This window comes from Neovison vison, chromosome 7, assembly GCF_020171115.1.
Source record: "Neovison vison isolate M4711 chromosome 7, ASM_NN_V1, whole genome shotgun sequence".
NCBI lineage: Eukaryota > Metazoa > Chordata > Mammalia > Carnivora > Mustelidae > Neogale > Neogale vison.
The window spans coordinates 75315611-75387699 of NC_058097.1; positions in this window are offsets into that span (position 1 = coordinate 75315611).

The following is a 72089-nucleotide window of genomic DNA, read 5'->3' on the forward strand; positions in this document are numbered from 1 at the left end:
CTGAAAAGAGAGATTCTGGAGACAGTTTCTGGGTCTGGGTGCCTGGAAAACACCAACGAGTGAGAAGGTTTGGCCATAGCAACCTGGTAGGCCCACTCTGCGGACTCCTGGTGGAGCCAACGAGGTGTATTTGTTGAAAGCAGGCTCATGCTGAGGTTCACAATGCCTTTCTGTGTCCAGGGAGTCTCCCATGAGTGACCGTGGTCTCAAGCCCCATGCAGCTTGTTCCCACTCTGAGGGTTGGACTCCCATTTCACAGGCCAGATTTCCTACCATTGAGAAGGAGGAGTACTCTTGTGCTTCAGGTTCCCCCGTAAGCAGGGATTTGAGCTAAGTTCTGGGGACCAAAGCCTGAATAACCAGGTTGAGCAGAGATGACAGTTTTGGGCCATGTCAGGTCCCACCTGCAGGATATGGGGCCCAATGTCTAGGTTGGCTGACTGGAGGTTGTGGATCAGGCTATGTCAGACAGAGCTTTAGTGCCCATGGTGGCCTATGATATTAAGGCATTGTTGAGGGCCATGCAGGTGGATCCTAATGTGGGGGATCTGGGCAGACTCACCAGGCACTTCTTCTTTCTATGGGGCAGGCAAAATGCTGCACTGTGGCTCCAGATTCATCATCAAGAGGGCTTGGGTACCAGTAGGTTGAGGATGGAATTGTCAACACAATTTACGGTTCAATTCAGTGCCAAGCGGTAGGCAGTTCCAATGTGCAGGGGCTTATTCGAGATATACAGCACCTGAGTAAGGGTAGGTGTCAGATGTTTGCTCACACTGGAGTTTGTGTCTATGATGACTGACAAATGGAGGGGTGGCATCAATCGCTATGGAGGATTTTCCACGCTGAGACTTGTGACATGCTCCAAAGAGCAAAGTTTCCTTCTACTGGACAGGTGGAATCTGGTTTGTTTGCTCCAGGGTACCCCACGTTGAAATTCTGGATAGCAGAAATCTCCGACATGTATGTCTGGAGGGCACACCTCCATTGACCATTGCATCTGAGGAACATGGCAGGTTCATTCTGTTGGCTCTGAAGCGAAGTACCAAGGGTGATGAGTTAACGTAGAATCTCCTTCAGATGGGTCACAATGCTGGTTTGTTACCAATATGGTAGAGGCTAAGGTGTCGTGTAGGATTCTCTTATCCTGAGGGTTTGACATAGGTCAAAGAGCATGGTTTCCTTCTGGGGACAGGAGATGTTCTCTTGTGTGTCTCAGGGACCACATGTTGTATCATAAGTTGGCATTCCAGAATAGGTCCCCGAGGACAGATGCTTGACAACCTAATCAATTATTCCAATGAGGTCCAAGGGCATGTCAGATTCAGTCTTCTGACTCAGGACCATTGACGTGGCTGTCTGCCTGGGTGAAGGGGATCAGGTTGTTTCAGACTGCGCATTTGCGTCCAGAGCTGTCGCCAATATTGGGGTGGGCTCAGGGGCCTTGCAGGTTTCTCTTAATCTGTAAGGTTTGGGAAAATGTGATGGGCACGGTTTCCTTGGGGATAGCAGCCACAGTCCTTTGGTACACCTTGAGTGACCCTGTCCTGGAGGGCATGTGAGCCATGGTTTTGGGAGAAAAGCCTGCAAACACAAATTCTGGCTCAGGTTATTCGAGAGGCGATCACAGGCCCAATGCATAGACCTGGGGGCCATCTCGACAGGAACTGTAATTAGGGTGAATGGAAGATGGTAGCACAGACTTTTCTATTTGGATTGTGTGTCCATAATGGCCTCGGAATGCAGATGAGGTCTCATGGGTCCATGGGAGACTTTGCCGCTCCATGGATTCTGGCGGATCCCCAGAGTTTGGTGGCTTTTTCAGGGAAGATAAGAGTGCTCTTTTCCATCTTAGAGGTGCCCCAAGGCAGGGATCCCAGAGACGAGCTCTGGGTCTGAGCACCTGAAAAATCCCAAAAAGGGTTAGGATTTGGGACTAGGGGTGTACCAGGCCTGCAATGTGGGAACCCTGTGGTGGAACTGAGAGTATTTGTTTGAAAACATACTCAGGTGAGGGTCACAATGCCTGTTTGTTCTCCCGACAGCCCTCAGGAGTTGGTGTGTTCACATTGGCCATGCACCTGGCTATCACTTTGAGGGCTGGACACCTATACCAACAGGCAGGTTTCCTTCCATGGGGAAGGAGTAGTACTCAATTATGCTTCAGGTTCCCCCATTGGAAGGATTCCAGCAAAGTCTGGGGAAAGTTGCCAGAATACCAGGATGGGTAAAGATGATGGACTTGGGTCATGGCCAGTCCCACATGCTAGATATGGGGACTGAACTCTGGATGACTGACACTAGGTCGGGGCTCAGGCTCTGTCAGACACAACACTAGTGGTCAGGGCAGTCCATATACTGGGGTACCCTCGAAAGCCGAGCAGATTGATCCTCATGTGGGGATTCTGGACAGACTCAGCAGGCACTTCTTCTTTCTATGGATGAGGCAGAATGCTGCACTGCTGCTCCAGAATTCAATATCAAGTGGTCTTGGGGACCGGTAGGGTGAGGATGGAATTGTAAACACAAGCTACTGTACAATTCAGTGCCAGCGGAATACAGTTCCAATGTGAAGCGTCTTTTTCGAGATATCCAGCACCTGAGTAAGGGCGGGTGTCAGATGTTTGCTCATACTAGAGTTTGTGTCTATGATGACCAACAAATGGAGTGGTGGCATCAAAATCCCATGGAGGATTTCCCCCAATGAGACTTGTGAGATGCTCCAAACAGCAAGGTTTCCTTCTACTGGACAGATGGAGTCTGGTTTGTTTGCACCACAGTACCGCATGTGGAAAGTTTGGGTAGCAGAGCTCCTCGGCATGGATGCCTGCAAAGCACACCTCCATTCTCTATTGCAGCTGAGGAACATGCAGTTTCATTCTGGTGGCTCTGGGGCGAAGGCCCAAGGTTTGGAGTTGACATGGAATCTCTTGCAGATGGGCTACAATGCTGGTTTGTTACGAAGGAGATCTTAGAATATGCTGGTGGCTAAGGGGCTTTGCAGGATTCTCCTACACTGAGGGTTTGGCACAGGCCAAAGAGCACGGTTTCCTTCAGGGGATGAAATATATTCTTTTATGTAGCTCAGGGACCACCTGTTGTATCATAAGTTGGTATTCCAGAACAGGCCCCAGAGGACAGATGACTGAAAACCTAATCTAGGGTTCCAATGAAGTCCTACGGGCATGACAGTTTCAATCTTCTGACTCAGCACCATTGACTTGGCTGTCTGCCTAGATGTAGGCTATCACGGTTTTTCAGATGCACATTTGCATCCAGAGCAGCCCCCTATATTGGGGTGGGCTCAGGGGCCTTGCAGGTTTCTCCAAATCTGGAAGGTTTGGGCAAATGTGACAGGCACAGTTTCCTTGGTGATGGGAGGCACAGTCCTGTGGTTTGGCCCCAGAGACCCCATCCTGGAGGACATGTGATGCATGTTTTTGGGAGAGAAGTCTGGAAGCACAAATTTGGGTTAGGGTTATTGCCGAGGTGATTGCAGGGCCAGTGCATGGACCTGGATGGCAGCTCATCTGGAAATATAAAGGTGACTGGAAGGCGGTAGCACCGGCTTTTTTATCTGGATTGTGTCCAGGATGGCCTCGGAATTCATGTGTGGTCTCCTGCGTCAATGGGAGATTTTTCTTCTCTAAGGATCTTGGCGACTCCCCATAGTTTAGTGGCTTTTTCGGGGAAGGGAAAAGTGCTGTTTTCCAACTTAGGGGTGCCCCAAAACAGGGATTCCAGAGACGGGCTTTGGGTCTAGGCACCTGGAAAATCCGACCAAGAGTTAGGATTTCGGCCTAGGGGAGTACCAGGCCTGCAATGTGAGATCATGGTGGTGCTACTGAGAGGGTTTGTTTGAAAGCATGCTCAGGCTGAAGGTCACAATTCCTGTTTGTGCCCAGGGCGGACTGAAGGAGTGGGCGTTGTCACTTTGGCCATGCACCTGGCTCCCACTCTGAAGATTGGACACCCATCCCAACAGTCAGGTTTCCTTCCATGGGGAAGGAGTATTTCTCAATTGTTCTTCAGGTTCCCCCATTGGAAGGATTCCAGAAAAGTCTAAGGAAAGGTGCCAGAATACCAAGGATGTGTATAGAGGATGGACGTGTGTCATGGCCGATCTCACATGCTGGATTAGGGGTCTGCTCTCTGGGTGGCCGACACTGGTTCGGGGCTAAATCTCTGTCAGTCACAACACTAGGGACAAGAGCATGCTATAAATCGGGGTTCCCTCCAGGGCCGAGCAGATTGATCCTCATGTGGGGATTCTGGACAGACTCAGCAGGCACTTCTTCTTTCTATGGGTGAGGGAGAATGATGTGTTGTGGCTCCAGAATTTAATATCAAGAGGCCTTGGGGAGCAGTAGGGTGAGCGTTCCATTCAAGTGCCAAGTGGAATGCAGTTCTATTATGAAGCATCTTTTCCAAGATATCCAGCACCTGAGTAATGCAGTTGTCAGATGTTTGCTCACACTAGAGTTTCTATTTTGATGACCCACAAATGGAGGGGTGGCGACGATAGGCCATGGAGGATCTCTCCCGCTGAGGCATGTGAGATGCTCCATACTGTAAGGTGTCCTTCTACTGGACATATGGAGTCTGTTTTTTGTTTTGTTTTGTTTGTTTGTTTGTTTTTGTTTGTTTGTTTGTTTGTTTTTGCTCGAGGTACCCCCATGTGGAAAGTCTGCATAGCTGAACTCTTCAACATGTATTCATAGAAAGCACACTTCCATTTACCACTGCAGCTGAGGAACATGGCAGGTTCATTCTGGTGGCTCTGGGGCGAAGGACCAAGGCCTTGAGTTGACATGAAGTCTCTAGCAGATGGGCCACAATGCTGCATTGTTACAAGAGAGATCTTAGAATGTGCTGGTGGGTAAGGGTCCGTGCAGGATTTTCCTACCCTGAGGACTTCACACAGGACAAAGTGCATGGTTTTCTTCTGGGGACAGGAGATGTTCTGTTGTGTGGCTCAGGGATGACATGTTGTATCATAAGTTGGTACTGCAGAACAGAACCCTGAGGACAGATGCATGAAAACCTAATGAAGGGTTCCAAAGAGGTCCAAGCGCATGTCTGGTTCAATCTTCTGTCTTAGGACCATTGAATTGGCTATATTCCTGGATGTAGATGATCCCCTGAAAATAGTTTCAGACTATTTTTGTACAGAGCGGATGCCAATGTTGGGGTGGGCTCAGGGGTCTTGCAGGTTTCTCCTAATCTGGAAGGTTTGGGCAACTGTGACGGGCACAGATACCTTGGGGATGGCAGGCACAGTCCTGTGGGATCCAGAAACACTATCATTGATGGCATATGAGCCATGGTTTTGGGAGAGAAGTCTGAAAACACAAATTTGGGTTAGGGTTAGTAGCGTGGTGAGTGCCGGCCCAAGGTGTAGACCTAGAGAGCAGCTCATCAGTAACTGTAATTAGCGTGACTGGAAGGCAGTAGCACAGGTTTTTATATCTGGATTGTGTGTCCTGGATGGCCTCGGAACACAGTTATGGGGATTCTTTTTTTCTAAGGATCCCGGTGGTTCCCCATAATTTGGTGGCTGTTTCGGGGAAGGGAAGAGAGCTGTTTTCAATCTTAGGGTTGCACTACAACAGGGATTCCAGAGACGGGTTCTGGGTCGGGGCGCCTAGAAAATCCCACCAAGGGTTAGGATTTGGGCCTATAGGTATACCAGGCCTGCAATGCGGGATCCTGGTGGTGCAATTACAAGGGCTTGTTTGAAAGCATGCTCAGGCTGGGGGTCACAATACCTGTTTGTGCTCAGGGTGGACACCAGGAGTGGGTGTGGTCTCATTGGCCATGCAACTGACTCCCACTTTGAGAGTTGTACATCCATCCCAACAGCCAGGGTTCCTGCCATGGGGAAGGAAAAGTTCTCTATTGTGCTTCAGGTTCCACCATTGGCAGGGATTCCAGCAATGGTCTGGGGACAGGTGCCTGCATACCAAGGATGGGTAGAGATGACCAATTTGCACCATGGCCGATCTCACACGCTGGTTAAGGAGCCAGGTCTCTGGGTGGGTGACAGTAGGTCGGGGCTCAGGCTTTGTCAGACACAGCACTAATGGCCAGGGCAGCCAATAAATCGGGGTTCCCAAGAGAGCCGATCAGATTGATCATCATGTGGGGTTTCTGGATAGACTCACCAGGCACTTCTTCTTTCTATGGGGTAGGCAGAATGCTGCATTGTGGCTCCAGATTTCCCTATCAATATGGCTTGGGGACCAGTAGGGTGAGGATGGAATTCTAAACACAAGCTTCAGTTCAAATCAGTGCCAAACGGGAGTTCCAATGTGCATCAGCTTATTCTAGATATCCAGCACCTGAGTAAGGGCGGATGTGAGATGTTTGCACACACTGGAGTTTGTGTCTATGATGACGGATCAATGGAGGGGTGGCCTCAAGAGGTGATAGAGGATTTCCCACGCTAAGGCTTTTGAGATGCTCCAAATAGCAAGGTTTCCTTCTACTGGACAAGTGGAATATGGCTTGTCTACTCCAGGGCCCCCCATGTGGAAAATATGGGTAGCAGAGCTCTCCAGCTTGGATGCCTGGAAAGCACACCTCCATTGACCACTGCAACTGAGGAACATGGCAGGTTCATTCTAGTGGCTCTGGGGCGAAGGGCCAAGGCCTTGAGTTGACATGGAATCTCTTGCAGATGGGCCACAATGCTGATTTGTTACCAGGAAGATCTTAGAATGTGCTGGTGTTTAAGGTGCCATGCAGGATTCTCCTACCCTGAGGGTTTGGCTCAGATCAAAGGGCACCATTTCATTCTGAGGACAGAATATGGTCTGTTGTGTGGCTCAGGGACCACATGTTGTATCATAAATTGGTATTCCAGAACAGGCCCCTGAGGACAGATGCCTGAAAACCTAATCTAGCATTCCATTGTGGTCCTAGGGGCATGTCGGGTTCAATCTTCTGACTCTGGAAGATTGACTTGGCTGTCTTCCTGGATGTAGGTGATCTGGAAGTTTAAGACTGCACATTTTCGTAGAGAGCAGCCGCCAATATAGGGGTGGGCCCAGGAGTCTTGCAGCTATCTTCTAATCTGGAAAGTTTGGGCAACCGTGAAGGGGACAGTTTCCTTGGGGATGGCAGGCATAGTCCTGTGGTGTGGATCGATAGATCCTATCCTGGAGGGCATGTGACCCATGGTTTTGGGAGAGAAGTATGCAAAGACAAATTTGGGTTAGGGTGTGTGGTGAGGTCATCACAGGCCCAACCAATGAATAGACCAGGAAGGCAGGTAATCAGGAACTGTAATTAGGGGGCCTGGAAGAATGTAGCACAGGCTTTTCTATCTTGATTGTGGTCCAGGATGGCCTCGGGTTGCTGGTCTGGTCTCATGGATTCATGGGAGACATTTCCTCTCTAAGGATTCTGGCAGCTCCCCATAGATTCGTGGCTGTTTCGGGAAAGGAAGAGTGCTGTTTTCCAATTTAGGGGTGCCACAAAACAGGGATTCCAGAGGAGGGCTCTGGGTGTTCTTGCCTGGAAAATCCCACCAAGGGTTAGTATTTGGGCCTGGGGCATATAAGACCTGCAATGCTGGATCCTGGTGGTGCAAATGAGAGGGCTTGTTTGAAAACCTGCTCAGACTGAGGGTCACATTGACTGTGCCCAGGGCATCCCTCAAGTGTGGGCCTGGTATCATTGGCCATGTAGCTGTCTCCCACGTTGAGGGTTGGACATCCATCCCAATACCCAGGTCTCCTGCCATGGGGTAGGAGGAGTTTTCTATGTGTTTCAGGTTCCCCCATTGGCAGGGATTCCACCAAAACTCTGGGGAAAGTTGCCCAAATACCAAGGATGGGTAGAGTTGACAGACTTGTCCCAGGCGGGTCTCATATGATGGATATGGGTCCCACTCTCTGGGATGCTGACAGTAGGTTGGGACTCAGGCTCTGTCAGTCACAGCACTAGTGGCCAGGGAAGCCTATAAATCGGGTTTCCCTCGAGGGACGAGCAGATTGATCCTCATGTGGGGTTTCTGGGAAGACATACCAGGGACTTCAATTTTCTATGTGTAAGGCAGAATGCTGCCTTGTGGCTCCAGAATTCCTCAACAAGAGGGCTTGGGGACTACCAGGGTGAGGTTGGAATTGTAAACACAAGCTACGGTTCAATTCAGTGCCAAGCAGAATTCAGTTCCAATGTGCAGCGGCTGATTAGATATATCCATCATTTGTGTAAGGACGGATGTCAGATGTTTGCCTACACTGGAGTTTGTGTCTATGATGACCTACAAATGGAGGATGTCGTCAAGAGGCCATGGAGGATTTCCCACGCTAAGGTTTGTGAGATGCTCCAAACAGCAAGGATTTCTTCTACTGGTCAGGTGGAGCCTGGATTTTTTGTTCCAGGGTTCCCCATGTGGAAAGTTTGGGGAGCAGAGCTCTCCCAGACAGATACCTGTGAAGCACACCTCCATTTACTATTGCAGCTGAGAAGCATGGCAGGTTCGTTCTGGTGGCTCTGGGACGAAGTCCCAAGTGCCTTGAGTTGACATGGAGTCTCATGAAGATGGGTCACAATGCTGGATTGCTACTTGCGAGATCTTAGAATGTGCTGGTGGCTAAGGTGCAGTGCAGGAGTCTCCTACACTGATGGTTTGGCACAGGTCAAAGAGAACGGTTTCCTTCTTGGGACAGGAGATATTCTGTTGTGTGGCTCAGGGACCACATGTTGTGTCATAAGTTGGTATTCCAGAACAAGTCTCTCAGGACAGATGCCTGAAAGCCTAATCTAGGATTCCAGTGAGGTCCTAGGGGTATGTCAGGTTCAATCTTCTGACTCAGGACCATTGACTTGGATGTCTGCCTGATGTAGATGATCAGGGTATTTCAGACTTAGAATTTGTGTACAAAGTGGATGCCAATCTTAGGGTGGGCTCTGGGGCCTTGCAGGTTTCTCCAAATCTGGAAGGTTTAAGCAACTCTGATGGGTACAGTTTCCTTGGGGATGGCAGGCACAGTCCTGTGGTGTTGCTCCAGAGACCCCATCCTGGAGGGCATGTGAGCCATGGTTTTGGGAAAGAAGTCTGCAAACACAAATTCGGTTAGGGTTAGTGGTGATGTGATCAGAGGCCCAATGCGGAGACCTGGAGGGCAGTTTGTCAGGAACTGTGTTTAGGGTGACTGGAAGGCAGTTGCCCAGGCTTTTCTATCTGGATTGTTTGTTCAGGATGGCCTCAGAATGCAGTTGTGGTCTCATGGATCCATGGGAGATTTTTCCTCTCTAAGGATACAGGTAGCTCCCCATAATTTGGTGGCTTTTTCGGGGAAGGGAAGAGTGTTGTTTTGCATCTTAGTGGTGCCCCAAAACGGATTCCTGAGACGGGCTCCTTGTGTCTTGGCCTGGAAAAGCTCACCAAGGTTAGGATTTGGGCCTAGGTGCATACCACTTCTGCAATGCGGGATCCTGGTAGTGCCACTGAGAGAGTTTGGTTGAAAGCACACTCAGGGTGAGGATCACAATGCCTGTTTGTGCCCAAGGCGGCCGTCAGGAGTGGGCTTGGTCTCATTGGCTATGCAGCTGTCTCCCAATTTGAGGTTTGGACACCTCAGGTTTAGACAGGTTTGAGGTTTGAACACCTTAGATTTGGACAGGTTTGAGGTTTGGACAATACCCAGGTTTCTTGCCATGGGGAAGGAGGATTTCTCTATGTGCTTCAGGTTCCCCCATTGGCAGGGATTCCATCCAACGTTTGGGGGAAAGGTGTCTGAATACAAAGGATGGGTAGAGATGACGGACTTGTCGCATGGCGGGTCTCACATGACGGAATGGGGCCCACTCTCTGGATTGCTGACACTAGGTTAGGAGTCAGGCTCTGTCAGACACAGCACTAGTGTCCAGGGAAGCCTATAGATCGGGGCTCCCTAATGGGAAAAGCAAATTGATTCTCATGTGGTGGTTCTGGGCAGACTCACCAGGCACTTGTTCTTTCTATGGAGAAGGCAGAATGTGGCATTGTGGCTCCAGAATTCCCTATCAAGGGGGCTTCGGGACCAGTAGGATTAGGATGGAATTGTAAACCCAAGCTACGATTCAATTCAGTGCCAAGCGGAAGGCAGTTCCCATGTGCAGCGGCTTATTCGAGATATCCAGCATCTGAGTAAAGGGCAGATGTCAGGTATTTGCTCACACTGGTGTTGGAGACTTTGAAGACTGACAAATGGAGGGGTGGCATCAAGAGACCTTAGAGGATTTCTCATGCTGAGGCTTGTGTGATGCTCCAATCTGCATGGTTTCCTTCTACTGGACAGGTGGAGTCTGGTTTGTTTGCTCCAGGTCCCCCATGTGGAAAGTTTAGGTAGCAGAGCACTCCTGCATGGATGCCTGGAAAGCACAACTCCATTGAGCATTGCAGCTGAGGAACATGGCAGTTACATTCTGCTGGCTATGGGGCAAAGTACCAAGGCCGTGAGTTGACATGGAATCTCTTGCAGATGGGTCACAATGCTGGTTTATTACCAGGGAGATCTTAGAATGTGCTGGTGTCTAAGGTGCCATGCAGGATTCTCCTATCCTGAGGGTTTGGCAAAGGTCGAAGATCACGGTTTCCTTCTGGGCACAGGAGATGTTCTCTTGTGTGGCTGAGGGACCACATGATCTATGGTAAGTTGGTGTTCCCGAACAGGCCTCTGAGGACAGATGCCTGAAAACCTAGTCTAGGGTTCCAATGTGGTCCTAGGGGCATGTCAGGTTCAATCTTCTGACTCAGGACCATTGACATGGCTGTCTGCCTGGATGTAGGTGAACAGGGTGTTTCAGACTGCACATTTGAGTCCAGAGCGGCCTCCAATATTGTGGTGGACTCAGGGGCATTGCAGGTTTCTCCTAATCTGGAAGGTTTGGAAAACTGTGACGGGCACAGTTTCCTTGGTGAAGGCAGGCACAGTCCTGTGGTATGGATCCAGAGACCCTACCCTGGAAGGCATATGAGCCATTGTTTTGGGAGAGAATTATGTAAACACCAAATTGGATTAGGGTTAGTGGCATGGTGATCACAGGCCTAATGCGTAGACCTGGAGGGTAGCTTGTCAGGAACTGTAATTAGGGTGACTGGAGGGCCATAGCACAGGCTTTCCTATCTGGATTATGTGTCCAGGATGGCTTCGGAATGCTGGTGTGTTCTCTTGGGTCTATGTGAGGCGTTTCCGTTCTAAGGATCCAGGTGACTCTCCATTGTTTGGTTACTTTTTCAGGGGAGGGAAGAGTGCTCTTTACCATCTTAGAGGTGCCCCAATACAGGGATGCCAGAGAAAGGCTCTGGGTTTGGGTGGTTGGAAAATCCCACCAAGGGTTGGGATTTGCGCCTAGGGGCATACCAGGTCTGCAATGCAGGATCCTGCTGGGGAACTGAGATGGCTTGTTTGAAAACATACTCAAGGTGTGGGGCACAAAGCCTCTTTGTTTCAAGGGCGGCCCTCAGGAGTGGACATGGTTTACTTGGCCATGCAGCTGGCTTCCACTTTGAGGGTTGGACACCCACCTGAATAGCCAGGTTTTCCTGCCTTGGGGAAGGAGGAGTTCTCCATTGGTCTTCAGGTTCCCCCATTTTCAGGTATTCCAGCAAAGGTCTGGTGACAGGTGCCTGAATGCCAAGCATTGCTAGAGATGATGGTGTAAGGCCATGGCTGGTCCCACATGCTGGTGGCTGACACTGGGTCGGGGCTCAGGCTCTGTCAGATATAACACTAGCATCCAGGGAAGCATATAAATGATGTTTCCCTCAAGGGCTGAGCAGATTAATCCTCATATGGGGTTTCTGGACAGACTCACCAGGCACATCTTCTTTCTATAGGGAAGGTAGCGTGCGGCGTTGTGGCTCTAGAATTTCCTATCAAGAGGCCTTGGGGACCAGTAGGATGAGGATGGAATTGTAAACAGAGGCTATGGTCCAATTCAGTGTGAGGCAGAAGGCAGTTCCAATGTGCAGAGGCTTATTCGAGATAGCCAGCACCAGAGTAAGGGCGGATGTCAGATATTGGCTCACACTCGAGTTTGTGGCTTGATGACCAACAAATGGAGTGATGCTGTCAAGAGGCCATGGAGGATTTTCCACGCTGAGGTTTGTGAGATGTTCCAAACTGCATGGTTTCCTTCTACTGTACAGGTGGAGTCTGGTGTGTTTGCTCCAGGGTCCCCCATGTGGAAAGTATGGGTAGCCGAGCTCTCCCACAAGTATCTCTGGAAAGCACCCCTCCATTGACCATTGCATCTTAGGAACATGGCAGGTTCGTTCTGGTGTCTGTGGGGCGAATGATCATGCCTTGAGTTGACTTGGAATCTCTTGCAGATTGGCCATAATGCTGGTTTGTTACCAGAGAGATCTTAAAATGTGCTGGTGGCTAAGGTGCCATGCAAGAATCTGCTAACCTGAGGGTTTGCACAGGTCGAAGAGCACGGTTTTCTTCTGGGGACAGGAGATGTTCTGTTGTGTGTCTCAGGGACCACCTGCTGTATCATAAGTTGGTATTCCAGAACAGGCTTCTGAGGACAGATGCCTGAAAACCTAATCCTGGGTTCCAATGAGGTCATAGAGGAATGTCAGGTTCAATCATCTGACTCTGGATCATTGGCTTGTCTGTCTGACAGGATGTAGGTGATCATGGTGTTTCAGACTGTTTATTTGCATCCAGAGTGGCCAAAAGTATTGGGGTGGGCCCAGGGGACTTGCAGGTTTCTCCTAATCTGGAAGGTTTAGGCAACTGTGATGGGTACAGCTTCCTTGGGGATGGCCGACAGTCTGTGGTGTGGATCCAGAGACCCATATCCTGAAGGATATGTGAGCCATGATTTTTGGAGAGAAATCTGAAAACACAAATTCGGGATAGGGTTAGTCGCTTGAAGGTCACAGGCCCAGTGCATAGACCGGGAGGGCAGCTCATCAGGAACTGTAACTAGTGTGATGGGAAGGCGGTAGCACAGGCTTTTCTATCTGGATTGTGTGTCCAGGATGGACTCCAAATGCAGGTGTGGTCTCATGGGTTCATGGGAGACATTTCTCTCTAAGGATCCTCAGTGTAGGAAATCCTCCATGGCCTCCTGATGCCAGCCCTACATTTGTCAGTCATCATAGACACAAGCTTCAGTGTGAGCTTATTTCGGACACCCACCCTTACTCAAGTGCTGGATATCTCGAATAAGCTGCTGCACATAGGAACTGCCTTCCGCTTGGCACTAAATTCAACTGTAGCTTGTGTTTACAAGTCCATCCTCACTCTACTGGTCCGCAAGGCCCCTTGATTATTCTAGAGCCACAACACAGCATTCTGCCTTCTCTATAGAAAGATGAAGTGCCTGGTGAGTCTGCCCAGGAACCCCACATGAAGATCAATCTGCTCAGCTTTCGGGGGAACCCTGATTTATAGGCTGCCCTAGCCACTAGTGCTGTGTCTGTCAGAGAATGAGCCCAGACCCAGTGTAAGCCACCTACAGAGCTGGACCCATATCTAGCATGTGGGATGGGCCATGGCCCTACTTCCTCATCTCTACCCACCCTTGGTATTCAGACATCATTCCCCAGAACTTTGCTGGAATCCCTGACAATGGGGGTACCTGAAGCCCAATAGAGAATGCCTCCTTCTCCATGGCAAAAAAAACGGGCTGTTGGGATGGGTGTCGAACCCTCAAAGTAGGCGCCAGCTGCATGGCCAATGAGACCACGCCCACTCCTGAGGACTGCTCTGGGCACAAACAGGCATGGTGACCCTCAGCCTGAGCATGCTTTCAAACAATCCCTCTCAGTTGCACCACCACGATCCCACATTTCAGTACTGGTACGCCCAAATGCCCACATCCTAACATAGAGTGGGATTTTCCAGGGGCCCAGACCTAGAGCCCGTCTCTGAAATCTCTGTTTTGGGGCATCCCTAAGATGCAAAAGAGCATTCTCCCCTTCCCCGAAAAAGCCACAGAACAATGGGGAGCCACCAGGATCCTGAGAGAGGAAAAGTGTCCCATGGACCCATGAGATCACACCTGCATACCGAGGCCGTCGTGGACACACAATCCAGATAGAAAAGCCTGTGCTACCACCTTCCCGTCACTCTAATTACAGTTCCTGATGAGGTCCCCTCTAGGTCTATGCATTGGGCCTGTGACGTCCATGCCACTAACCTTAACCCAAATTTGTGTTTGCAGATTTCTCTCCAAAAACCATGGCTCATATTCCCTCCAGGATGGGGTCTCTGGAGCCACACCATAAGACTGCTGACATCCACAAGGACACTTTGTGCATTACAGTTGCCCAAACCTTCCAGATTATGAGAAACCTGCAAGTCCCCTGAGCCCACCCCAATATTGGTGGCCGCTCTGGAAGCAAATGCACAGTCTGAAACAACCTGATCACCAACATCCAGACAGACACCCATGTCAATGGTCCTGAGTCAGAAGATTGAAACTGGCATGCCCCTAGGAATGCACTAGAACACTAGATTAAGATTTAAGGCATCTGTCCTCTGTGATCTTTTCTGGAATACCAACTTAGGATAAAATATGTTGTCCCTGGGCCACACAACAGAACATCTCCTTTCCCCAGAAGGACACCGTGCTCTTTGACCTGTACCAAACCCTAAGGGTAGGAGAATCCTGCAAGGCACCTTAGCCACTATCACATTCTAAAAACTCCCTGGTAACAAACCAGCATTGTGACCCATCTGTAAGAGATTCCAAGTCAACTCAAGTCCTTGGTCCACTGCCCCAGAGCCATCAGAATATACCTCTCATGTTCCTCAACTGTAAAGGGCAATGGAGGTGTGATTTCCAGGCATCCATATGGGAGAGCCCTGCTACCCATACTTTCCACATGGGGGACACTGGGGCAAACAAACCAGACTCCACCTGTCCAGAAGGACCTTGCTGTTTGGAGCATCTCACAAGCCTCGGCATGGGAAATCCTCCATGACCTCTTGACACCACTCCTCCATTTCTCACTCATCATAGACACAAACTCCAGTGTGAGTAAATATCTGACAGCTGCCCTTACTCAGGTGCTGGATATCTTGAATAAGCTGCTGCACATTGGAACTGCCTTTGGCTTAGCACTGTGTTTAACCGTAGCATGTGTTTACAATTCCATCCTCACCCTATTAGTACCAAAGGCCTCTTGATAGGGAATTCTAGAGCCACAATGCAGCATTCTGCCTTCCCCATGAAAGAAGAATTGCCTTGTGAGTTTGCCCAGAAACCCCATATGAGAATCAATCTGCTCAGACCTCGAGGGAACCCCAGTTTATAGGTTTCCCTGGCCACTAGTGCTGTGTCTGATCCCCGACCTAGTCTCAGCCACCCAGAGAGCAGGACCCATATCTAGCATGTGGGACCGGCCATGGCCCTAATCCATCACCTCTACCCATCCTTGGTATTCACCAGTCCTGAGTCAGAAGATTGAATGGTCCTGAGTCAGAAGATTGAAACTGAAATACCCCTAGGACCTCATTGGAACCCTAGATTAGGTGTTCAGGCATCTGTCCTCAGAGGACTCCTCTGGAATAACAACTAATTATACAATGGGTTTTCTCTGAGCCACACCCCAGAACATCTCCTGTCCCCAGAAGGAAACCATGATCTTCGACCTTTGCAAACCCTCAGGGTAGGAGATTTCTGCACAGCACCTTAGCCACAAGCACATTATATGCTCTCCCTGGTAGCAATCCAGCATTGTGACCAGTCTGCAAAAGATTCCATGTCAACTCAAGGCCTGGGAGCTTCGCCCCAGCACCACCGGTACAAACCTGTCATGTTCCTCAGCTTTAAAGGTCAATGGAGGTGTGCTTTCCAGGCATCCATGTGGGAGAGCTCTGCTCCCCATACTTTCCACATGGGGGACCCTGAAGCAAATAAACCAGACTCCACCTGTCAAGGAGAAGGACCTTGTGGTTTGGAGCATATCACAGGCTTCAGCGTGGGAAATCCTCCACGGGATATTGAGGCCACCCCTCCTTTTGACTCAGGTCATCATAGACACAAACTCCCATGTGAGCAAACATCTGACATCCGCCCTAACTCAGCTGCTGGAAATCTTGAATAAGCCGCTGCACATTGGAAGTGGATTCTGCATGGCACTGAATTGAACCGTAGCTTGTGTTTACAAATCCATCCTCACCCTTCTGGTCCCCTAGCCCTCTTGATAGGGAATTCTTGAACCACAACATAACATTATGACTGCTCTATAGAAAGAAGTGCCTGGTGAATCTACCCAGAAACCCCACATGAGGATCATCTTCTTGGCCCTTGAGGGAACGCCAATTTAAAGGGTGTCCTGGCCACTAGTGCTGTGTCTGAAAGAGCATGAGCCCCGAAATAGTATCAGCCACACAGAGAGTGGGTCCCATTACCAGCATGTGAGAAAGGCCATGGCCCAAGTCCCTCATCTCTCCACATCCTTGGTATTCAGGCACCTGTCCCTAGACCTTTGCTGCAAACACTGCCAATGAGGGTACCTGAAGAACAATAGATAACTCTTCTTTCCAATGGCAGGAAGCCTGACTGTTAGGATGGGTGTCCAATCCTCAAAGTGTGAGAAAGCTGCATGGACAATAAGACCATGCACATTACTGAGGGCAGTCCTGGGCACAAATAGGCATTGTGACCCTCTGCCTGAGCATGCTTTCAAACAAGCCCTCTCAGTTGCAATACCGGGATCCTGCATTTCCTCCTGGCAATCCTAACATATGGTGGGATTTTGCAGGAGACCAGACCCAGAGTCTGTCTCGGGAATCCCTGTTTTGTGGCACCCCTAAGATGGAAAAGAGCACTCTTGCCTTATCCGAAAAAGACACCAATCTATGGAGAGCCACCAGGATCCAGAGAGGAAAAGTCTCCTATGGAACAATGAGACCACACCTGCATTCCCAACCCATACTGGACACACTATCCAGATAGAAAACCCTGTGCTACCGCCTTCCAGTCAGCCTCTTTACTTTTCCTGACGTGTTTCCCTCTAGGTCTATGCATTTGGCCTCCAACCAGCACTCCACTAACCCTAACCCGAATTTGTGTATGCAGACTTCAATCCCAAAACCGTGGCTGTCATGCCCTCCAGGATGGGGTCTCTGGAGCCACACCACAGGACTGTGCCTGCCATCCCCAAAGACACTGTGCTTGTCACAGTTGCCCAAACCTTCCAGATTAAGAGAAAGCAGCAAGGCCCTGATCCCACCCCTCTATCAGCGGTCATTCTGGACGGAAATGCACAGTCTGAAAAATCTTGATCACTACATCCAGGCAGACAGCCAAGTCAATGGTCCTGAGTCAGAAGATTAAACCTGACAGGCCCCTAGGACCACATTGGAGCCCTCAATTAGGTTTTCTAGAATCTATCCTCAGGGGCCTCTTCTGGAATACCAAGTTCTGATACAATCTTTGGGCCCTGGGTCACACAAGAGACCATCTCCTGTCCCCAGAAGGAAACCATGCTCTTCGAACTGTGCCAATCCCTCAGGGTAGGAGAATCCTGAATGGCACCTTACCCACCAGCACATTTAAATATCTCCCTGGTAACAAACCATCATTGTGGCCTTTCTGCAAAATATTCAATGTCAACTCAAGGCCTTGTTACTTTGCCCCAGTGCCAACAGAATGAACCTGTCATGCTCCTCAGCTGCAATGCTCAATGGAGGTGTGCTTTCCAGGCATCCATGCGGGAGAGATCCACTACCAAAACTTTCCACATGGGGAACCCTGTAGCCAACAAATCAGACTCCATCTGTCTAGTAGAAGGAAACCTTTCTGTTTAGAGCATCTCACAAGCCTCAGCGTGGGAAATCCTACAAGGCCTCTTGACGCCACGCCTCCATTTGTTGGTCATTATAGACACAAACTCCACTGTGAGCGAACATCTGACATCCGTCCTTACTCACGCCCTGGATATCTTGAATAAGACTCTGGACATTGGAACTGTCTTCCACCTGACCCTGAATATAACCGTGGCTTGTGTTTAAAATTCCATCCTCACTGTACTTGTCCTCATGCCCTCTTGTTGAGGAATTCTAGAGAGACAACGTAACATTCTGTCTTCCCCATAGAAACAAGATGTGCTTGGTGAGACTGCCAGAAAATCCCACATGAGGATCTGTCTGCTCGGCCCTCAAGGGAACCTCAATTTATTGGTACAGTGGCCACAACTGCTATGTCTGACAGAACCTGAGCCCTGACCACTTGTCAGCCACCCAGAGAGCCAGGCCCATATCCAGCATGTGAGACCAGACATGACCCACGTCTCTCATCTCCACCCATCATTAGTATTCAGTCATCTGTCCCCAGACCTTTGCTGGAATCCCTGCCAATGGAGGAACCTGAAGCACAATAGAAACTCCTATTTCCCCAAGGCAGGAAACATGGCTTTTGGAAATGGTTTCTAACCCTAAGAGTGGGAACCAGGTGCATGGCCAATGAGACCACACCAATACCTGAGGGCCACCCTGGGGACAAACAGGTATTGTGACCCTCAGCTTTAGCATGCTTTCAAGCCAATGAAACCTTGCTGTTAGGAACAGCTCATAAGCCTCAACGTGAATACCCATCCATGGCTTCTTAACGCCACCCTTCCATTTGTCAGTCATCATAGACATAAACACCAGTGTGAGCAAATATCTGACATCCTCCCTTACTCAGGTGCTGGATATCTCGAATAAGCCGCTGCACATAGGAACTGCCTTCTGCTTGGCACTGAATTGAACCGTAGCTTGTGTTTACAATTCCATCATCACCGGACTGGTCCCCAAGCCCTCTTGATAAGGGAAATCTTGGGCCACAACGCAGCATTCTGCCTTCCCCATCAAATGAAGAAGTGCCTGGTGAGTCTGCCCAGAAACGCCACATGAGGATCAATCTGCTTGGCCCTCGAGTCAACCCTGATTTATAGGCTACCATGGACACTAGTGCTGTGTCTGACAGAACCTGAGCCCCGACTGAGTTTCAGCCACCAGAGAGCAGGCCCCATATCTAGCATTTGGGATGGTCATGGCCCAAGTACGTCATCTCTACCCATCCTTGATATTCAGGCACCTGTCCCCAGACCTTGGCTGGGATCCCTGCCAATGAGGGAACCTGAAGCACAATAGAGAACTACTCTTTCCCAATGGCGATAAACCTGGATGTTGGGATGGGTGTCCAAACCTCAAAGGGGGAGCCAGTTACAACATCAATGACACCACACACACTCCTAAGGACTGCCCTGGGTACAAAAAGGCATTGTGACCCTTAGCCTGAGCATGCTTTCAAACAATCCCTCTCAGTTTCACCACCACGATCCCTCATTGCAGGCCTGGTAGGCCTCTAGGTTCAAATCCTAAAACTTGGTGGGATTTTTGAGATGCCCAAACCCAGAGACCGTCCCTGGAATCCTTCTTTTGGGGCACCCCCAGATGGAAAACAGCACTATTCCCTTCCGCTAAAAAGCCACCAAACTATGGGGAGCCACCAGGATCCATAGAGAGGAAATATCTCCCATGGACCCATGAGAACACACCTGCTTTCCGAGGCCATCCTGGACACCAAATCCAGAGAGAAAAGCCTGTGCTACCACCTTCCATTCACCCTAATTACAGTTCCAGACGAGCTGCCTTCAAGGTCTATTCATTGGGCCTGCGATCACCTCGCCGCTCACCCTAATTCGAATTTGTGTTTGCAGACTTCTCTACCAAAACCATGGCACACATGCCCTCCAGGATGGGGTTTCTGGATCCACACCACAGGACTGTCCCTGCTATCCCCAAGGAAACTGTTCCCATCACAGTTGCCCAAAGCTTCTAGATTAGGAGAAACTTCCAAGACCCCTGAGCTTACCCCAATTTTGGTGGCCGCTCTGAATGCAAATGTGCAGTTCAAAACACGCTGATCACCTACATCCAGGCAAACAGCCAAATCAATGATCCTGAGTCAGAATAGTGAACCTAACATGCCCCTAGGACATCATTGGAACTCTTGATTCGGTTTTCAGACATCTGTCCTCAGAGGCCTGTTCTGGAATGCGAACTTATGATACAACATGTGGTCCCTGGGTCACACAACAGAACATCTCCTGTCCCCAGAAGGAAAACGTGCCCTTCCATCTGTGCCAAAGACCAGGTAGTAGAATCTTGCACAGCACCTTAGCCACCAGCACATTCTAAGATCTCCCTGGAACAAATAAACATTGTGTCCCTTCAGCAAGCGATTCCATGTCAATTCAAAGACTTGGTACTTCGCTCCAGAGACAGCAGAATGATTCTGCCATGTTCCTCAGCTGCAATGGTTAATGGAGTTGAGCTTTCCAGGCATCCATGCGGTAAAGCTCTGCTACCCAAACTTTCTACATGGGAGAACCTGGAGCAAATAAACCACACTCCACCTTTCCAGTAGAACAAAAACTTGCTGTTTGGAGCAGCTCATAAGCCTCAACGTGAAATGCCTCCATGACCTCTTGATGCCACCCCTCCATTTGTCAGTCATCATAGAAACAAACTACAGTGTGAGCAAGTATCTGACATCCGCCCTTACTCAGGTGCTGAATATCTCGAATAAGCTGCTGCACATAGAAACTGCCTTCAGCTTGGCACTGAATTGAACTATAGCTTGTGTTTACAATTCCATCCTCACCCAACTGCTCCCCAAGCCCTATTGATGTGAATTCTGGAGCCACAACTCAGCATTCTGCCTTGCCTATAGAAAGAAGTGCCTGGTAAGTCTGACCAGAAACCCCACATGAGAATCAATCTGCTCAGCCTTCGTTGGAACCCCGATTATAGGTTGCCTTGGCCACTACTGCTGTGTCTGACAGAGCTTGAGCCTCGACCTAGTGTCAGTCACCAGAGAGTGGGACCCAGATCTAGCATTTGGGATTGCCATGGCCCAAGTACGTCATCTCTACCCATCCTTGGTATTCAGGCACCTGTCCCCAGACCTTTGCTGGAATCCCTGCCAATGGTGGAACCTGAAGCACAATAGAGATCTCCTCCTTCCTCATGGCAGGAGGCTGTTGGGTTGAATGTCCAGCCCTCAAAGGAGGAGCCAGTTAGAACATCAATGAGACCACGCCCATTCCTGAGATCTGTCATGGGCACAAACTGGCATTGTGACCCTCAGTCTGAGCATGCTTTCAAACAATCCCTTCAGTTGCAACATCATGATCCCGCATTGCAAGCCTCATACGCCACTAGGCCCAAATCCTAACCCTTGGTGGGATGTCTGAGATGCCCGGATCCAGAGCCCAAGTGTGGAATCCCTGTTTCAGGGCACCCGTAAGATGGAAGACAGCACTCTTCCCTTCTCAAAAAAGCCACCAAACTATGGAGAGCTGCCAGGATCCATAGAGAGGAAAAGTCTCCCATGGAACCATGAGACAACACCTGCATTCCAAGGCCATCCTGGACACCAAATCCAGAGAGAAAAGCCTGTGTTACTGCCTTTCTGTCACTGTAAATAAAGTCCCTAACAAGCCGCCCTCCAGATTTACGCATTGCGTCTGTGATCACATCGCCACAAAGTCGCTAACCCGAATTTGTGTTTCCAGACTTCTCTCCCAAAACCATGGCTCACATGCCCACCAGAATGGGATCTCTGGAGTCACATCACAAAACTCTGGCTGCCATCCCCAAGGACACTGTGAATATCAGAGATGCACAAACCTTCCAGATTAGGAGAAACCTCTATGGCCCGTGAAACTACCCCAATATTGCCGGCCACTCTGGACGCAAATGCGCAGTCTGAAACACCCTGATCACCTACATCCAGGAAGATAGCCAAATCAATGATCGTGAGTTAGAAGATTGAACCTGAAGTGCCCATAGGCCTTCATTGGACTCCCATTAGGTTGTCAGGCATTTGTCCTCAGGGGCCTGTTCTGGAATGCCAATTTATGAACCATCATGTGGTCCCTGAGCCACACGACAGAACATCTCCTGTCTGCAGAAGGATACCGTGCTCTTTGACCTGTGCCAAACCCTCAGGGTAAGAGAATCCTGCATGGCGCCTTAGAAACCAGCACATTCTAGGATCTCCTTGGTAACAAACCAGCATTGTGGCCCATCTGCAAGAGATTCCGTTTCAACTCAAGGCCTTGGTACTTCGCAGCAGAGCCACCAGAATGAATCTGCCTATTCCTCAGCTAAAAAGGTCAATGGAGGTGTGCTTTCCATGCATCCATGCCAGAGAGCTCTGCTTCACAAACTTTCCACATGGGGGAACCTAGAACAAACAAACCAGACTTCACCTGCCCATTATAAGGAAACCTTACTGTTTGCAGCCGCTCACAGGCCTTAGCATGTGAACTCCTCCATGGCCTTTTGACTCCATCCCTCCTTTGGTCGGTCGCAAACTCCAGTGTGAACAAACATATGACATCCACCCTTATACCGGTGCTGGATGTCTCGAATAAACCACTCCACTATTGCTGTCTTACAGAGCTTGAGCCCTGACCTAGTGTCAGCCGCCAGACAGCAGGCCCCATATTAGCATTTGGAATGGTCATGTCCAAAGTACGTCATCTCTAAACATCCTTGTTATTCAAGCACCTGTCCCCAGACCTTGGCTGGAATCCCTACCAATGGGGGAACCTGAAGCACAGTAGAGAACTCGTCCTTCCTCATGGCAATAAGTGTGGCAGTTGGAATGGGTGTCCAACCTCAAAGGGAGAGCCAGGTACAAAACCAATGAGAGCACGCTCACTCCTGAGGGCTGCCCTGGGCACAAACAGGCATTGTGACCCTCAGCCTGAGCATGCTTTCAAATACTCCCTCTCAGTTGCACCACCATGATCCCGTATTGCAGGCCTGGTATGACTCCAGGCACAAATCCTAAAACTTGGTGGGATTTTGCAGGTGTCCATACCCAGAGCCCGTCTCTGGAATCCCTGTTTGGGGGCAACCCTAAGATGGAAAACAGCACTCTTTCCTTCCATGAAAATGGCACCAAACTATGGTGAGAAACAGGGTCCATAGAAAGAAAAAGTCTCCCATGGAACGAGAGAACACACTTGCATTCCAAAGCCATCCTGGGCACACAATCCAAAGAGAAAAGCCTCTGCTACCGCCTTCCAGTCACCCTAATTACAGATACAGACAAGCTGACCTCCATGTCTATGCATTGGGCGTGTGATCACCTCGCCACACACCCTAATTTGAATTTGTCTTTGCAGACTTCTCTACCTAAACCATGGCACTCATGCCTTCCAGGATGGGGTCTCTGGATCCACAGCACAGGACTGTCCCTGCCATCCCAAGGAAACTGTGCCCGTCACAGTTGCCCACACTGTCTAGATTAGGAGAAACCTGCAAGGCCCCTGAGGCTACCCCAATTTTGGCGGCCGCTCTGAATGCAAATGGGCAGTCTGAAACACCCTGATCACCTACATCCAGGCAGACAGCCAAATCAATGGTACTGAGTCAGATTAGTGTACCTAACATGCCCATGGACGTAACTGGAACCCTAGATTCGGTTTTCAAACATCTGTTTTCAGAGGCATGTTCCCAGAATGCGAATTTATGTTATAACATGTGGGCACTGGGCCACACAATAGAATATCCTGTCCCCAGGAAAAAACCCGTGCCCTTCCATCTATGCCAAAGCCCAGGGTAGTAGAATCCTGCACAGTACCTTAGCCACCAGCAGATTCTAAGATCTCCCTGGTAACAAACCAGCATTGTGGCCCATCTGCAAGAGATTTCATGTCAAATCAAGGACTTGGTATTTCGGTCCAGAGACAGCAGAACAAACCTGCCATGTTCCTCAGCTGCAATGGTCAATGGAGTTGAGCTTTCCAGGCATCCATGCAGTAAAGCTCTGTTACCCAAACTTTCCACATGGGGGAACCTGGAGCAAATAAACCACACCCCACCTTTCCAGTAGAACGAAAACTTGCTGTTTGGAGCAGCTCATAAGCCTCAACGTGAAAACCCCTCCACGGCCTCTTGACGCCATCCCTCCATTAGTCAATCATCATAGATTCAAACTCCAGTGTGAGCAAATATCTGACATCTGCCCTTACTCAGGTGCTGGATATCTCAAATAAGCCACTGCACATAGGAACTGCCTTCCGCTTGGCACTGAATTGAGCCGTAGCTTGTGTTTACAATTCCATCCTCACCCGACTGCTCCCAAAGCCCTCTTGATAGGGAAATCTGGGGCCACAACACAGCATCCTGCCTTCCTGATAGAAACAAGTGCCTGGTGAATCTGGCCAGAAACCTCACATGAGGATCAATCTGCTTGGCCCTATATTGGAGGGAACCCCAATTTATAGGTTGCCCTGGCCACTAGTGCTGTGTCTGACAGAGCCTGAGCCCCGACCTAGTGTCAGTCACCAGAGAATGGGCCCCACATCTAGCTTTTGGGATTGCCTTGGCACAAGTACATCATATCTACCCATCCTTGGTATTTAGACACCTGTCTCCAGACCTTGGCTGGGATCCCTGCTAATGGGGGAATCTGAAGCACAATAGAAAACACCTCCTTCCTCATGGCAGGAACCTTGGCTGCTGGAATGGGTGTCAAACCCTCAAAGGGGGAGTCAGGTACAAGACCAATGAGACCACGCCCACTCCTCAGAGCTGCCCTGGGCACAAACAGTCATTGTGAACCTCAGCCTGAGCATGCTTTCAAATAATCCCTCTCAGTTGCACCACCATGATCCCACAATGCAAGCCTCGTACACACCTAGGCCCAAATCCTTACACTTGTTGGGATGTCCCAGATGCCCAGAACTATAGCCTGTCTCTGGAATCCCTGTTTTGCGGCACTCATAAGATGGAAAACAGCACTCTTCCCATACCCAAAAAGCCACCAAACTATGGAGAGCCGCCAGGATCCATAGAGGAGAAAAGTCTCCCATGGACCCATAAGACCTCACCTATATTCCGAGGCAATCCTGGACACACAATCCAGAGAGAAAAGCCTATGCTATTGTCTTCCAGTCACCCTAATTAAAGTTCCTGACGAGCTTCCCTCCAGATTTATGCATTGAACTTGTGATCACATCACCATAAAGTCACTAACCAGAATTTGTGTTTCCAGACTTCTTTCCCAAAAATGGCTAACATGCCCACCAGAATGGGATCTCTGGAGCCACACCACAGCACTCTGGCTGCCATCCCTAAGGACACTGTGAATATCAGAGTTGCCCAAACCTTCCAGACTAGGAGAAACCTGTAAGGCCCCTAAGCCCACCCCAATATTGCCTGCCACTCTGGACAGAAATGCGCAGTCTGAAACACCCTGATCACCTACATCCAGGGAGAAAGCCAAATCAATGATTGTGAGTTAGAAGATTGAACCTGAAATGCCCCTAGGCCCTCAATGAAACCCCATTAGCTTTTCAGGCATCTGTCCTTAGGGGCCTGTTCTGGAATACCAATTTATGACACATCATGTGGTCCCTGAGCCACCGAAAGAACATCTCCTGTTCCAAGAAGGACACCGTGCTCTTCAACCTGTGCCAAACCCTCAGGGTAAGAGAATCCTGCATGGCACCTTAGCACCAAGACATTCTAAGATCTCTCTGGTAACAAAACAGCATTGTGACCCATAAGCAAAAGAACCCATTTCAAATCAAGGCCTTGGTACTTCACCCCAGAGACAGCAGAACAAACCTTCCATGTTCCTCAGCTGCAATGGTCAATGGAGGTGTGCTTTCCTGGCATCCATGCCTTAGAAATCTGCTTTACAAACTTACCACTTGGGGGAACCTAGAGCAAAGAAACCAGAGTTTACCTGCCCAGCACAAGGAAACACTGCTTGCACCAGCTCACAGGCCTCAGGGGTGAACTCCTCCATGGCCTCTTGACGCCACCCCTCCATGTGTCACAGACACAAACTCTAGTGTGAGCAAACATCTGACATCTGACATCCACCCTTATTCCTGTGCTGGATGTCTCAAATAAACTGCTGCACCCTGGAACTTCCTTTCCGCCTGGCACTGAATTGAACCGTAGCTTGTGCTTACAATTCCATCCTCAGCGGACTGGTCCCCAAGCTGCTTGATAGGGAAATCTGGAGACACAACGCAGCATTCTGCCTTTTCCATCGAATGAACAAATGCCTGGTGAGTCTGGCCAGAAAGCCCACATGAGGATCAATCTGCTCGGCCTTCGATTCAACCCCGATTTACAGGCTGCCATGGCCACTAGTGCTGTGTCTGACAGAGCCTGACCCACGACCAAGCTTCAGGCACCAGAGAATGGGCACCATATTCAGCATTTGTGATAGTCATGGCACAAGTACATCATCTCTACCCATCCTTGGTGTTCAGGCACCTGTCCCCAGACCTTGGCTGGAATCCCTGCCAATGGGGGAAGCTGAAGCACAACAGAGAACTCCTCTTTCCCCATGGCAATAAACATGGCTGTTGGGATGGTTGTCCAACCCTCAAATGGGGAGCTAGTTGAAAGACCAATGAGAGCACGCCCACTCCTTAGGGCTGCATTGGGCACAAACAGACATTGTGACCCTCAGCCTGAGCATGCTTCTAAACAATACCTCTCAGTTTCACCACCATGATCCTGCATTGCAGGCCTGGTATGCCTCTAGGCACAAGTCCTAAAACTTAGTGGAATTTTCCAGGTGCCCAGACCCAGAGTCTGTCTCTGGAATACCTGTTTTGGGGCACCCCTCAGATGGAAAACAGCACTCTTCCCTTCCCCGAAAAAGCCACCAAATTATGGGGAGCCACCAGGATCCATAGAGAGTAAAAGTCCCTCATGGACCGATGAGAACACACCTGCATTCCAAGGCAATCTTGGACACACAATCCAGAGAGAAAACCCTGTGCTACCACCATCCAGTCACCCTAATTACAGTCCCAGATAAGCTGCCCTCCAGGTCTAAGCATTGAGCCTGCTATCACCTCTCCACTCACCCTAACTCGAATTTGTGTTTTCAGACTTCTCTATCAAGCCGTGGCACATATGCCCTCCACGATGGGGTCTCTGGATCCACACCACAGGGCTGTCCCTGCCGTCCCCAAGGAAACTGTGCCTGTCCCAGGTGCCCAAACTGTCTAGATTAGGAGAAATCTGCAAGACCCCTGAGCCTACCCCAATATTGGCGGATGCTCTGAACGCAAATGGGTAGTCTGAAACACCCTGATCACCTATATCTAGGCAGACAGCCAAATCAATGGTCCTGAGTCAGAATAGTGAAACTAACATGCCCCTAAGATGTCATTGGAGCCCTCGATTCAGTTTTCAGTCATCTGTGTTCAGAGGTCTGTTCTGGAATGCGAACTTAGGATACTACATGTGGTCCCTGGGACACACAACAGAACATCTCCTGTCCCCATAAGGAAACTGTGACCATCCATCTGTGTCAAAGACCAGGGTAGTAGAATCCTGCATAGCACCTAAGCCGCCAGCATATTCTAAGATCTCCCTGGTAACAAAACAGCTTTGTGGCCCATCTGCAAGAGATTCCATGTCAAATCAAGGACTTGGTACTTCACTCCAGAGACACCAGAATGAAGCTGCCATGTTCTTCAGTTGCAATGATCAATGAAGGTGAACTTTCCAGGCATCCATGCAGTAGAGCTCTGCTACCCAAACTTTCCACATGGGGGAACCTGGAGTAAACAAACCACACTCCACCTGTCCAGTAGAACTAGACCTTGCTGTTTGGAGGAGCTCATAACCCTCAACGTGTAAACCCCTCCATGGCTTCTATTTTTTTATTTGACAGAGAGAAATCACAAGTAGATGGAGAGGCAGGCAGAGAGAGGGAAGCAGTCTCCCTGATGAGCAGAGAGCCCGATGCGGGATTCGATCCCAGGACCCTGAGATCATGACCTGAGCCGAAGGCAGCGGCTTAACCCACTGAGCCACCCAGGCGCCCGCCCTCCATGGCTTCTTGATGTCACCCCTCTATTTGTCAGTTATCATAGACACAAACTCCAGTGTGAGCAAATATCTGACATACTCCCTTACTCAGGTGCTGGATCTCTCGAAAAAGATGCTGGACATAGGAATTGCCTTCTGCTTGGCACTGAATTGAACCGTAGCTTGTGTTTACAATTCCATCCTCACACAACTGGTCCCCAAGCCCTCTTGATAGGGAAATCTGGAGCCACAACGCAGCATTCTGCCTTCCCCATCGAATGAACAAATGCCTTGGAGTCTGCCCAGAACCGCACATGAGGATCAATCTGCTCAGGCTTCAAGTCAACCTCGATTTATAGGCTGCCACGGTCACTTGTGCTGTGTCTGACAGAGCCTGAGCCCCAATCGAGTTTCAGCCACCAGAGAGCAGACCTTATATCTCACATTTGGGATTGCCATGGCCCAATTACGTCATCTCTACCCATCCTTGGTATTCGGGCACCTATCCCCAGACCTTTGCTGGAATCCCTGCCAATGGGGCAACCTGAAGCACAATAGAGAATCCACCTTCCTCATGGCAGGACATTTGGCTGTTGGGATGGGTGTCCAACCCTCTCAGGTGGAGCCAGTTACAAGACCAATGAGACCACGCCCACTCCTGAGGGCCGCCTTGGGCGCAAACTGGCATGGTGACCCTCAGCCTGAGCATGCTTTCAAGCAATCCCTCTCAGTTGCACCATCATGATCCCACATTGCAGGCCTCGTACGCCCCTTGGCCCAAATTCTCACCCTTGGTGGGATTCCCAGATGCCCAGAACCAGAGCCGGTCTCTGGAATCCATGTTTTGAGGCACCCCTATGATGGAAAACAGCACTCTTTCCTACCCCCCAAAAAGCCACCAAACTATGGAGAGCCTCCAGGATTCGTAGAGAGGAAAAGTCTACCAAGGACCCATGAGACCACTCCTGCATTCCGAGGCCATCCTGGACACACAAACCAGAGAGAAAAGCCTGTGCTACTGCCTTCAAGTCACCCTAATTAAAGTTCCTGACGAGCTGCCCTCCAGGTCTACGCATTGGGCCTGCGATCACATCGCCACAAAGTCGCTACCCGAATATGTGTTTCCAGACTTCTCTCCCAAAACCATGGCTCACATGCCCACCAGAATGGGATCTCTGAAGCCACAACACAGATCTCTGGCAGCCATCGCCAAGGACACTGTGCATATCAGAATTTCCCAAACCTTCCAGGTTAGGAGAATCCTGGAAAGCCCGTGAGCCCACCCCAATATTGTCGGCCATTCTGGACAGAAATGCACAGTCTGAAACACCCTGATCACCTACATCCAGGGAGACAGCCAAGTCAATGATCGTGAGTTAGAAGATTGGACCTAAAATGCCCCTAGGCTCTCAATGAAACCCCATTTGGTTTTCAGGCATCTGTCCTCAGGGACCTGTTCTGGAATACCAATTTATAACACATCTTGTGGTCCGTGAGCCACACGACACAACATCTCCTTTCCCCAGAAGGATAGCGTGCTCTTCGACCTATGCAAAACCCTCAGCATAGGAGAATATTGCATGGCATTTTAGCAACCTGCACATTCTGAGTTCTCCCTGGTAACAAACTAGCATTGTGACCCATCTGCAAGAGATCCCATGTCAACTGAAGGCCTTGGTACTTTGCCCCAGAGCCACCAGAAGGAACCTGCCTTGTTCCTCAGCGGCAATGGTCAATGGAGGTGTGCTTTCCAGGCATCCATGCCAGTGAGCTCTTCTTCACAAACTTTCCACATGGGGGAGCCTAGAGTAAACAAACCAGACTTCACCTCCCCAGTACAAGGAAACATTACTTTTTGCAGCAGTTCACAGGCCTCAGCATGTGAACTCCTCCTTCATCATGGCAGGAGATTTGGCTGTTGGGTTGGGTGTCCAACCCTCAAAGCGGGAGCCAGATGTAAGACAAATGAGACCACACTCAATCTTGAGGGCCGCCATGGGCGCAAACAGGCATTGTGACCCTCAGCCTGAGCAAGCATTCAAACAATCCCTCTCAGTTGCACCATCATGATCCCACATTGCAGGCCTCATACAACCCTAGGCCCAAATCTAAACCCTTGTTGGGAAGTCCCAGAAGCCCAGAAAAAGAGCCCGTCTCTGGAATCCCTGTTTTGCGGCACCCATAAGATGGAAAACAGCACTCTTCCCTTCCCTGAAAAAGCCACCAAACTATGAGCCGCCCGGATCCATAAAGAGGAAAAGTTTCCCATGGACCCATGAGACCACACCTGCATTCCGAGGTCATCCTGGACACACAATCCAGAGAGCAAAGCCTATGCTACTGTCTTCCAGTCACCCTAATTACAGTTTCCGACGAGCTGCACTTCAGGTCTATGCATTGGGCCTACTATCACCTTTCCAGTAACTCTAACCCGAACTTGTGTTTGCAGATTTCTCTTCCAAAACCATGGCTCATATGCCTTCTAGGATAGGGTTTCTGGATCCACACCACAGTACTGTCCTGCCATTCCCAAGGAAACTGTGCCCATCAAAGCTGCCCAAACCTTCCAGTTTAGGAAAACATGCAACGCCCCTGAGCCCACTCCAATACTGTTGGCAGCTCTGGACACAAATGTCAGTCTGAAACACCCTGATCACCTACATCGAATCAGACAGCCAATTCAATGTTCCTGGGTCAGAAGATTGTACCAAACATGCCCCTAGGACCTCATTGGAACACTAGATTAGGTTTTCAGGCATCTGTCCTCAGGGTCCTATTCTGGAATACCAAATTAGAATACAACATATGGTCCCTGAGCCACACAATAGAATATCTCCTGTCCCCAGTAGGAAACCATGCCCTTCGACCTTTGCCAAACCCTCAGTATTGGAGAATCCTGCACAGCACCTTAGACACCAGCACATACTATAGTTTGTGTGTTGCTCCAAACCACAAGGTTTCCATCTGCTGGACAGTCGAGTACTGTTGAATGGCTCCAGGATGTCCCATACGGAAGGACTGGAGAGCAGGGTTCGAAGGAAGGATGCCTGTACAGCATACCTCACATTCCCATTGGCTCTTTGTGACAAGACACGTTTGAACTACTGGCTCTGTGGAGAGCTAACCAAGGGGCTGAGTTGAAATGGACTCTCCTGAGGATGGGTCATAATGTGGGTTTCTGTCCATGGAGACCTTGGAATATGCTGGTGGCTCAGGGGCCTTGAAGAATTTGCCTAACCAAAGGGTTTTATATGGCTCCAATGAAAAAGCTCCCCATGTGGAGATGAGGGAGGTTCTGTTTGGTGCCTCAGAAAAGCCCTAGATGCTGGTCTTCAAACCAGTTCTCTGAGGAGAGACACCTGGAAACCAAAGGTAGGGTTCAGATTAGGGCCTAGATGCATGTCCGTTTCAATCTTCTGTCTCTGGGGACACTCTCTGAGTGTCTAAGTGGAGATAGTTGCTCAGGTGGTGTCAGAGTACCCCTCTTAGTCCAGGGTAACCTACACTGTTGGCATGGCCTCAGAGGCCTTAGAGGTTTCTCCTAATCTGTAGGGTTGTGGCCAATGCATTGGGCACAGTTTTCTTGGAGAGGACAGGCACAGTCCTTCGGTGTGTCTCCATAGGCCCTAGCCTGGAGGTTGTGTGGGTCTGGGCTGTGGGCACAGAAGTCTAAAAACACAAACTCGGGTTAGGTGTGGCACCGAGGGTATGGCAGGCTGGACTCACAGACCGTGAGGGGAGATCCTCAGCTTATGAAAGAAGGGCAAATGGGAGGCAGTTGGGCAAGCTTTTGTCTCTGGATGTTTTGTCCCCCATAGCCGTGGAATTTAGGGGTGGCCTCAGGGGCTATGGAAGAGGCTCCCTCTCTGAGGAGTTGGGCCAGCTCCCAAGAATTTGGGGTCATTTTGTGGGAAGAGTGGAGTACTGTTGTCTGGGTCAGGTGTTCTTCCAGGAGAGGGACTCCAGATCACAGTCCTTGGTATGAGTGAATGGAAAACTCGAGCTCTGGTGAGGATTGGGATCATAGGGGCTTGGCAAGCCCCATATACGGGCTTTTGGTGCAGGCCCTGGGAGGCCTTACTTCGACATGGGGCTCACGCTGATGGTAAAAATGCGAGTTTGTGCCCAAGGAGGCACTCAAGTTTGGTCTTGGCCTCAGAGACCATGAAGTTTTCTCCTACCCTGAAGGAGCGACTCCATGCCAACAGAAAGTTTTACAGCCATGGGGAAGGAGGAGTTATGATTTGTGCTTCAGGTACCCACGTGTGCCGGGATTTGATATAATGTCTAGGTTCAGATGTCTGAAAACCCAGGTTGGGAAGAGATGATGGTGTAAGGCCATGGCCTGTCAGATGTGCTGGGTGGGCTGCCAGCTGTCTCTTTGTCTGTCGGGATGTCTGGCCTCAGGCTGTGTCAGACAGAGCATTAGTGCCCAGAGCAGCCTATCCAATTGGGGTGTGGTTGAGGCCCGACCAGGTTGATCCTCATTTGAGTTTTCTGGAGAGCCTCCTAGGGCAACGTTTTTATTTTGGTGGGCAGGTAGAGGGCTGTGTTGTGGTTCCAGAATTCCCAGTCTGGAGGGCTTGTTTGCCAAGAGTGTGAGGAATGAAGTCTGAAAACACAAGCTAGCATTAGTTTTGGGGCCGAGGGCACGGCAGGCCCACTCTGTAGAGGCTGAATCGAGATCTCCTGCACCTGAGGTCAGGGCGAGTATCAGATGTTGCCTCAGGCTGGAGTTTGTGTCCATGATGGCCCCTTCCTGAATGGGGTGAGGATGTCATGAGGCCAGGGAGTTTTCACTACTTTGGGAGTTGTGAGCTGCTCTAAACCTCAAGGTTTCCTTCTGCAGGATAGTCGAGTCCAACTGGATGGTTCTAGGACAGCTCCTATGGAAAGACTCGAGAGAAGGGGTCTAAGCATGGATGCCTGGTAACACCACCTCACATTCCCACTGGCTGCTCGGGGCAAGGCAGGCTCAATCTGCGGGCTCTTGGGCGAGCTACCCAGAGGGCTGAGTTGAAATGGACTCTCCTGAGCATGAGTCATAATGTGGGTTGGTGGCCATGGAGACCTTGGAATGTGGCAGTGGCTCAGGGACTCTGCAGGATTCTCCAACCCGAAGGGTTTGACACAGCTCCAAGAAGGAAGCTTCCCATGTGGAGACGAGAGGTGTTCTGTTTGGTGCCCCAGGAAAGCCCCATATGCTGGTCTTCGAACCCAGGCCTCTGAGGAGTGACACCTGGAAACCAAAGCAAGAGTTCAGATTAGGGCCTAGGGGCCTGTCCGGTTCAATCTTCTGTCTTTGGAGACATCTGCCTGCATGTCTGAGTGGAGGTAGTTGCTCAGCTTGTGTCAGGATGCCCCTGTTTGTCCAGAGCGGCTTATAGTAGTGGGATGTCCTCGGGGAACTTGAGGTTTCTCCTATTCTGTGGGGTTGTGGGCCATGGAATGGGCACAGTCTCCTAGGAGAGAGCAGGATAGTCCTGTGGTGTGGCTCCAGAGGCCCCAGTCTGGAGGCTGTGTGGGCCAGGGCTGTGGGGACAGATGTCCAAAAGCACAAACACTGCTGAGGCTTGGGGCCGAGGTTATGGCAAGAGTGATCTACAGTCCGCGAGGGGAGCTTATCATGATTAGAAAGCAGGGCGAGTGAGAGGCGGTCGTTCAGTTTTATGTCTCTGGATGTTTTATTCACGATGGTTGTTTAATGTAGGAGTGGCCTCATGGGCCGTGGAAGAGTCTCCCTCTCTGGTGATTTGCCCAGCTCCCAGAGATATGGTACATTCTGTGGGAAGGGAGGAGTCCTGCTTTCTGCCTCATATGTCCCCCCAATAGAGGGATTCTAGAGCAGAACACTGGGTACAGACAACTGGAATACACACCCTCTGGTTAGACCTGGGGTCCTATGGGCATGGCAAGCCCCATATGCGGGCTATTTGTCCAGCCACTGAGAGGTGTTACTTGAATATTGGACTCATGCTGAGGGTTACAATGCGTGTTTGTGCCCAACGCGGCCCTCAATATTGGGTGGGGCCTCATTGAGCATGCAGGTTTCTCCTACACTGAACCTTGGACGTGCCAACTTCAAGATTTCCTGCCATAGGGAAAAAGGAGTTCTGATTTCTGCATCATGTTTACCTCTGGGCACTAATTGGAGATTATGTTTAGGTTCTGAAGCCTGAAAACTGAGGTTGGGAAGAGATGATGACCTAAGGCCATGGCGGGTCTGATGTGTTCAGTTTGGGGCCAGCTTTCTAGGTGTCCTTCAGGAGGTCTGCACTCAGGCTGTGCCAGACAGGGCATTCGTGCCCAGATAGGCTGTATAATTGGGGTACAGTCAAGTGGCGTGCAGAAGATAATCATTTGGGGTTTCCAGTAGCCCCATAGGGCAAAGTTTTTCTTCTGGAGGGTAAGCAGAGTACTGCATTCTGGCTCTGGAACTGCCAAACTGGAGGGCTTGGGGGCCAGGAGTGTGAGGACGGAAGTCTGAGAATACAAGCTCGGCTTTGGTTTCGGGCGAGGACACGACAGGCACACTCTGCAGAGCTGAATCGAGATTTCGTGCATCTGAAGTCAGGGTGAGGTTCAGATGTTGGCTCAGGTTGGAGTTTCTGTCCATAATTGCCCCTTCATGAAGGGAGATCATCAAGACACCATGGGGGTTTTCCCATGATGGGAGTAATGAGATGCTCCAAACCACAAGTATTTACTGTGGGTCAATTGAAACCTGTTGGATGGCTCCAGAATATCCCATAAGGAACAATTCCAGAACAGGGTTCTAAGGATGGATGCTTGGGCAGCCCGCCTCGCATTCTAATTGTCTCCTAGTGACATGGCATGTTTGATTGCTGGCTATGGCGTAGCAACCAAGGGGGCTGAGTTGAAATAAATTCTCCTGAGGATGTGTCATAATGTGGGATTGTGTCCATGGAGACTCTGAAATGGGGCGGTGGCACCAGGGCCCTGAAGGATTCTCCTAACCGGAGGTTTTGACACAGCTCCAATGAGCACGTTTCCCATGGGTAGACAAGATTTGTTCTCATTGGTGCTTCAGTAACCCCCCATATGCTGACATTGGAAACCAGAAGTCTTAGGAGAGATGCCTGGAAACCAAAGCAATGGATCTGATTAGGGCTTAGGGGCCTGTCTGGTTTAACCTTCTTCTCTCGGGTCATCTGTCTATGGGATTGAGTGGAGGTAGTTCCTCAGTTGGTATCAGTTCGCCCCTGTTCGTCCCAGGTGATCTACACTGTTGGGATGGCCTCTTTGACTTTGGAAGTTTCTTCTAATTTGCAAATTTGTGGCCAATGAAATGGGCAGAACTCCTTTGGGGAGGGAAGGCACAGTCCTAAGGTGTGGCTCTAGGGGCCAAAGCATGGAGGTTGTGTGGGTCAGAGATGTGGGGACAGAAGTCTGAAAACAGAAACTCTGCTAAGGTTTGGGGACGTAGGTATGGGAGGCCCGATCTACAGATCTTGAGGAGAACTCTTCAGGATATGAACAAAGGCTGAGTGTGAGGCACTTGCTCAGGCTTTTGTCTCTGGATTTTGTGTCACCGATGGCTGTGGAATGTGGGGGTAGCCTCATGGACCATGGACAAGTCTTCCTCTCTGGGGATTTGGACGATCCCAAGATTTTGGGGTCATTCTGTGGGATGGGAGGAGTCCGTTCTGATTTTTTACCTCAGGTGTGCCACTAAAAGAGGGATTAAAGAGCAGAGACCTGGGGAGGGACTACTGGACAACTCGAAATCTGGATGAGGTTGGGGGCCTAGGGGCATGGCAATCCCCATATGAGGGACCTTGGTCCAGGCACTGAGAGGTCTTACTTGAGGACAGGGCTCACAGTGGGGGTCAAAATGCATGTTTGTGCCCAACGCAGCCATCAAGCATGGTCGGGGACTCATGGGCCATGCTTGATTCTCCTACACTGAACATTGGACAGCATGCCATCCACAAGGTTTCTTGCCATGGGGAAGGAGGAATTCTTTTTTTTTTTTTTTCTTTCAATTTATTTATTTTCAGAAAAACAGTATTCATTATTTTTTCACCACACCCAGTGCTCCATGCAAGCTGTGCCCTCTATAATACCCACCACCTGGTACCCCAACCACCCACCCCCCCGCCACTTCAAACCCCTCATATTGTTTTTCAGAGTCCATAGTCTCTCATGGTTCATCTCCGCTTCCAATTTACCGAAAAGCACATACCCTCCCCAATGTCCATAACCCTACCCCCCTTCTCCCAACCCCCCTCCCCCCAGCAACCCACAGTTTGTTTCGTGAGATTAAGAGTCACTTATGGTTTGTCTCCCTCCCTATCCCATCTTGTTTCATGGATTCTTCTCCTACCCACTTAAGCCCCCATGTTGCATCACCACTCCCTCATATCAGGGAGATCATATGATAGTTGTCTTTCTCCGCTTGACTTATTTCGCTAAGCATGATACGCTCTAGTTCCATCCATGTTGTCGCAAATGGCAAGATTTCGTTTCTTTTGATGGCTGCATAGTATTCCATTGTGTATATATACCACATCTTCTTTATCCATTCACCTGTTGATGGACATCTAGGTTCTTTCCATAGTTTGGCTATTGTGGACATTGCTGCTATAAACATTCGGGTGCACGTGCCCCTTTGGATCACTACGTTTTTATCTTTAGGGTAAATTCCCAGTAGTGCAAATGCTGGGTCATAGGGCAGTTCTATTTTCAACATTTTGAGGAACCTCCATGCTGTTTTCCAGAGTGGTTGCACCAGCTTGCATTCCCACCAACAGTGTAGGAGGGTTCCCCTTTCTCCGCATCCTCGCCAGCATCTGTCATTTCTTGACTTGTTGATTTTAGCCATTCTGACTGGTGTGAGGTGATATCTCATTGTGGTTTTGATTTGTTTTTCCCTGATGCCGAGTGATATGGAGCACTTTTTCATGCGTCTGTTGGCCATCTGGATGTCTTCTTTGCAGAAATGTCTGTTCATGTCCTCTGCCCATTTCTTGATTGGATTATTTGTTCTTTGGGTGTTGAGTTTGTTAAGTTCTTTATAGATTTTGGACACTAGTCCTTTATCTGATATGTCGTTTGCAAATATCTTCTCCCATTCTTTCAGTTGTTTTTTGGTTTTGTTAATTGTTTCCTTTGCTGTGCAAAAGCTTTTGATTTTGATGAAATCCCAAAAGTTCATTTTTGCCCTTGCTTCCCTTGCCTTTGGCGATGTTCCTAGGAAGAAGTTGCTGTGGTTGAGGTCGAAGAGGTTGCTGCCTGTGTTCTCCTCAAGGATTTTGATGGATTCCTTTCTCACATTGAGGTGCTTAATCCATTTTGAATCTATTTTTGTGTGTGGTGTAAGGAAATTGTCCAATTTCATTTTTCTGCACGTGGCTGTCCAATTTTCCCAACACCATTTACTGAAGAGGCTGTCTTTTTTCCATTGGACATTCTTTCTTGCTTTGTCGAAGATTAGTTGACCATAGAGTTGAAGGTCTATTTCTGGGCTCTCTATTCTGTTCCATTGGTCTATGTGTCTGCTTTTGTGCCAGTACCATGCTGTCTTGATGATGATAGCTTTGTAATAAAGCTTGAAGTCCGGAATTGTGATGCCACCAACTTTGGCTTTGTTTTTCAATATCCCTTTGGCTATTCGAGGTCTTTTCTGGTTCCATATAAATTTTAAAATTATTTGTTCCATTTCTTTGAAAAAGATGGATGGTACTTTGATAGGAATTGCATTAAATGTGTAGATTGCTTTAGGTAGCATAGACATTTTCACAATATTTATTCTTCCAATCCAGGAGCATGGAACATTTTTCCATTTCTTTGTGTCTTCCTCAATTTCTTTCATGAGTACTTTATAGTTTTCTGAGTATAGATTCTTAGCCTCTTTGGTTAGGTTTATTCCTAGGTATCTTATGGTTTGGGGTGCAATTGTAAATGGGATTGACTCCTTAATTTCTCTTTCATCTGTCTTGTTGTTGGTGTAGAGAAATGCAACTGATTTCTGTGCATTGATCTTATATCCTGACACTTTACTGAATTCCTGTATAAGTTCTAGCAGTTTTGGAGTGGAGTCTTTCGGGTTTTCCACATAGAGTATCATATCATCTGCGAAGAGTGATAATTTGATTTCTTCTTTGCCGATTTGGATGCCTTTAATTTCCTTTTGTTGTGTGATTGCTGAGGCTAGGACTTCTAGTACTATGTTGAATAGCAGTGGTGATAATGGACATCCCTGCCGTGTTCCTGACCTTAGTGGAAAAGCTTTCAGTTTTTCTCCATTGAGAATGATATTTTCAGTGGGTTTTTCATAGATGGCTTTGATGATATTGAGGTATGTGCCCTTTATACCTACACTTTGAAGGGTTTTGATCAGGAAGGGATGCTGTACTTTGTCAAATGCTTTTTCAGCATCTATTGAGAGTATCATATGGTTCTTGTTCTTTCTTTGATTGATGTGTTGTATCACATTGACTGATTTGCGGATGTTGAACCAACCTTGCAGCCCTGGGATAAATCCCACTTGGTCGTGGTGAATAATCCTTTTAATGTACTGTTGAATCCTATTGGCTAGTATTTTGGTGAGAATTTTTGCATCTGTGTTCATCAAGGATATTGGTCTATAGCTCTCTTTTTTGATGGGATCCTTGTCTGGTTTTGGGATCAAGGTGATGCTGGCCTCATAAAATGAGTTTGGGAGTTTTCCTTCCATTTCTATTTTTTTGGAACAGTTTCAGGAGAATAGGAATTAGTTCTTCTTTAAATGTTTGGTGGAATTCCCCCGGGAAGCCATCTGGCCCTGGTTTTTTGCTTGTTTGGAGATTTTTAATGACTGTTTCAGTCTCCTTACTGGTTATGGGTCTGTTCAGACTTTCTATTTCTTCCTGGTTCAATTTTGGTAGTTTATATGTTTCTAGGAATGCATCCATTTCTTCCAGATTGTCAAATTTGTTGGTGTAGAGTTGCTCATAGTATGTTCTTATAATAGTTTGTATTTCTTTGGTGTTAGTTGTGATCTCTCCTCTTTCGTTCATGATTTTATTTATTTGGGTCCTTTCTCTTTTCTTTTTGATAAGTCTGGCCAAGGGTTTATCAATTTTATTAATTCTTTCAAAGAACCAGCTCCTAGTTTGGTTGATTTGTTCTATTGTTTTTTTGGTTTCTATTTCATTGATTTCTGCTCTGATCTTTATGATTTCTCTTCTCCTGCTGGGCTTAGGGTTTCTTTCTTGTTCTTTCTCCAGCTCCTTTAGGTGTAGGGTTAGGTTGTGTACCTGAGACCTTTCTCGTTTCTTGAGAAAAGCTTGTACCGCTATATATTTTCCTCTCAGGACTGCCTTTGTTGTGTCCCACAGATTTTGAACCGTTGTATTTTCATTATCATTTGTTTCCATGATTTTTTTCAATTCTTCTTTAATTTCCCAGTTGACCCATTCATTCTTTAGAAGGATGCTGTTTAGTCTCCATGTATTTGTGTTCTTTCCAAACTTCCTCTTGTGGTTGAGTTCTAGCTTCAGAGCATTGTGGTCTGAAAATATGCAGGGAATGATCCCAATCTTTTGATACCGGTTGAGTCCTGATTTAGGACCGAGGATGTGATCTATTCTGGCGAATGTTCCATGTGCTCTAGAGAAGAATGGGTATTCTGTTGTTTTGGGATGAAATGTTCTGAATATATCTGTGATGTCCATCTCATCCAGTGTATCATTTAAGGCCTTTATTTTCCTGTTGATCTTTTGCTTGGATGATCTGTCCATTTCAGTGAGGGGAGTGTTAAAGTCTCCTACTATTATTGTATTGTTGTTGATGTGTTTCTTTGATTTTGTTATTAATTGGTTTATTAATAACCAATCCAGGGATGAATCCCACCTGATCATGGTGGATAATCTTTTTAATGTGCTGTTGGATCCTGTTGGCTAGGATCTTGTTGAGAATCTTAGCATCCATATTAATCAGTGATATTGGACTGAAATTCTCCTTTTTGGTAGGGTCCTTGCCTGATTTTGGGATCAGGGTAATGCTGGCTTCATAGAAAGAGTCTGGAAGTTTTCCTTCTGCTTCAATTTTTTGAAACAACTTCAGGAGAATAGGTGTTGTTTCTTCTTTGAAGGTTTGGTAGAATTCCCCAGGGAATCCGTCAGGTCCTGGGCTCTTGTTTTTTGGGAGGTTTTTGATCACTGCTTCAATCTCGTTATTAGATATTGGTCTATTCAGGTTGTCGATTTCTTCCTGGTTCAATTTTGGTAGTTTATATTTTTCCAGGAATGCATCCATTTCATCTAGGTTGCTAAGCTTATTGGCATATAACTGTTCGTAAGAACTTCTGATGATTGTTTCTACTTCCTTTGCGTTAGTTGTGATCTCTCCCTTTTCATTCATAATTTTATGAATTTGGGATTTCTCTCTTTTCTTTCGGATTAGTGTAGCCAGTGGCTTATCGATCTTATTGATTCTTTCAAAAAAACAGCTTCTAGTTTCATTGATACGTTCTACTGTATCTCTGGTTTCTCCCTCATTGATCTCAGCTCTAATCTTGATGATTTCCCTTCTTATGTGTGGAGTTGGTTTGATTTGTTGTTGATCCTCCAGTTCTTTAAGGTGTAGAGACAGCTGGTGTGTTCTGGATTTTTCAATTTTTTTGAGCAAGGCTTGGATGGCTATATATTTTCCCCTTAGGACCGCCTTTGCTGTATCCCATAGGTTTTGGACGGAAGTGTCTTCATTCTCATTGGTTTCCATGAATAGTTTCAGTTTTTCTTTGATATCCTGGTTGATCCAAGCATTCTTAAGCAAGGTGGTCTTTAGCTTCCAGGTGTTTGAGTTCCTTCTGAACTTTTCCTTGTGATTGAGCTCCAGTTTCAATGCATTGTGATCTGAGAATATGGAGGGACTAATCTCAGTCTTTTGGTATCGGCTGAGTCCTGATTTGTGACCCAGTATGTGGTCTATTCTGGAGAAGGTTCCGTGTGCACTTGAGAAGAATGAGTATTCTATTGTTTTAGGGTGGAATGTTCTGTATATATCTATGAGGTCCATCTGGTCCAATGTGTCATTCAATGCTCTTGTTTCTTTATTGATTTTCTGCTTCGATGATCTGTCTAATTCTGAAAGAGGCGTGTTAAGATCTCCTACGATTAGTGTATTCATATCAATATGACTCTTTATCTTGATTAACAGTTTTCTTAAGTAATTGGCTGCTCCCATATTGGGAGCATAGATATTTACAATTGTTAGATCATCTTGGTGGATAGTCCCTTTAAGGATTATGTAGTGTCCTTCTGTATCTCTGACTACAGTCTTTAGTTTGAAGTCTAATTTATGTGATATAAGAATCGCTACCCCAGCCTTCTTTTGAGTCCCATTGGCATGAAAGATGCTTCTCCACCTCTTCACTTTCAGTCTGCGTGTATCTTTAGGTTCAAAATGGGTCTCTTGTAGACAGCATATGGATGGGTCCTGTCGTTTTATCCAATCTGCAACCCTGTGCCGTTTTATGGGTGCATTTAGGCCATTCACATTGAGAGTGATTATTGATAGATACGTTTTTATTGACATCGAGTTACCTTTGAAGTCTTTCTTTCTGTAGACTGTCTCTATATTTCTGTTCAATGCTATTCTTGGGATTTTTCCTCTTTTATAGAACCCCCCTTAATATTTCCTGCAGTATCGGCTTGGTTGTTGCATAGTCTTTTAAGCCTTACCGGTCTTGGAAACTCTCCATCCATTTTGAATGTCAGTCTTGCTGGATAAAGTATTCTTGGCTGCATGTTCTTCTCATTTAGTTCACTGAATATATCTTGCCAGCCTCTTCTGGCTTGCCAGGTCTCTGTGGACAGGTCTGACGTTATTCTGATGGGCTGCCCTCTGTAAGTAAGGAGCCTCTTTGCCCTGGCGGCTTTCAAGAGATTACACCTACAATTATAATTCCTCAATTTGGCTATCAGGTGTCGTGATGTTTTTTTGGAGTGTATAATCTTGGGTGGAGACCGTTCAGCCTCTAGTACATGAACACTGGTTTCATTCGCGAGATTTGGAAAATTTTCATGAAGGACTTGTTCCACGATATCTTCTAGACTTCTTTATTTCTCCTCCCCTTCAGGAATTCCAATAATTCTGACGTTGGAACACTTCACGGCATCATTTATTTCCCTGATTCTGCTTTCGTGGGATCTAAGCTGTTTGTTCCAAGCTTCCTCCTCATCCTTTCTCTCTATCTGTTTGTCTTCCAGATCACTAATTCTATCTTCTGTCTCAGGTACCCTAGCTTTGAGAGAGTTTAGATTGGATTGGAACTCATTGAGAGCATTGTGGACCTCCTCCCTGGTAGCTTTAATCTCCGCCCTAACATTGTGAACATCCTGTCTGGTCGCTTTTAGTTCGGCCCTAATCAATTCTGTTTGGTCATCCATGGCTTTCTCCAACCTAGCTATTGCCTGGATAATTGTTAGCCTGAATTCTCTTTCCGACATATTGCCTATGTTGATAGCAGTTAGCTCTGTTTCAGAAGGTCCATCCTCTGTATTTTTCTTCTGTTGGGCATTCCTCCTCCTAATCATTTTGGTGGGAGAAGACTGAACAGATGTAGCTGGATGTATCAACTCTGGTGCAGTCAAGGTGCACCCTGGAACACTTCCTGATCTCCGTCTCAGAGAGAAGCCTCAGTCTGGGTGCAGTAGCTGAATAAATTCCCCCTTGGACGCTGGCAGTGCAGGTTCCAAGTTACAGACCCTGGGGGTGCAGATTCTTTTGCTCGTCCCCAAAGCCAAGGCAGTGACGGCTGTCTGGGAGCTCCTGACCGCCAGAGAGGTTCCAAGCAGCGATCGCACACTGAGATTTTGCCGCCGGCCCGGGCTGGGAGTGCCCGGCTTGCGCGCACCTCTTTTCAGAGGCGGGTGTGGGTCGGGCGCGCGTGTGGGGCACTGAGAATGGGGCGCTGGTCCGTAAGACGCAGGCTGGGCTTTTGCGCGCCTCTGTCCGGGGAAGAGTTTCGCGCGCGTGCGGCTTAGACTTTGAAACAATGGCGCAGGTTAAGAAGCGCCCTGGGCCTTAGAAACCCAGGAGAGCTGGAGGGACGTGCGTGCGCATCTCAAGCTTTGTGGTAGGCCTAGCGCGCATTCTGCAGACCGGCGCAGTTCCCATCCCCTCACAGGAGCCGGAACTCATGCGCTCTAGGGCGCGCTGGCGGCTTAGGGACCAGGAGCTGGTTTCTCCGCCGCACTCTCTCTGCCTCCGCGCCGGGGAGGCCGTCTGGGACCGGGGACTTAAGACCTTGTCCCTAGCCGCCCCGATTCCCACAATTTCCCCCCACAATCCTTTGCTCTTTTGGAGTGCTTTCAACCAGTCTCCAAGTTAATGCTGGTCCCCAGACACAGGGCACTCTCGCTCGTATCGGGGTATTACTTTCGCACCGGTTGCCTCTGGTGGCTCCCTCCCCCTTTTGTTTATCTTCTGATATCAGTCCGCTGTTCCCATTCCGCTTTACCTGCTCACTGGCATCTTCTGCCCCTGTAGAGATCCAGACGTGTATAATTCTGATCTCAGGCTGATTTCATGGGTGATCGGAGTTCTTTGGTAGGTAATCAGCTCACTTTGGGGTACCAGCTGAAAAGACGCCTCTTCCTACTACCCCGCCATCTTGTCCCCCCCAATATCGGCCCTTCTTCTTTCTATGGGGAACACAGAATGCTGTGTTGTGGCTCCAGAATGCACTATCAAGTGGACTTGAGGACCAGGAAGGTGAGGATGGAATTGTAAACACAAGCTATGGTTAAATTCAGTGCCAAGTGAAAGACATTTCCAGTGTGCAGCAGCTGATTGGAATATCCAGCATCTGAGTAAGGGCGGAGGTCAGATGTTTGCTCACGCTGTAGTTTATGTCTATGATGACCAACAAATGGAGGGGTGGTGTCAAGAAGCCATAGAGGATTTCCCATGGTGGAGCTTGTGAGATGCTCCACACAGCAAAGTTACCTTCTACCAGTCAGGGGGAGTCTGTTTGTTTGCTCCAGGGTTCCCCATGTGGAAAGTTTGGGTATCAGAGCACTCCCGCATGGATGCCTGGAAAGCACACATCTATTTACCATTGCAGCTGAGGAACATGGCAGGTTCGTCTTGTCGCTCTGAGTAAAAATACCAGTTCTTTTAGCTGACATGAGTCTCATGATGATGGATCACAATGCTGGTTTGTTACCAGGATGATCTTAGAATATGCTGATGGCTAAGGCCCTGTGCAGGATTCATATACCCTGAGGGCTTGACTCAGGTCCAAGAGCACGGCTTCTCTCTGGGCAGGAGATGTTCAGTTGTGGGGCTCAGGGACCACATGTTGTATCATAAGTTGGTATACAAGAACAGGCCTTTGAGGACAGAAGCCTGAATTCCTAATCTACAGTTCCAAATAGGTCTTAGGGGCATGTCAGTTTCAATCTTCTGATTCAGGACCATTGACTTGGATGTCTGCCTGGATGAATGTGATCAGGGTGTTTTGACTGCACATCTGCATCCAGAGCAGCCTCTATATGCTCTATATGGAGCATCCTCCATATGGGGGGTGCTCAGGGGCCTTACAGGTTTCTCCTAATCTGGAGGGTTTGGGCAACTGTGACAAGCACAGTTTCCTAGGGGATAGCAGGCACAGTCCTGTGGAGTGGCTCCAGAAGCCCAATCCTGGAGGGCATGTGAACCATGGTTTTGGGAGACAAGTCTGCAAACACAAACTTGGTTTAGTGTTAGAGGTGAGTTGATCGCAGGTGCAATGCATAGACCTGAGGCGGCTCATCAGGAACTGTAAATCTGGTGACTCGAAGGTGGTAGCACAGACTATTGTATCTGGATTTTGTTTCCATCATGGGCTCGGAATGCAGGTGTGGTCTCATGGGTTAATGGGAGATTTTTCCTCTCAAAGTTGCTGACTGCTTCCAATAGTTTCGTGGCTTTCTCGGGGAAGGGAAGATAGCTGTTTTCTATCCTAGGGGTGCCCCAAAACTGGGATTCCAAAAAGGAGCTGTAGGTCTAGGCTCCTGGAAAATCCCACCAAGGGTTAGGATTTGGGCCTAGGGGCATACCAGGTATGCAATACGGGATCGTGGAGGTGCAACTGAGAAAGTTTGGTTGAAAGCATGCTCAGGGTGAGGGTCACAATGCCTGCTTTTGCCTAGGGCGGCCCTCATGAGTGGACGTAGTCTCATTGGCCATGCAGCTGGCTCCCACTCTGAGAGTTGGACACCCATCCTAACAGAGTGGATTCTTGCCATGGGGAAGGAGGAGTTCTCTATTTTGCTTCAGGCTCCCCCATTCGCAGGGATTCCAGCATAGATCTGGAGAAAGATACCTGAATACCAAGGATGGGTAGAGATGACAGCCCTGGATCATGGCCTGTCTCACATGCTGGATATGGGGCCCTTCCTCTGGGCAGCTGACATGAGTTCCGGGATCAGGCTCTGTCAGACACAGCACTAGTGGCCAGGGCACCATATAAATCCGGGTTCCCTGGAGGGAGGAGTAGAATGATTTTAATGAGGAGTTTCTGGGCAGATTCAACACGCCCTTCTTTCTGTGGGGAAAGCTGAATGCTGCGTTGTCTCTCAGGTATTCCCTATCAAGAGGGCTTGCTGACTAGTAGGGTGAGGATGGAATTTTAAACCCAAGCTATGGTTAAATTCAGTGCCAAGTGAAAGGCAGTTCCAGTGTGCAGTGGCTGATTCGAATATCCACCCCCTGAGTAAAGACAGATGTCAGATGTTTGCTCACACTGGAGTTTGTGTCTATGATGACCAAACAAATGGAGGGGTGGCGTCAAGAGGCCAAGGAGCATTTCCCACGCTGAGGTTTGTGAGATGCTCCAAACAGCAAGCTTTCCTATTACTAGACAGGTGGAGCTTGGTTTGTTTGTTCCAGGGTCCCCCATGTAGAAAGTTTGTGTAGCAGAGCATGCCCGTGTGGATGCCTAGACGCACCCCTCCATTGACCATTGCAGCTGAGGAACATGGCAGGTTCATTCTGGTGGCGCTGGTGTGAAGTACCAAGTCCTTGAGTTGACGTGGAATCTATTGCAGATGGGTCACATGCTGGATTGTTACCAGGGATATCTTAGCATGTGCTGGTGGCTAAGGTGTCCAGCAGGATTCTCCTAACCTTAGGGTTTGACATAGGAAGAAGAGTACAGTTTCCTTCTGGGGACAGGAGATTTTCTGTTGTGTGGCTCAGGGACGACATGCTGTATCATAACTTGGTATTCCAGTACAGGCCCCTGAGGATAGATGCCTGAAAACCTAATCTAGAGTTCCATTGAGATCCTAGGGGCATATCAGGTTCAATCTTCTGACTCAGGGCAATTGACTTGGCTGTCTCCTGGATGTAGGTGATCAGGGCCTTTCAGACTGTGCATTTGCGTGCAGAGGGGTTTTCAATATTGGGGTGGGCTCAGGGGCCTTGCAGGTTTCTCCTGATTTGAAAGGTTGGCCAACTGTGACGGGCACAGTTTCCTTGGCAATGGCAGCCACAGTCCTGTGGTTTGGCTCCACAGACCACATCCTTCAGGGCATGTGAGCCATGGTTTTGGGAGACAAGTCTGCAAACACAAATTGGGTTAGTGTTAGTGGCGAGGTGATCTAAGGCCCAATGTGTAGACCTGGACGGCAGCTCATCAGGAACGGTAATTAGGGTGACCGGAAGGTGGTAGCACAGGCTTTTCTATCTGGAATGTTTTTCCAGGATGGCCTCAGAATGCAGGTGTGGTCTCATGGGTCCATGAGAGATTTTTCCTCTCGAAGGTCCTGGTGGTTCCCCATAGTTTGGTGTATTTTGGGGGGGAAAAGATGACTGCTCTTTTCCATCTTAGGGGTGACCCGAAACAGGGATTCCACAGATGGGCTCTGGGCCTGGGCGCCTGGAAAATCCCACCAAGTGTTCAGATTTGGGACTAGTAGCATACCAGGTCTGCAATGTGGGACCCCGTTGTTACATCTGAGAGGGCTTATTTGAAAGCATGCTCAGGCTGAGGGTCACAGTGCCTGTTTCTGTCTAGGGTGGTCTTCAAGAGTGTGTGTAATCTCAATGGCCTTATAGCTGGCTCCCACTCTGAGGGTTGGATACCCATCCCAACAACCAGGTTTCTGCCATAGGGAAGGAGAAATTCTCTATTGTGCTTTAGGGTCCCCTTTTGGCAAGGATTCCAGCAAACGTTTAGGGACATGTGCCTGAATACCAAGGATGGGTAGAGTTAACGGACTTGGGCCATGACCGGTCTCACAAACTGTATATGCGGCCCGCTCTTTGGGTGACTTACATGAGGTCGGGCTCTGTCAGACAGAGCACAAATGGCCAGGGCAGCCTATAAACCAGGGTTCCCTGAGGTCTGTGCAGATTGATATTTTGTGGTGTTTCTGGGCAGACTCACGAGGCCCTTCTTATTTCTATGGGGAAGGCAGAATGTTCTGTTGTGGCTCTAGAATTCCTTATCAAGAGGTCTTGGAGACAAGTAGGGTGAGGATGGAATTGTAAACACAAGCTATGGTTCAATTCAGTGCAAGCCGAAGGCAGTTTCAATGTGCATCAGCGTATTCGAGATATCCAGCACCTGATTAAGGGCGGATGTCACAGGTTTGCTCACACTGGACTTTGTGTCTATGATGACTGACAAATGGAGGGGAGTGACGTCAAGAGGCCACAGGGGATTTCCCATGCTGAGGCTTGTGAGATACTCCAAACAGCAAGGCTTCCTTCTACTGGAAAGGTGGAGCGTGATTTGTTTGCTCCAGGGTCCCCCATGTGAAATGTTTGGGTAGCAGGGCTCTCCGACATGGATGCCTGGAAAGCACACCTCCATTGACCATTTCAGCTGAGGAACATGACAGGTTCATTCTGGTGGTTCTTGGGCGAAGTACCAAGGCCTTGAATTGACATGGAATCTCTTTCAGATGGGGCACAATGCCGGTTTGTTACCAGGGAGATCATAAAATGTGCTGGTGTCTAATGTGACATGCAGGATTCTCCTATCCTACAGGGTTTGGCACAGGTCGAATTCACGGTTTCTTTCCGTGGAAAGGACAAGTTCTGTTGTGTGGCTCAGGGACCAAAAGTTGTATTTTAAGGTGGTATTACAGAACAGGCCTCTGAGGACAGAATCCTGAAAACTTATTCTAGGGTTCCAATGAGGTCCTAGGGGCATGTCAGGTTCAATCTTCTGACTCAGGACCATTGACGTGGGTGTCTGCCTGGATGTAGGTGATCAGGGTTTTTCTTACTCCACATTTGTGTCCAGAGAAACCTCCAATATTGGGGTGGGCTCAGGGGCCCTCCAATTTTATCCTAATCTAGAGGGTTTGGGCAACTGTGACAGGCCAACTTTCCTTGGGAATGGCAGGAACAGTCCTGTGTTGTGGCTCTAGAGTCCCCATCCTGGAGGACGTGTAAGCTATGGTTTTGGGAGAGAAGTCTGCAAACCCAAATCAGGTTAGGGTTAGTGGTGTGGTGATCGCAGGCCCAATGTGTGAACCTGGAGGACAGCTGTTCAGGAACTGTAATTTTGGTGAATAGAAGGCGGTAGCACAGGCTTTTCTATCTGGATTTTGTGTCTAGAATGGCCTCGGAATGCATGTGTGGTCTCATGGGGCCATGAGACTTTTTCCTCTCTAAGGATCCTGGCGGCTCACAGTCGTTTGGTGGCTTTCTCGGGGAAGGGAAATGTGCTGTTTTCCATCTCCGTGGTGCCCCAAAGCAGGGATTCCAGAGATGGGCTCTGGGTATGGACACCTGGAAAATCCCACCAATGTTTAGGATTTGGGCCTAGGGGCGTACCAGGACTGCAATGCGGGATCCTGCTGGTGCAACTGAGATTGCTTGTTTGAAAGCATGCTCAGGCTGACGCTCACAATGCCTGTTTGTTCCCAGGGCTGCCCTCAGGAATTGTCGTGGACTCATTGGCCATGCAGCTGACTCCCACTCTGAGTGTTGGACACCCATTTCAACAGCCAGGTTTCTGCCATATGGAAGAAGGAGTTCTCTATTGTGCTTAAGGTTCCCCTGTGAGGGTCTGGTTAGCCAGACTGAGTCATTTTGTGTTTATGTAGTGAACTTAGATTGACCCTATGCAGTAAACTCTGATTGACCCTGCCCTTCCCAGAGGACCTTATTTGCAAAGCCTAGATTCAAGGGCTGGTCAGGCCAGATGAAGAAATCAAATCAGTGGGGCAAGCACATACCTACTAGGGTAAATTGAAATTCAATTGGGAACCCGTGTGTTACCTAGCATTTTTTTTTTCTGTGTGTGGCAGACTTAGCATGACTGTGCAGTGTTCTCTGTGTATTGCAAACTCATTGGCCACCTGCATAAAGTCCGACTAAACTGCCTCTATAAAAGTTAGTCTTTGATGCTGTGAGGGGTCACCTCTTTGCAAGAGACAGCCCTGACCGGTCAGTTTGATTCTCAATGCTTGGCACAAAATAAAGTTTTGCTTGACCTTCGCTTTGTATCAGTTCCTCTCCTTTGATTAAAGACCCTAACATTGGAGGGGGCACCCGGATTCAAATGACAGTAACTGAGCCAGCATTGGAATTTTTGGGAAAAGCCTCTGGAAGTAAGATCATGGTCTGTCTGTCTGTTTGGAGCTCCAGGGTATGGCCCACCAGGGAGAAGATGGATGCAGCCGTGCTCCCCAGAGCTGGAGTGGATGCGGGGAAGCAAACATCCGACATCCGCCCTAACACAGGTGCTGGGTCAGCCACTGCACACTGGATCTTACTTCCGCTTGGCACTGCATTTAACCATAGCTTGTGTTTACTATTCCAACCTCACCCTCCTGGTCCCCAAGCCCTCTTGTTAGGGAATTCTCTGGCCACAACGCAGTTTTCTGACTACCCCACAGAAAGAAGATGTGTCTGCTGAGTCTGCCCAGAAACTCCACATGAGGATCCACCTGCATAGCCCTCGATAGAACCCTAATATCATAGGCTACCACGGCACTCAGGCTCTATCTGGCACAGCCTGAGTCACGACCTCCAGTTAGGCAAGGGGACATTGGGCCCCAAGACCTGCTGGTGGGAACTGCCATGGCCCAAAGCCGTTAAATCTACTCAACCTGGATATTCAGGCATCTCTCCCAGACCATAGCTCAAATCCCTGAATATGGGTGAACCTGATGCACAAGGGTACTCCACCTTCCCGATGGCAGGAAACCTGGCTGTTCAGATGGGTGTCCAGCCCTCAGAGTGGGAAACAGCTGTATGGCCAGTGAGACCACGACCACTCATGGTAGCTGCCCTGGGCACAAACAGGCTTTGTGACCCTCAGCATGATCCTGCTTTCAAACAAAACCTGTCAGTAGCTGGACCTGGAGCAGGTAAAGTAGGCCTGCCAGGTCCCTAGGGCCAAATCCTCACACTTGTTCGTGTTTTCAGGGAACCCAGACCTAGAACCTATCTCTGGAACCCCATGGAACCCATATGGAAGTGGGTTTTGGGTGCCCTCTGAGACAGAAAACCACAGACTTCCCTTCCTCCAGAGACACCAAACCCTTGGGATCTGATCAGAATCCCCAGAGACGAAGAATCTCCTATGGCTTCATGAAGACACCCCTACCATTTGCAACTGTCCTGGACACACAATCCCGACAGAAAAGCCTGTGCTACCATCTTCAAGATACCTTAATTTCAGTACACTATGAGCTGCCCTCAGGGCCTGCAGATCAGGCCTGTGATCACCTCGGCCCTCACCCTAACCCTAGTTCCCATTTGCAGATTTATGTCCCCAAATCCATGGCCTACATGCCCTCCAGGATGGGGTCCTGGAGCCACACTGGGTGACAGTGCCTACCCTCCTGAAGGAAAATATGCCCTTCACTGTTGTCCAAACCCTGAAGATTAGGAGCAATGTACAAAGCCCCTGAGCTCACCTCAATTGCAAGGAAAACTCTGGACCAAAATGTGCATTCTGGCACACCATAAGCACCTGCCTCCAAGCAGACATCTAAGTCAAAGGCCCTGAGTCAGAAGATTGAACCTGACAAGCCCCTCAGACTTAATCGATACCCTAACTTACATTTTCAGGCACCTTTCCCCAGAGGACTGTTCTCCAATACCAAGTTATATTCCAACATGTGCTCCCTGAGCCACACAACAGAACCCCTCCTGTCCCCAGAAGGATACCTTACTCTTGGTAGCTGTGTCCAAGACTCAGTGTAGGAGAATTCTGCATGGACCCTGACCACCCTAGCATTCTAACGTCTCCCTGGATACAAAGCAGCATTATGATCCAACATGAAACTCCATGTCAACTCAGGCCCCTTGGAACCTCACCCCAGAGCCACCAGACTGAACCTGCCATGTTCCTCAGCTGCAATGGTCAATGGAGGTGTGCTTTATAGGCATCTATCCGGGAGAGCTCTGCTACCCAAACGTTCCATATGGGCAACCTGGAGCCAACAAACCAGACTACCCCTGTCCAGTACAAATAAACTTTTCTGTTTGGAGCATCTCACAAACACCAGCGTGGGGAATCCTCCATGGCCTCGTGATGCCACCCCCTCCATTTGGTGGTCCTCTTAGACACAAAGTCCAGTGTAAGCAAGAATCTGACATCCACCCTTACTCAGGTGCTGTTATCTCGAGTCAGCCGCTGCACACTGGCTGCCTTCCACTTGGCACTGAATTTAATCGTAGCTTGTGTTTACAATTTTATCCTCACTGTCCTGGTCACCAAGCCTTCTTGATAGGGAATTCTGGAGGCAAAACGCAGCATTCTGCCTACCCCACAGACAGAAGTCTTGCCTGGTGAGTCTGCCCAGAAACCCCACATGAGGATCCACCTGTATGGCCCTTGATGACACCCTAATATCATAGGCTGCCATGGGCACTCAGGCTATGTCTGGCACAGCCTGAGCCATGACCTCCAGACAGCCATGCACAGTGGGCCCCCTAACCTACAGGTGGTACCTAACATGCCCCGAAGCCATAATCTCTACTCCTGGGTATTCAGGAATCTGTTCCCATACCGAAGATTAAATCCCTGCCTAAGGGGGAACCTGAAGCACAAGAGTACTCCTTGTTCCCCAAGGCAGGAACCTGGCTGTTGAGATGGGTGTCCAACCCTCAGAGTGGGAACAAGCTGCATTGCCCATTAGACCATGGCCACTCATGGGAGCCGCCCTGGGCACAAACAGGTATTGTGACTCTAAGCCTGAGCATGCTTTCAAAAAAAACCTCGGTAGCTGGACCAGGAGCCCGCCGAACGGGCCTGCCATGTCCCAAGGGCCAAATCCTTACCCTCGTTCATGTTTACCTGGCGCCAAGACCAAGAACCTGTCTTTGGTTTCCATCTTTTGGGGGTCCCCTGATATGGGAAACAGCAGTCTTCCCTTCCCCCAGCGACACCAAACTCTTGGTAGCTGGGCAGTATCCCCAGAGACGAAGAATCTCCCATGGCCCCATGAAGACTCCCCTATCTTTTGTGGTCGTCCTGGACTTACAATTCAGAAAGAAAAGCCTGTGATACCGCCTCCATGACATCTTAATTTCAGTACACTATGAGTTGCACTCAGGGCCTGCAGATCGGGCTTGTGTGCTGTGAGCTGCAGATCGGGAATATGATCACCTCGGCCATCATCTTAACCCTAGTTCGCGTTTTCAGATTTCTGTCTTTAAAGCCCTGGCTCAAATGACCTCTACGATGGGTCCTCTGGTGCCACAACGGACGAGTGAGCCTACCCTGCTGAAGGAAATTATGCCCTTCACTGTTGCCCAAACCGTGAAGATTAGGAACAAAGTACAAAGCCCCTGAGACAACCTCAATTTCGAAGAACACTCTGGACCCAAATGCGCATTCTGACACACCGTGAGCACCTGCCTCCAGGCAGACATCCAAGCCAAAGGCCCTGAGTCATAGGGTTGAACCTGACATGTCTCTAGGACATCATCAATACCCGAGCTTAAGTTTTCAGGTGCCTGTCCCCAGAGGCCTGTTCTCCTAAACCAACTTATATTCCAACATGTGCTCTCTGAGCCACACAATAGAACCAAACCTGTCCCTAGAAGGATACCTTGCTCTTGGTAGCTGTGTCCAAGACTCAGTGTAGGAGAATTCTGCATGGACGCCTGACTACGCCAACATTCTAACGTCTCCCTGGATACCAACCAGGATTGTGATCCAACAGCATGAAACTCCATGTCAACACAGGCCGCTTGGAACTTCGCCCCAGAGGCACCAGATTGAACCTGCCATGTTCCTCATCTCCAATGGTCGATGGAGGTGTGCTTTCCAGACATCTATGTGGGAGAGCTCCGCTACCCAAACTTTCCATATGAGGCACCCTGGAGCCAACAAACCAGACTCCCCCTGTCCAGTAGAAGCAAACCTTACTGTATGGAGCATCCCAGAAGCCAGTGTGGGAAATCCTCCATGGCCTCTTGTGCCAACCCTCCATTTGTCGGTCATCATAGACACAAACTACAGTGTGAGCAAACATCTGACATCCACCCTTACTCAGGTGCTGGGTATCTCGAATCAGCCACTGCACACTGGAACTGCTTTTCTCTTGGCACTGAATTTAACCATGGTTTGTGTTTACCATTCCATCCTCCTCCTCATGACCCCAAGGCCTCTTGATAGGGAATTCTGGAGCCAGGACACAGCACTCAATCTGCCCCACAGAAAGAAGTGCCTGGTGAGTCTGCCCAGAAAACCCACATGAGAATCCACCTGCATGGCCCTTGATGGCACCCTAATATCATAGGCTGCCATGGGCACTCAGGCTCTATCTGACACATCCTGAGCCATGACATCCAAGCAGCCATGCAAACAGTGGGCCCCATATTCTGCAGGTGGGACCTGTTGTGGCCCAAAGCTGTCACATCTACTCAACCTGGATATTCAGGAATCTGTCCTCAGACTTATCTCAAATCCCTGCCTATGGGGGAACCTGAAGCCTAGGAGTTCTCCACCTTCCCAATGGCAGGAAACCAGACTGTTGAGATGAGTGTCCAACCCTCAGAATGGGAACCAGCTGTATGGCCCATGAGACCACAGTCACTCATGGGAGCCACCCTGGGCACAAACAGGCATTGTGACCCTAAACCTGAGCATGACTTCAAGAAAGCCCTCTCAATTGCACCACCAGGATCCCACATTACAGATCAGCTACACCCCTAGGCCAAAATCTTAACCTTCGGTGAGATTTTCCAGGTGCCCAGACCCAGAGTACGTCTCTGTAATCCCTATATTGGGGCAACCCTAAGATGGAAAACAGTACTCTTTCGTTCCCCCAAAATGCCACCAAACCATTGGGTACCTGTAGAATCCTTAGAGAGGAAAAATCTCCCATGTACCCATGAGATAACATCTGCATTCCGAAACCATATGAGACACACAATCCAGATATAAAACCTGTGCTACTGCCTTCGAGTCACCATATTTAGTTTCTGACGAGCTGCCCTCTAGGTTTAGGCATTGGGCCTGTCATCACCTCGCCACTAACCCTAAGCCATGTTTGTCTTTGGAGACTTCTCTCCACAACCATGGCTCACATGCCCCCAGGATCTTGTCTTTGCAGCCACACCACAGGACTGTGCCTGCCATCCCTAAGGAAACTTTGCCCATCACAGTTGCCCAAACCATCCAGATTAAGAGAAGCCTGCAAGGCCCCTAAGCCCATCCCAATATTGAAGTCCGCTTTGGACGCAAATGCGTAGTCTGAAACACCCTGATCCCCTACACTCAGGCATATTCCCAAGTCAATGGTCCTAGGTCAGAATATTGAATCTGACATGCCCCTAGGACCTCTTTAAAACCTCCATTAGTTTTTCCGGCATCTGTCCTCAGAGGCCTGTTCGTGAATACAAACTTATGATACAACATGTGGTCCTGAGCCACACAACAGAACAACTCCTGTCCCCAGAAGGAAACCATGCTCTAGGACCTGTGTCAAAGGCTCAGGGTAGGAGAATCCTGCAAGGCCCCTTTGCCACCAGCACATTCTAAGATCTCCCTGTTAACAAACCAGCTTTGTAACCCATGTGCAAGACATTCCATGTGAACTCAAGGCCTTGGTCTTTCGCCCTAGAGTCACCGGAATGAGCCTGCCATGTTCCTCAGTGGCAATGGTCAATGGAGATGTACTTTCCAGGAATCCACATGGGAGAGTTCTCCTACCCAAACTTTCCACATGGGGGATCCTGGAGCAAACACACCAGACTTTGCCTGTCCAGTAGAAGGAAACCTTGCCGTTTGGAGCATCTCACAAGTCCCAGCGTGGGAAATCTTCCATAGCCTCTGGACATGACCCCTCCATTTGTCAATCAACATAGAAACAAATTCTAGTGTGAACAAACATCTGACAACCGCCCATACTCACGTGCTGGATATCTCAAAAAAGATGCAGCACTTTGGAACTGGCTTCCTCCTGGCACTGTATTTAACCGAAGCTGGTGTTTACAATTGCATCCTAACCTACTGTTACCCAAGCCCTCTTGACAGGGAATTCTGGAGCCACAACGCAGCATTCTGCCTTCCCCAAAGAAGAATTGCCTGGTTAATCTGCCCAGCAACCCAACGTGAGTATCAGTCTGCTCCTCCCTCGAGGGAACACCAATTTATAGACTGCCCTGGCCACTAGTGCTGCGTCTGACAGAGCCTGAGCACCGACCTCGTGTCAGCCTTCTAGAGAGCAGAGCCCATATCTTGCATGTGAGACCGGCCATGGACCAAGTCTGTCATCTCTCCCCATCACTGGTATTCAGGCATCTGTCCCCAGACCTTTGCTGGAATTCCTGCCAATGGGGGAACCTGAAGCACAATAGAGAACTCCTCCTTCCCCATGGCAAGAAACTTGGCTGTTGGAAGGTGTGTCCAACACTCAGAGTGGAAGCATTCTGCATGGCCAATAAGACCACGCCCACTCCCGAGGGCCGTCCTCGGCAAAACAGGCATTGAGACCCTCAGCCTGAGCATGCTTTCAAACAAGCCCTCTCAGTTGCACGACCAGGATCCTGCAATGAAGGCCTGGTATGCCCCTAAGCACAAACCCTATCCCTGGGTGCGATTTTCCAGGCCCTCAGACCCAGAGCCTGTCTCTGGAATCCCTTTTTTGGTACACCCCTAAGATGGAAAACAGCACTCTTCCCTTCCCTGAAAAAGCCACCAAACTATAAGGAGCCAGCAGATTCCTTATAGAGGAAAAATCTCCCATGGACTCATGAGACCACACCTGCATTCCGAGGCCATACTGGACACACAGTCCACATAGAAAAGCCTGTGCTATCGCCTAGATTCACCCTAATTAAAATGCCTGATGATCTGCCCTCCAGGTATAACCACTGAGCTTGCGATCACATTGCCACTAACCCTAACCCAAGTTTGTGTTTGCAGACTTTTTTTCTCAAAAGTATGGCTCACATGCCCTCCTGGATCTGGTCTCTGGATCCACACCACAGGACTGTGCCTGCCATCCCCAAAGAAACTTTGGCCATCACAACTGCCAAAACCCTCCAATTAGGAGAAAACTGCAAGTCCCCTGAGCCCACCCCAATATTGGAGGCCACTGTGGATGCAAATGCGAAGTCTGAAACACCCGGATTCCCTACATCCAGGCAGATATCCAAGTCAATGTTTCCGAGTCTGAAGTTTGAACCAGACACACCCCTAGGACCTCATTGGAACTCCAGTTAGGTTTTCAGGCATCTGTACTCAGAGGCCATTTCTGGAATACCAATGTATGATACAGCATGTGGTCCCTGAGCCACACAACAGAAAAACTCCTGTTCCCAGAAAGAAACTATGCTCTCGGACCTGTGTCAATCCCTCAGGGTAGGATTATCCTGCATGACCCCTTAGCCACCAGCACTTTCTAAGATCTCCATGGTAACAAACCAGCATTGTGTCCCATCTGCAAGAGATTCCATGTCAACTCGAGGCCTTGCAATGTCACCACAGAGGCAATAGAAGGAACCTGCCATGTTCCTCAGCTGCAATGATCAATGGACATGTGTTTTCCAAGCATCCATGCAGGAGAGCTCTGCTACCCAAACTTTCCACATGGAGGACTGTGGAGCAACCAAACCAGACTCCACCTGTCCAGTAGAAGGAAACCTTGTTGTTTGGAGCATCTCACAAGCCTCAGCATGGGAAAATCTCCGTGGCCTCTTGACGCCACCCCTCTATTTGTCAGTCATCATAGACACAAACTCCAGTGTGAGCAAACATCTGACATCCGCCCTTACTCAGGTGCTGGATATCTCGAATCAGTCATTGCACATTAGAAATGCCTTCCACTTGGCAATGAATTGAACCGTAACTTGTGTTTACAATTCCATCTTCACCCTACTTGTCCACAAGCCCTCCTGAGAGGGAATTCTGTATCTACAACACAGCATTCTGCTTTCCTCATAGAAAGAAGAAGTGTCTGGCAGACATCCCAGAAACCCAAAATGAGGATCAATCTTCTCGGCCTGCAAAAGAACCCCAATTTATAGGCTGCCCTGGCCACTTGTGCTCTGTGTGACAGAGCCTGAGCCCCTACCTCGTGTCAGCCACCCAGAGAGCAGGGCCCACATCCAGCATGTGAGACTGACCATGGCCGAAGTCCATGATATCTCCATGTTCTTGATATTCAGGCATCTCTCCCCAGTCCTTTGCTGGAATCCCTGCCAAGGGTGAACCTGAAGCAAAATAGAGAACTCCTTTTTCATTATGGCAGGAAACCAGGCTGTTGGGATGGGTGTCCAACCCTCAGAGTGGGAGTCATCTGCATGGCCAATGAGTCCACATCCACTCCTGAGGGCCACCCTGGGCACAGACAGGCATGGTGACCCTCAGACTGAGCATGCTTTCAAAGAGTCCCTCTCCATTGCTCCACAGGTATCCTGCATTACAGGCCTGGTATGCCCCTAGGCACAAATCCTAACCCTCGGTAGGATATTCCAGGCGTCCAGACCCAGAGCCCATCTCTTGAATCCCTGTTTTGGGGCACCCCTAAGATGGAAAACAGCACTTTTCCTTTCCCTGAAAAAGCCACCAAACTATTGGGAGCTGCCAGGATCGCTCGAGTGGAAATATCTCCCATGGACCTAGGAGACCACACATCATTCCTAGGTCATCCTGGACACACAATCCAGATAGAAAAGTCTGTGCTACTGCCTTCGAGTAACACTAATTACAGTTCCTGATGAACTGCCCTCCAAGTCTGTGCATTGGGCCTGCGATCACTTCGCCACTAACACTAACCTGAGTTTTTGTTTGCAGACTTCTCTCCCAAAACCATGGCTCAAATGCCCTGCAGGATGGGGTCTCTAGAGGCACACCACTGGACTGTGCCTGCCATCGCCAAGGAAAATTTGCCCATTACAGTTTCCCAAACCCTCTAGTTTAGGAGAAACCTGCAAGACCCCTGAGCCCACCCCAATATTGGAGGCCGCTCTGGACGTAAATGTGTCTTCTGAAACACCCTGATCACCTACATCTGACATACAATCAAGTCAAAGGTCGTGAGTCAGAAGATTGAACCTGACATGCCCCTCAGACTTCATTGGAATGCTAGATAAGGTTTTCAGGCATCTGTCCTCAGAGTCCTGCTCAGGAATATCAACTTATAATACAAAATGTGGTCCTTGAGAGATTCCATGTTAATTCATCACCCTTGGTACTTTGCACCAGAGCCACAAGAATGAACCTTCCATATTCCTCAGCTGCAGTGGAGAATGGAGGTGGGCTTTCAAGGCAGCCATGCGGGAGAGCTCTGCTACCCCATATTTCCACATGGAGGACACTGGAGCAAACTAACCAGACTCCACATGTCCAGTAGAAGGAAACCTTACTGTTTGGAGCATCTCACAAGCCCCAGCGTGGGACATCCTCCATGGTCTTTTGAGGCCATCCCTCCATTAGTCATTCATCACAGACACAAACTCCAGTGTGAGCAAACTTCTGACATCTGACCTTACTCAGGTGCTAGATATCTTGAATCAGACACTGCACACTGGAACTGCCTTCCGCTTGGCACTGAGTTTAACTGTAGCTTGTGTTTACAATTCCATCCTCACCCTCCTGGTCCCCATGGCCTCGTGATAGGTAATTCTCAAACCATGTTGCAGCATTATGCCTTCCCTATAGAAAGAATAAGTGCATGGTGAGTCTGCCCAGAAAGCGCACATGAGGATCAATCTACTCGGCCCTTGAGGAAACCCCGATTTATAGGTTGCCCTGGCCACTAGGGCATAGCCTGAGCTCTGATCTTGTGTCAGCCACCCAGAGAGCAGGGCCCATATCCAGCATGTGAGACTGGCAATTGCCCAGGTCTGTCATCTCTACCCATTCTTGGTAATCAGGCATCTGTCCGGAGACCTTGCTGGAATCCTTGCCAAAGGGGGAACCAGATGCACAGATGTGAACTCCTTTTCCCCCTTGGCAGGAAACCTGTCTAAAGGTTTGGGTGTCCAACCTTCACAGTGGGAACCAGCTTCATTCCCAAAGATTCCACTCCCTCTCCTGAGGGCGGCTCTGGGCACAAACAGGTATTGTTTCCCACAGCCTGTGCATGCTCTCAAACAAGCCCTCTCATTTTCACCACCAGGGTCTCGCATTGCAGGCCTGGTACTCCCTTAGGCCCAAATCCTAACCGTTGGTGGGATTTTCCATAAGCCCAGACACAGAACCCATCTCTGGAATTCCTGTTTGGGGGCACCCCTAAGATCGAAGAAAGCACTCTTCCCTGCACCGAAAAAGCCATCCAACTATTGGAGGCCACCAGGATCCTGAGACAGAAAAAATCTCCCATGGACCCATGAAACCACACCTGCATTCTGAGGCCATCCTGGATACACAATACAGATAGAAAAGCATGTGCTACCTCCTTCCTGTCACCCTAATTACAGTTCCTGATGAGCTGTTCTCCAGGTCTATGCATTGGGCCTGTGATCACCTCACCACTTAACATCACCCCAGTTTCTGTTTGCAGACTTCTCTCCCAAAACCATGGCTCACATGCTCTCTAGGATGGGGTCTCTGGAGCCACACTACAAGACTGTGCCTGCCATCCTCAAGGAAACTGTGACCAACACAATATCCCAAACCCTGCAGATTAGGAGAAACCCGCAAGGCCCCTGAGACCTATTCTGGAATACCAACTTATGATACAACATGTGGTCCCTGAGCCACACAACAGAACATCTCCCGTCCCCAGAAGGAAACCGTGCATTTTGACCTGTGTCAAACCCAAAACGTGGGAGAATCCGCATGGCCACATAACCACTAGCACATTCTAAGATCTCCCTGGTAACAATCCAGCATTGTGACCCATGTGCAAAAGATTCCATGTCAACTCAAGGCCTTGGTACTTCTCGGCAGAGCCACCAGAAGGGACCAGAAATGTTCCTCAGCTGCAATGGTCAATGGAGGTATGCATTCAAGGCATACATGCGGGAGAGCTCTGCGATCCAAATTTCAACATGGGGGACCCTGGAGCAAACAAACCAGACACCATTTGTCCAGTAGAAGGAAACCTTTCTGTTTGGAGCATCTCACAAACCTCCACGTGGGAAATCCTCCATGGCCTCTTGACGGAACTCTTCGATTTGTTAGTCATCATAGACACAAACTCCAGTGTGAGGAAATATGTGAATCCACCCTTAATCAGGTGCTGGATATCTTGAATAAGCTGCTGCCCATTGGAAATTCCTTCCTCTTAGCACTGAACTTAAACTTAGCTTGTGTTGACAATTCCATCCTCTCCCTATTTGTCCCTAAGCCCTCTTCATAGGAAATACTGGGCCACAACGCAGCATTCTGCCTACCCCATAGAAAGAAATGCCTGGTAAGTCTGCCTTGAAACCCCACATGAGGATCAATCTGCTCGGCCCTTGATCGAAGCCCAAATTATAGGCTGCCATGACCACTAGTTCTGTGTCTGAGAGAGCCTGAGCCCCGACATCATGTCAGCCACCCAGAGAGAGAGCCCTATATGCAGCATGTGAGACTGGCCATGGCCCAAGTCCGTCATCTCTACCCATCCTTGGTATTGAGACACCTGTCCCCAGACCTTGCTGGAATCCCTCTCAATTGGGGAACCTGAAGCACAATAGAGAATGCCTCTATTCTATGGAAGGAAGACTGGCTGCAGGGATGGGTGTCCAGCTTTCAAAGTGGGAGCCATATGCATGGCCAATGAGACCAAGGCCACTCATGAGGTGCTCCCTGGTGAGAAAGAGACATTGTGACCCTCAGCCTAAGCATGCTTTCAAACAAGCCCTCTCTGCTGTACCACCAGGATCCCTCACTGCAGGCCTGGTATGCCCCTAGGCCAAAATCCTAACCCTTGGTGGGATTTTCCAGGAGCCCAGACCCAGAGCCTGTCTCTGGAATCGCTGTTTTGTGGCACCCCTATGATGGAAAACTTCACTCTTCCTTTCCCCGGAAAAGCCACCAATCTATTGGGAGCCAGGATCCTTAAGAGGAAAAATCTCCCATGAACCCATGAAATAACACCTGCATATTGAGGCCATCCAGGACACACTTCCACATACAAAAGCCTGTGCTACCGCCTTCGAGTCAACCTAATTAAAGTTCCTGATGAGGTGCCTTCCATGTCTACACATTAGGCCTGCGATCAGCTTGCCACTAACCCTAACCCACATTTGGGTTTGCAGACTTCTCTTCCAAAACTTTGGCTCACATATCCTCCAGGTTGGCTTCTCTGAGGCCACAACACAGACTGTGCCTGCAGTCCCCAAGGAAACTCTGCCTGTCACAGTTGCCCAAACCCTCCAGATTAGGAGACACCTGCCAGGCCTCGGCACCAACCCCAATATTGGAGGCCTCTGTGGACGCAAATGTGTAGTCTGAATCATCCTGATTACCTGCATCCAGGCAGAAACCCAACTCAATGGTCCTGAGTCATAAGATTTAACCTGACATGCCCCTAGGACCTCATTGGAATCCTAGATTAGGTTTTCAGGCATCTGTATTCAGAGGCCAGTTCCGGAATACCAACATCTGATACAACATGTGGTCCCTGAGCCACAGAACAGAACATCTCCTGTCCCCAGAAGTAAACCGTGCTCTTCTTCCTGTGTCAAACCCTCAGCGTAGTTGAATCCTACATGACACCTTAGCAACTAGCACATTCTAAGATCTCCCGGGTAACAAAGTAGCATTGGGACCCATCAGTATGAGATTCCATGTGAATTCAAGGCTCTGATACTTTGACCCATAGCCACCAGAATGAACCTGCCATGTTCCTCAGCTGCAATAGTCATTGGAGGCGTGCTTTCCATGCATCTTTGCAGGAGTGCTCTGCTACCGAAAGTTTCCACATAGGGGACACTGGAGCAAACAAACCAGACTCCACTTGTCCAGTAGAAGGAAACTTTGCTTTTTGGAGCATCTCACAAGACCCAGCAATGGAAATCCTCCATGGACTATTGATGCCACACCTCCATTTGTTAGTCATCATAGACACAAACTCAAGTGTGAGCAAAAGTCTGACATCCCCCTTTACTCAGGTGCTGGATGTCTCGAATCAGCTACTGCACACTGGAACTGTCTTCTGCTTGGCACTGAATTGAACAGTAGCTGGTGTTTACAATTCCTTCTTCACCCGACTGGTCCCCAAGCCCTCTTGATAGAGAATTCTCCAGCCACATCACAGCATTCTACCTTCCCCATAGAAAGAAGCACCTGGTGAGTCTGCCCCAAACTCCACTTGAGAATCAATCTGCTCAGCCCTCGAGGGAACCCTGATTTATAGGCTGCTTTTGACACTAGTGATTTGTCTGACAGAGCCTGAGCCCTGACCTAGTGCCCTCCACCCAGAGAGCAGGGCCCATATCCAACATGTGAGACCAGTCATTGTACACGTCAGTCATCTCTACCCATCCTTCAGGCATCTGACTCCAGTCCTTTCCTGGAATCCCTGCCAATGGGGGTGTTAGAGTCCGAAATCAAAAAAGCGAGACTGGTACAAAGTGAAGGTCAAGCAAAGGTTTATTTTGCACCAAGCATCAAAAATCAAACTGACTGGTCAGGGCCATCTCTTGCAAAGAGACGAGCCCTCCCAGCCTCACAGACTAACTTTTATACAGGTAGTTTAGCCGGGCTAAACACAGGTGGCCAATGAGACTGCAGTCTCAGAGAACACTGTACAGTCATGCTACGTGTGCCACACACAGGAAAAAATATGCTAAGTAACACACAGGTGCCCAGTTGAATTTCAATTTACCCTCGTAGATAAATGTGTGCCCGACTGATTGGATGTCTTCACCTGGCCTGACCCGCCCTTGTATCTAGGCTTTGCAAGTAAGTTCCTCTGGGAAGTGCGGGGTCAATCTAAGTTTACTGCATAGGGTCAATCTAAGTTCACTATATAAACACAAAATTACTTCTTCTGGCCAATCAGGCCCTTATATTCCCCCCCTTTTTTTGGAGATTAGTCAAATCCTTGACTTTTCAGCCAGTTCTATGTTCTCTGGTTGTAAGGTGTTATATTGAGCATGTAAGTCTAACATTGTATCGCTCTGGTTTTCTTTTGTACAAATGGCACTAGTGCACAGTCGGCTTATGAGTTAGCCATTTACAGCTTCATCTAAATTCCTACCTATACTTAACATAAACAGGCAACAATAAGAGCAACAATAAACTCATAGTCTTTTGAGTCTTAGCTTTAGTCAATGGTCAGTGGGGTCCATTGGCTGAGGCTTCCACTTCTGCGGGCGTCTTCATCCTTGGCTCATTTGGCGTGACCCTCATGAATCCAGGCCCTGATGATTTCTACTTTTATTGCTGTGGGTGTATTCAGGATGACAGTAAATGGTTCCTTCTAGTAAGACTCCAATCTCCCCACTTGATAGCGACATATCCAATCCAAGTCCTTGGGTTGGTAAGGATGTGGTTCCACCCTCTCTCTCCATCCCAGTGTGGGCAGTCCAGATCCCTGCATGGGCTTTTTTAAACAGTTTTTTTTTAAAGATTTTATTTATTTATTTGACAGAGAGAGATCACAAGTAGGCAGAGAGGCAGGCAGAGAGAGAGAGAGAGAGAGAGGAAAGCAGGCTCTCCGCTCAACAGAGAGCCTGATGCGGGACTCGATCCCAGGACCCTGGGATCATGACCTGAGCCAAAGGCAGCGGCTTAACCCACTGAGCCACCCAGGCTGCATGGGCTTTTTTAAGACAGACTGTAATGCATGCAGTGACTGGAATGCAGACTGATCAGTAATTTCTGATAGGGCAACCTCTTGTAGCCTAGGACAGAGCAGGGGAAGGTGTCTCCCAAACATTATTTCAAATGGGGTCACCTTGTTTAAACAGTGTGTACAACATGCCCTGGTGAGGGCAAAGGAATGAGATCCACCTATCCACTGCCAGTCTCCAGAATTAGTTTTGTCAATGTCTCTTTAAGAGTCTGGTTCATTCTCCCTACTTACCCTGAACTCTGGGGCTGATAGGCACAATGTAGCTTCCAATTTGTGCCCATGGCCTTGGCCAATGTCTGAGAGACTGAGTTCACATATGCAGGGCAATATCGCGTCTGACCCAATCGCGAGAGGCAGCCCAAATCTAGGAATTATTTCTTCTAGTAGCCTTTTTTGCCTACCACTCCTGCTGTCTCATGTTTGGCAGAAAAAGCCTCTACTCAGCCTGAAAAGGTATCTACAAAAACTAACATGTACTTGTGCCCATATTTTCTGGGGTTCATTTCTGTAAAATATATTTCCCAATAAATTCCTGGTTCCTTACCTCTTTCTCTTTTCCCGCTTCCCATTCTAGTTCCTTCCACATTAACTGCCTGGCATTGATCACATCTATCAACTACATCCTGAACCATATGCCCTAATTTAGAAACCTGGAATTGCTAGCCTGTGAGGTCCTTGAGTTTGTGTATCTCCAAATAAGTACCCTGATGTATCTGGTCTACTAACTTCTTACCTAGTCTTCTAGGAAGAATTAACTTTCCTCGTTTAGTCTTATCCAGTCTCCTTCATAGTCTAATATAGCCCATTTTTGTAAATACTTTAAATCTTCCTCTGAATAATCCAGTTTTTCAGGTAGGGCTAGAGAGGGGAGTGTAACCAGCTCTTGAACTGTTTCTCGGGCTGCCTGCTTTGCGGCTCGATCTGCTAATTGGTTTCCTTTTGAAATCAGATCAGTCCCTTTATGGCATCCCGTGCAATGCATAACAGCCACCTCTTTTGGGTCTCAAATAGCCTGGAGGAGAACCAATATTTTTCCTCAGTTTTAATTCCTTTTCCTTCTTCTCCTTTCTTAATGGGCTCCTTTCTTTATAAATAGCCCCATGTATATGGAGAAAGGAAAGGCATACTTGCGGTCCATATAGATGTTGGCGGTTTTACCTTTGGCCATCTGCAGTGCTTTAATGAGTGAAATTAGTTCCACTTTTTGTGCCAAAGTTCCATGTGGCAGGGCTGCTGTCCAGAGTTCCTCTCAGAAGAAACCACCACAGCACCCCCATATCTCTTCCCATTGACCAGGTAGCTACTCCCATTTGTGAACAGAGTGATTTTGGCATCCAGGAGGGGAATGTTTTTGAGATCCAGCTTTATTCCCCTTACTTGGGTTAGGGCCTCCCCACAGTTGTGTGGATGGTCAACCAGGTCTTCTGGCAGCAGCGTGGCTGGATTTCGCACCACCAGGGGCTGGGAGGTCACTCTTGGTTCATTGAGGAGGAGGGCCTGATACCCTGTCTCTCAGATGTTCATCATCCATCAGTCAGGTGGAGTCTGGAGAGGGCCCTCAATAGCGTGGGTGGTGGTCAAGATGAGATTTTGACCCAAAGTTAGTTTACTTGCACACTTGACCAGGAGGGCTGTGGCAGCAATTATGCAGAGGCAACAGGGGAACCCGGCTGCTACTAAGTCTAGTTTCTTGCTAAGATAGGCTACTGGCCTTTGCCAAGGCCCCAGAGCCTGATTTAAAACTTTTTTGGCCGCCCCTGCTTTTTCATCCACATACAAGTGGAAGGGGTTGGTAACATCTGGGATAGCCAATGCTGGGGCACTCAGTAAGGCTGTTTGTAGCCCCCGAAATGCTCCTTCTGCATCAGCTGTCCATTCTATCATAGTGATCCCTCCTTTTGCCAGTTCATAGAGAGTTTGGGCAATCTCCACAAACCGCGGTATCCACAGCCTACAGTAGCCCACCGTCCCAAGAAACTCCCTCACTTGTTGAGATGTGGTGAGGCAGGGGTATCGGTTGATCACCTGTTTCCTGGACTAGAGTGAACGCACTCCCTTGTGCAGATCAAAGCCTAGAAAAATGTAATGGCTGTGACAGAGCTGTGCTTTCTTCACTGACACCTGAAACCCTTTTTCCTGCAGAGTGTGTAAAAAAGCTCTCATCCCCTGCAAACATGACTCATAGTCCTCAGCGGTTACTAGCAAGTCATCAACGTACTGTAACAGAGTGACTCCTGGGTTGGAGCTTCTGTACTCATGCAAATCCTCATGTAGGGCCTTGTCGAAGTTATTGGGGGGATTCTCGAACTCTTGGGGAAGTCTTGTCCAGGTGAGCTGGCCTTGGAATCCTTCCTGTGGGTTGGACCACTCAAAAGCAAAAAAGAATTCCTTTGCTAAATACATGCAGAAAAAAATGCATCCTTGAGATCTAAGTATACACAGTTCTTCTGGGCCCAGGAGGGAGAGTAAAGTATAAGGGTTAGTCACCATCCAGGGGACATCTTCAACCCATTTGTTAACCTCCACAAGTCCTGAATGGGTCGGTACTCCCCAGTCTCTGCCTTTTTGACAGGCAGCAAAGGTGTGTTCCATGGAGATTGGCAAGGCACTAGGATCCCGTCTCCTCAGAGGCAGTTAATGTCTTTTCTGATCCTTCCTTTGCTTACCGGGGTAGGCGGGTATTGCCAAACATGAACAGCCATAGCTGTAGCCTTTAATTTTACCACCACTGGAGGTTGTTCCTTGGCCAAGCCAGGAGGCTTCCCTTCTGCCCAGACCTCGGGAAACTCGTCCTGTAGGATTTGGAGAAGGCTCCCCCACACTTTGTCACCTATGGTTTTGAGACTGGCTCATAAAGGAGGTATTCATCTTCTGCTGCCATAAGCACTTGTACCATGGTTTTCTCAAGGCTACAATCATGCCTTCTTCCAAGAACTGAATCTGGGACTTAACTAATGGAGGATATCTCTTCCCCTCAAGTTATATGGGGCATTTGGAAGGACCAAAAATTGATGTTTAACTCTTCCCAAGGCCAAATTTAAAGTCCTTTCTGTTGCCCATTTATGTCTCTCTATTCCATTTGCTCCTTGTACCCAGACTTTCTCTCCAAGTAGTTTTTCCATAGGTTTAAGTAATGATGAAAATTGGGCTCCTGTGTCCACCAAAAATCAACTGAATTCCCCTCCACTTCAATTTTTACCCAAGGTTCGGGGAGGGGCTCTGAACCATGGCCCCTTCAGTGTCTGATGGCAAGCATTGCTGTCTACCTTTTGGGGCACTTCCAGGCCCAATGTTCTTTTTCCTTACAGTAATCTAAGTCTTCCCGCCTGTCTTCTCTGTGCTTAGGGTTTTCCTTCCATCTATTATCCCCTATCCATCTCCTCTGAACCTCATGTAATGCCAAAACTTTAACAAGTTTTATTTTTTTGTCTGTTTTTCATCCTCTTATGCATCCCTGTTGTTAAACACCTTTTCTGCTATTCCCATTAACTCAGGCAGATTCTTCCCTTCAAATCCTTCAATTTTCTGAAGTTTCTTGTATCTGGGGCTGACTGACAAAGCAAGATCGTCTACGTGAGCTATCGTGCAACTTTCCTGAAGTTTACCCCTAGTTGTCTAGCTTAAGTAAGCAAACATTTAAAGACAATCTAATCTAGAATTTAGCATCCATAAAGGTGTGTTATTAAAACATAATTTTTCTCTCTAAAATAACGCTCGTTTTCAGAGATAGCCAAATCAGGACTAATTTATTTGAAAAACAAGTCCAGTTTTAACAAGCTTGGCCTAATTATTTACATAAGCTCATCAAGAACAGTGAGGGATCATATAAATCTTTTAGAATCTGCTCTGCTCCAACTTCTCATAAGGAATCTCTAGGTTGAACTTATGATATCCTCTCCAGTCCAGAAGCCAAGCTACATACTTTCCATCAGACATGCCTGCAATACCTGTTGATTTGGGTGAATTCCTCTTCCTGAGGCCCCCAAAGAATCCTGAGGCTCCTGAACCTGCCAGGAAGTAACATCCTTTACTCACCTGTTGAGGCTGCTGGGAATTCTGTAAGCAAGCTATCAGGCCAACAGTTCCAAAGGGCTTTACGGTTCCAGGTTTTCTAAAGTCAACCTTATTTCCTTTAAGCTGTCTAGTCATATCTGAGTCTTTTCAAATATGACATTCCAGTCAAAGCAATGGTAAAATAACCAGTGTTTCCAGTGGTGTCCTGTTACAAGGAGAACAGATTATTATTGAACTTATGCAAATGACTGATTGCCATGGAAGAAAGAATACTTGCTGAGACCTTTTGGTTTCAGAGGGTTCAGATAGAGAGAAAGAGTTGAATACCTTTATTTGTTTACACATGACTACATTTTATCTCTGTAAGTTACAGATAACTTAAGAAAAAGTTTCTCTAGTCTGGAAGAGCAAACATAAGACAACACATCAAGACATACAACATTACAGTCTTTCAGTTCACCTAGTCCCATGTTAATAATTCTGGTTTAGTCCGAATGTAGCTTTTACTTCTGTAAATTCTTACCCATTTCAGTTCCAGGATTTTAACATATCAAAGACCTGTATTTGTCCTGAGAGTCCCCCATATGAATTTTCTTTAAGATGGAATTTATCTTACAAGAGAATTGAAACAATTACAAATGACAAAAACTCAGAATAGATATGGTAAAGAGCTGGTGAGATGAGAATTTACAATGTACCTGGCAAGAAAATCAGGTTATTTCTGTGACACGTAACATTTTCATAATCACAATATCAAGTGATGATCTATCAGCATATTAAATCTTTAGGTAATGCATGGCATTTTTCCAAATGTAACCCAACGTTTATCATTGGTTTAAATCTTGTAAACAATTGCTAAAACCTTAGAAAGTTTTGCCCAACATATGCCTAAATATAATTAGGGATGTTAAACACCTGATAAAACAAAACATAGAAACTGAATTTTCTGGGCAGGCAAAGAGAAAACCATAACAGTTCAATTAACTTAAGAAAACTTTGTCTTTTTAAACAGAGAGAAAACCAGCTTTTCTATACATGTGTCTTTTTTTTTTACAGTATGCAGATAATGAGTTTACTAGGTTTCCCTCCCATTGTGAATGATATCACAGAGAAAGGGAAGAGTGTCTTTCAGAAGCTGTCCTGCTCACATCCCTCGTGGGAACTTAGGCACGTCATAGCTAAGGTATGTCTGTATAAAGCCCGGACCGGGCTACTCTGTGGAGTAGATGACCGTTACATCACATGACACCCCACGAGACTCAGGGTGCAGCCCACTCAGAATCGGTAGCAGAAGTGGAGCCATACAGACACATTCACACAGTCAGGCACTTTTCAGATTCAAACTTTCACTTATCTCCTACTTTTTACATACAGAGTTGCTTTTCTCATTTCCATCTGTCTTAATTACACTTAACAGAATTTTGTACTCTTAGAAATACCTTAACCTCTACTGAAGACTAAATATAAACCATTTGTGAGTTGTTACAACAGAATTCTTTAGTTGGCAAATTTATCAATCAGTTAAGCACAGAAAGTGTTCACCAACAGATTTCAAAAGCACAAACCCAGTTCCAGCAGCCAACGTTCTAGCATTTTATCCCAATGGGTTAAGACCTACATGTCCAACAAATTTATGTCCATTTGTCATTCAAGCAACGCTTCACAGTTTCACTTTACCAAAGGATTCAGAAGCCACTTTAACAATTACTCATTAAAAGCTTGAGACAGACAAATAACCATCTCTTCAGATGCCATGCTCTCCTGCCAGCAAGGGAGAGGGAGGGGCTAGGCAGTCCACATCGGGCCAGAGAAGGCAATGAATTCCCGGAAACAAAGGGAGTTTCAGCAGCTGCTTGGTAATATTCCTTAAAGTCTCTGTCTCGACTTCGGCTCATCCCACAGTGCCAGTTCTGCTTACCAAAAGTGGCACATAAGGCACTCATATTCCACGCCCGGCTCCAATGAGCATCAGCACTGGGGATCTTAACCCGGCACTAGACTAACCACAGTTGGCTCCAGTCATAGCCCTTAACACATGAAATGAGTGAGCGTGAAGCTTCACATCTATTATGAAGAACAGAGAGATGAAAGTCAGAGTTCCCTTACTCTCTGCTTGCCCCATTCCTTCAATCATAACAAACAACACAACAGACAACAAAAGGACCAGGCAAGGACAACTTCTGGCTCAACGATTCTTACCCAGACCTGCCACTGGTGGGGGCTTTCTTTATCCCCCAACCATCTAGGGGGACTTGAAACCCTCAACTGTCCAAGGGGTCTCGAACCCACCTGGCAACCGCCAAGGGGGTCACGAACCCCCTGACTGTCTAGGGGGATTCAAACCCCATGACCACCCAAGGGAACTCGAACCCCCTGACAGTCTATGGGGACTCAAACCCCCCAACCGCCCAGGGGGACTAGAAACCCCTGACCGTCTAGGGTGACTCGAAACTCCTGACCACCCAGGGGGACTCGAACCCCCCCCGTCAATCTACCAGCAGAGGGATGGGGTGTCCCCTCATCCACTCCAGACCTGGGGAGCATGGCTGCATTCAGCTTCTCCCTGGTGGGCCATACCCTATAACTCCAACCAAACAGATAGGATCCCGTGATCTTACCTCCAGAGGCTTTTCCCAAAAATTCGGATGCTGGCTCAGTTCTCATCGTTTGAATCCAGGTGCCTCCTCCAGTATTAGCGTCCATAATCAAAGGAGCGAGACTGATACAAAGCGAAGATCAAGCAAAGCTTTATTTCACGTCAAGCATCGAGAATCAAACTGACTGGTCAGGGCCATCACTTGCAAAGAGGCGACCCCTCCCAGGCTCACAAACTAACTTTTATAGAGGTTGTTTAGCCGGGCTATACACAGGTGGCCAATGAGATTGCAATACACAGAGAACACTGCACAGTCATGCTAAGTCTTCCATACACAGAAAAAAAAAATGCTAGGTAACACACGGGTGCCCAACTGAATTTCAATTTACCCTAGTAGATCTATGCATGCCCCACTGATTGGATGTCTTCACCTGGCCTGACCCACCCTTGTATCTAGGCTTTGCAAGTAAGGTCCTCTGGGGAGGGCGGGGTCAATCTAAGTTTACTGCATAGGGTCAATCTAAGTTCACTAAATAAACACAAAATGACTCCCTCTGGCCAATTAGGCCCTTACAACCCGAGTTTCTCAGTGAAGACTTTGGTCCCAGAGCCATGACCCACATGACCTCCAGGATGGAGCATCCAGAATTACACCACATCACTGAGCCTGCACTCCAGAAGAAACTCTGCCTGTCTCAGTTGCCCAAACCTTCCAGATTAGGAGAAACCTGCAAGGCCCATGAGCTCACCCTAATTTAATAGGCCACTCTGAAAAAAGTGCACAGTCTCACACACTCTCAGCACCTACCTCCAGGAAGACTCACAGGTCAATGGCCCTGAGTCTGAAGATTGAACCCGCCATGACCCAAGGACCTCATTAGAACCCTAGCCTAGGTATTCCAGTCTCTGTGCCCAGAGGCCTGTTCTGGAAATTCAACATATGATCTTACATGTGGTCTCTGAGCCATACAACAGAACCTATCCTGTGCCAAGAAGGAAACCTGGCTCTTGGGAACTGGGTCCAACCCTAAATGTAGGGGAATCCTGCATGGTCCAGAGCCACTGCCACATTCTAGGGTCTCCATGGACACCGAGAAGCATTGTGACCTGTGAGATTAAGAACATTCATCAACTCAGATCACTTGGAACGTCAAACCAGGGCCAGCGGATCAAGTCTGCTGCAATGGTTATGCGATGCGGGCTTTCAAGGCATCCATGCAGAGATCCCTGGTCTCAAATCTTTCCATATGGGGGATCCTGGAGCTCTCTAACTGGACTTGCCCTGTCCCGCAGAAGGACACCTTTCTGTTTGGAGCAGCTCACCAGATCCAGCTTGGGACAGCCTCCAAGGCTTCTTGAGGCTACCACACCATTCCTAGGTCAGCATGGATATAAACTCCAGTGTGAGCAGACAGCTGAAACTCTCTCTTAACTCAGGTGCTGGAGATGTCGAAACAGCCACTGCACATTGAAACTGCCATGTGCTCAGCACTGACCATAACCATAGCT